Source organism: Heterocephalus glaber, unplaced genomic scaffold (genome assembly GCF_053883595.1).
Source record: "Heterocephalus glaber isolate CG9 unplaced genomic scaffold, H.glaber_assembly_v1.0 deba00000122, whole genome shotgun sequence".
Lineage (NCBI taxonomy): Eukaryota > Metazoa > Chordata > Mammalia > Rodentia > Bathyergidae > Heterocephalus > Heterocephalus glaber.
Window position 1 is genome coordinate 35,966,959 of NW_028258138.1, and position 72,089 is coordinate 36,039,047.

Here is a 72,089-nt window from a genome sequence, read left to right on the forward strand (position 1 = left end):
CTTTAAATACATTTAATGATGTAAAATTATAATTATTCATTCCCAGAATTCATTTCTTTGTGGCAATACAATTTTCTCTTTTATAATTTTCTTCTGCCTAAAAGAATTTCTTTCACATTTCTTATATTGTGTCTTCTATTGATAAATTCTGTCTGCTTTGTACATCTGAAGAAGGTTTTTTTGCATTTTAATTTTTAAAGACATTTCTACTGGGAACATAATTCCATGTTGATAGTATTTTTCTTTTGATAACTTTAAAGTTGTTTCTTCACTGTCATCTAGTTTACATTTTCTTCATAAGAGTTGTGCTGCTGGATCTTTTTCTCTTTGTTCTGCACATAAAGTCTCTTTTTTCTCTCCTTGCTTTTTAAATGTTTCTCACTCTCTCTTTGAGCAACTTGATGATAATGAATCCTATTATAGATTTTTATGCCTTTGTGCTTGATTTTGATTTAGATCCTTTTGTCTATGACCTTGTAGTTTAATTGAATGTAAACATACTTGAGCATTGACACTTCAAATTTTTTTTTTCATTTCCTCGTTTCTCTTCTTCCACATTATCTCTAAATATACTTACACTTTGATAATTTAAGTTGTCACAAAATTCATTCACGTTCTCCTCATTTTTTTGAGATTTTTTTCCCAGTCTCTGCGTGATTATTTTGAATAGTTTCTACTGTTACGTCTTCACATACAGTATTTCCTGTGCAGTGTCTGATAAAATGATATTCCTACATCTATTACACTTTATATCAAAAAATGTATGAAGTTTTATCTATAAATTCTTGCTGTTTCAGTTCTTAGTTAATTTGTCTGTTTAATCTTTCTTTAAGCTTTTTCATCTTATGGACTATTTTGATGCATTTTAATCCTTGTCCTCTAATTGTATTGTCTCTGTTATTTAGAATAAGTAGTTGATCACCTTATGCAGTGTATTTGCCTTCATTTTTACTCAGTGATTTTTGTTTGAATATAAAATCTTATGAATAGTACCTCTTTGAAAATATAAAAAACTTAAATCTTGCTTTCAAAGATTTATTCATTTAACTATAATTTAATTAACATTTTAATGTTATGTCTCACTAGCACCAAATATTTTATATTTTCCAATGATGTTTGCTTTTAATTAGCATATTATTTGGATTGTACTTTAATTCAATTACTGATATATTTAGAGTTAAACCCAGTATCTTGATTTGCATTTGTGTCAATTTTTAATTTTTATCGAACCTTTTAATTTAATAATCTTTTATCCATTAACTTTAAAATGTTTACCCTTATTTCCTTGATATATGAAGAATTACTGATTCAAAAATCCTTTGACATAACTGCATTGTACAGTCCCTTAAATACAACACAACAATCTCAGAGCTCTTTAAGCCATTTTACTTTCATTTATCTTTTTCATAGATCCTGTCATGAATAAACTACATACAGTTTAAGGCTTGGATGATATTTTTAAAGGTATATTGAGGTTTAATTAGCACAAACATTGTACATATTTAGGGAGTATTACATAATGTCTTGATATACATATACAGTTTGAAATGATTACCACAATCAAGCTAATTAACATACCTAACACTTCATATAAGTAAGCCTCAGGAGGCGTCATTGTATGTATTATTTTAAGTAGTGAAAATTTATGTGAATTTATTTTATTACATTTACTCTTTCTGTTGTAGTTCATGTAGTTCATGTTGTAGTTTTCTATGTACCATAGATATTGGTTTGAATATATTCATTGTGACTTTAGTATTTTTCTAGATCAAATCTCCATTGACAAATTCAGATTCTGTTTTTCAAAAAATATTTATATATATATATATATCATTTTTTGAATAAATATTTAAGAATGAGTTACCAGGTTATATGTTATGTTATGATTTAGATCTAAATGTACCTCAGAAGTCTCATGTATTCAGAGGGTAAGTTTTTCAAGAGGCTGAATGAAGAGAGCACTAACTTCATCTACTGGATTAATCCATTACTGATTTTATTAATTGAATGGGCTTATAGGAAATAGGACATAATTGAAGGCAATGTGTCACTGGGGTCATATCATGAAAAGTTTATCTTTTCTTGGGTTATTTCTCTTTCTCTATGCATTTTGACTGCTATAAAGTGAGCAGAATTCCTTGAATATGGGCTGGGGATTTAGCTCATGGGGCCATGCCTCCCTTGTAAGTGCAAGGTCCTGAATTCAATCCCCAGTACCAAAAGTAAAAAAAAAAAATTCCTCCAATATGTAATTCTACCATGATGTTTCGACTATGGAGCCAGGCAATAATGGACTGAAGCTATTGAAAACATAAGCAAAAATAAACCTTTACTTCTTTAATTTCTGCATTTCGGTATTTTGTCCCAGCAATGGGAAAGATAATTAATATGTGATAAAAATAGGTATAGATTTTTTAAGAAATGGAGAAACTGGTATGAAATGTGACTGTATTGGTAAAACTTTATTCTCACTGTTTCTGTAGGAAAATTACAATTAGTATCAATATTGTGCCTAGCATTTGATTTTGTCAGGTTTTTTATTTATTTTTATCACACTCTCTGTAATTTAACCACTTTTATGTTTTGAAATGATATCACATTGTGGTTTGAATTTGTGTTATCCAATATCTCATAATTTTGAATACATTTAAAATATATTTTATTTACCATAATTAGATCTCCTTTGATGAAGAGTATGTACTATTTTGCCCCAATTGTACATAAATTTATAAGAGCAGAAATTGTAAATTCTGACTAAAAATTGTTCACATTTGCTCTTTTGTGTGATATTTAAGAAATTTTTCTTAACACAAAATCAAAAATACATTGACTGTTTCCTTCTTGAATCTTACTCATTTGAGGTTTATATTTGTACTACATACATATAAACAGACGCAAGTTTATAAATGCATTTACACATGGGTTTATGTACACATATATGTATTTGTTTGAATATATAGACATTTATCAGACATTCTGGTTATGTTCCAGAATATTAAAATAAAGCAAGTATCAGAATAAAGTAAATTATGTGAGTTTTTGTTTCTCAGTATATATGTTATGCCTACATTACACTGTAACTTATATTTTAATTCAAATATACTATTGAACAATAATTTTATTATCTTAGCATTTTACATGTTGAATTTTTTTCTGATGAAAGATTTCACCACAATGTTTATGGCTATTAATTGGTCATGTCTGTGTTTGCTAAAAATTGGGATATCTGTAACAATTTCTTAAAATAAGCCTCGATGAAGTTTTTTACAATGACTGACTGCTTCTTTTATGAAAGTTTTCTCTGTAGCTGTGATACTGTCCTGTAGCATTTTCTCACAGTAGAACTCATTTCGAGATTGAAGTTAATCCTCTCAAATCCCACCACTACCTCATTAAGTAAAATTATGTCATAGTGTAAATATGTAGTTGTCATTTCAACAATGTTTACAACATTTTCGCCTGAAGTATGTTTCATTTTGAAAAGAGAATAAAATACTTGTTTTGTTAATTCATAAGAAGCAACCCCTCATTCATTAGTTTCATTATGAGATTGCAGTTCACTCATATCTTCAGACTCTACTTCTAATTATAGTTCTGTGTTAGTTATATAACATTTCAAGTTACTTTCCTCATTGAAATCTTTAACTCCTCAAAGTCATCTTTAATAAATCTCTAACATTTCTTTTGTTACAGAGCAATGTGATAAGAATTAGGTCAGCCCAAACTATAGGGATTAAGCTTGTGGACACTATAAGAATAAAGGACTCTTTTTTCTTTCTTTTCTCATATATTTTTTCTTTCCCTCATCCCCTCACTAATTCGCCTTCCCTTTAGGACCTTTTATTCCTTTTTATTTTATCTATCATGTGTTTTGGTCTTCATTTACACTTGCATTTTCTCACATCAGATAAACTATTTGGTGTTTACCAATGTATGCCCTATGCTTTTCATTTAAGATTATGACCTCAACGTGCACCTATTTAGCTATAAATGTCTCTAATTTATAATTCCCAATGATGAATGTGATCATAATGTATATCTAAAATGTGCCAATAAACTTAGTAGAAAAAAAAAGAGCTAGTGACTCTACCATAAGTCATTCATTTTTGGTATACTTTGTTACACAAAATCATTGTAGAAATTACTGCTACAATAAACATAAACTTAGAAAAGGGTTATCTTCTATAGTTATCTTCCCCTCAGTTTTATTTACATTTACCTTGAAAGACTGAAAAGGAATGAGTATATTAGCATTCTCCAGGCATGATGGGTATCTGAGCCAGGAGAATTAAGCACAAGCTGGGCAACTTAGTGACTCAGGAAGACTGTTTCAAAAAACTTAAAAATGTTTAGAGAAACTCAGTGATGAGGCTCAGAGTTCAACTCACAGTGCCTAAAGGGAGAGAAATATAAGAATAGGTACTTGGTTTAATCAAGTGTAATATGTCCTTAATTAAAAATTGCTGATAGTCATAATCACATCATAAAACCTAGCACTTTTACTAAGGGTCCATTTTCCTTATTAATTTATTGTTGTCCTATTTAAATAAAAAGTATTATAATCTGTAGTCATTGAATGAATAATTTTTTATCATGAGATTATAATTCATTTAATTTTTTTTTGCTTTTCATCTATAACTGCATCTTTATGCTTGATTTCTAATATCACCACCCTTTGCTGACACGCACATAATCAAACATAACTTAGCAAGTGATGAATACTTCAGGAAAATAGCATTCTGAATGGGGAATCCCATAGCAACTCTAAAAATTAATTACCATTTTTTAATACTAACCTATACAACATTCAGAGTTCCAGACTTAAATTTCTGTATACCACTGAACCTTTCTACAGTTTTAAATTGCTTTTTTATTTATTCGTTATACCTTGAAATACTAAATAAACATACTTCTCATTTATTTTTCCTTACAACTTTAGTCCTCACATTTTGTCTGATTTTTTTCCTAAAGCCTCATAGAATTTTTTTGTAGTTTTAAATAATTATCAATTATTTAAATAAATTATTCTCAATAAAATATTTATGATATGAACTATGCTATATAGGTGGAAGTAGAAATCTCTTTTTTTGCTTGTAGATAAATTTCACTTTTTTTCCTTGTAGCTAGTGAGCTTTTGCCACTTTTCCTAGATGTACTGAGGTTTCACTACACTGCATCAAATTGAGAATGTTTTTTATTAATCTTTCTTGTAAATCAACATGCTTATTTTTTTGCCTGAAGAGTACATGTCTTTGTTCAGGAGACTTGTATATGATTATCAATTCAATATTTCTTATCTGTTGTGTATTGCGTTTTAGTCTTTAGAAGTATATAAAATATATTTTAGAAGATATTATGTCTTTATTATAAAGATTTTTCTCTTTTGTGTGTTTTTTTTATACTCCATAATCACTATTCATTTCAAAAATCATTTCTGCTAGTAATAGGATAAGCATTTTTCAGAAATTGTTATTTTTTGGGGGGAGGGATAAATTTGGTACAGCGATACAGAGTCAAAATATATCATAGGGAACAGGGACCATAATAATATTTAGTAGGAGGTCAAAACACACTTAGCAAAAGAATGCAAGTGATAGAATTGCTTTCCATGTTTGGATACCACAAAGAGATGAAAGTGGCATCTACATTAAAAAACAACAGAAAAGTTTGGCTGGGAACACAAAACCACAGATGGTTGTAGGTGGCAGTTTCTTTAGCAGCAGAAACAGATTTTCCTGAGAAAATGTTTCATCAAAACTATGCTTTGAACCAGTCTGTTCTGCCATATTGAGGACAATACTCATGAAAAATATCTTTTGCTAACATACAGGCAGCAAAGTTTCAAGACAAATTATGTAGGGGTTGATAATATAAAGAAGTAAGTAGGAAAATGAAAAATAATAACATCATATTTATTACTTGTTCTTGCACACAGCCACATCTACACAAAATAATACACTTGCTTATGAACTTTCAGAGATCTAAGGTAGCTTTTCTTCCAATACCTTACCAACCCTTCACTTCCCAATTTTTCAAAATCTAGAAAAACTCAATATATAAATCATACATGAAAGACAGATAACTTTCAAAATTGGAAGTTCCAACTTATAATTGTTCATAGATACTGTCTTCATGAAGCCTTGCAGTTTGAAATAAATTTATAAGAATTGAGTCATTCTTATTTATTCATTTTGGAAAACAAATAAGCCAACAAAATATTTTTCTCTCCTAAATATTACACAAATTTTGAAGTTTCACTAAACAAACACTTGTTTTGACTGAAGGTTTGTTTTACGATTTCTTTAGTCATTATAACCAACTTTACATAAAATGTTATCAATTGGTATAGAGAGGACAGGCCATCACCCTTAACGATGGGCTTTAAATTAACAGGAGATATTGTTTGCAAGTTTTAGTCACTTCACTTAGGTAGGACAAAATACCTGACAACCACAATTTTAAAAAGAAGACAAGTGTTTTGGTTCATGGTTTTCAGAGGCTTCAGTTCATGCTTGGTTAATTCCAAGGCAGAATTGCATAGTAGAAGGAATGGCAGAGGAACACTGCTTAGCATATGGTAGCCAAGAAACAAAGAGAAAAAGCAAAAATTGGGGCCAAGAATATACCCTTCCAGGTCATGCCCCCAGTTACCCACCTCCAACCAAGCCCCAACTCCCAGCAGCACATTCCAGCTATTGAACTCATCAATAGATGAATCCACTAATGAGTATACTGCCTCCACAATCTAATCACCTTCTAAGCACAATACTTTGAAACATTGTGGATCCAAAACATTATATTATGTCCCTGCCTCTAATAAAACTCATGTTCCATTTATTATGCAGAAAGAATTTAGACTCTCTCTAAGAGTTGCCTGAGTATTAACAGATCCAGCCTTACTGAAAAGTCCAAGACCAAAGTGTCCTTTGAAACTCATGGCAATCTCTTAACTTTGAACACCTGTAAAAATAAAAGGATAATAGTTCTAGCTTACAATGACACAGAGCAAACATTACCATTCCAAAGGAGGAATGAAGATCGAAAGGAATCAGACAAAAATCCAGAAGAGCAAATCTCAAATTCTGTAGCTCTATGTCCATGGCAGGTTGTAATGAGCTGTGAACTGCAAAAGCCATGGGGGACCCTGCTTACTTGTCATTGTCCATTGAGCCACAACTCCTCTCTGCCAGGCTGGCTCTGGTCACTGGCTGCAGTGACAGATTTATCCTTAATGAGTTCAATGGCTGAATGTACTGTTATTAGGCACAGCCCAGTCTGAGAAAATATTCTTGTCCCTGGATCCTCCATTTCCTCACTGCTTCCTGGCTGCCACAGGTGGAGGAGAGCTCCCCAGCTATGCTCTTTTACCATGATATTCTGGGTTGGAGGCAACCAACAAAGAACAAAACTCTCTGAAAACTTTGGGTTAAAATAAACCTCTTCTTTTAATTTGTTGAGGGTTAGGTATTTTGTCCCAGGTATGGAAAAGGGTCATATCACTTTTATTAAACTAATGCTTGTTTTCACTGTAGATTAATTTTATAATTTTTTCTTTAATGATTACAGGAAAGTATACAGAAAATATTACCAGTTTGTATATAGAGGACAGTGGTTGTTTTTCCATATTAAATATGCACCACATGCATTACAGATGGGTTTTAATTACCAGAAGATATTGAACCTGGGACCTTCCCACTGAAAAACATCTCCAGCTTTTTTTGGATGGGGGGAGGATAGATGATGCCTTGCTAAATTGGTAAATGCCCAGACTTGACTTGACCTTGTCATCCTCCTCCTCAGCTTTCCAGAATTCTGGGATTATATGCCTACATAACTATTTTCATCCATGTTTTTTATTTTTGTGTCTTTGTGCATATTATTTTCCATTTAATTGAATAGAATTAAATATTATTCTGTTTCAGTGGTTAACAGTATCTTTCTTCCCAGGTGAAACCTATATATTCCCATTTCCTCATTTATAAAATAAATACATATTTTACATCTCATGAAGTTTTAAAGAAAACAATTGGAAATAAATATAAGATAAAATAACTGCAGAACTAATTCAATTACTAAGTGTATTTTAATGTATTTAATGTAATAACCAGTTTTCTTAAAGTAATAAGTAATAGCAAGTATTTAAAAACACGCACATACATATACATATTTTGTGTTTCTCATATAAGAGAAACCGTGTGATATTTATGCTTGTGTGTCTTATTTCACTGAACATTATATTCTCATGTTACATCCATTTACATATGAATACTTCAAGATTATCTTCTTTTATGGTAGTATAGTACTCTAGTGTGTATAAATACTATGTTTTCTTTATTCATCTGTTGATAGATATATTTGCTGCTTCCAAGATGAGCTATTTTAAACTGTGGTGCTATAAACATTTATATATATATATATATATATATATATTTATTTATTTATTTATCCCTGTAATATTTTGATATTAACTCTTTTGGGAAAATACATAAGACAATGACAGCTCGGTCAAATGTAAGTTCTAATTTTAGTTTTTTGATAGATCTCCACACTGATGACCATAGTGGCTGTTCTAGTTTACATTTCCACCAACAATGTATGAGAGTTCCTTTCCCCTAACATCTTTGCCAGTATTTCTTATTATTAGAAATTTTTATGATAAATAGCCTTTCTGGGATAAGACAGTGTCTTGGTGTATTTTTAATGTGCATTTCTTTAATAGCCAGGGATGATGAAAAATTTTTTGTGTATTTATTGGCTATTTGAACTTCTTTTGAGAAGTGTCTATTCATTTTGGTTCCCTATTTTTTATTGGGTCTTTTATTTTGAGGAGTTTAATTTTTTTGAGTTCTGTGTTTATTCTTTATGTTAGTGTCCTGCCTGAGGAATAGCTAGAAAAACATTTTTCCCATTCTGTGTACTGTATTTTCACTCTTTTCGTTGTTTCCAATGGAACAGAGTAGAAGAACCAGAAACAAAGGCACACACATCTATTTGATCATTGACGGAATGACAAAAGCATAGACTGGAAGAATGATCAACTCTAATAAATGATTCTGGGAAAATTGGATATCCACATACAGAAGACTGACTCTAGGCTCACATTTCTCACCATGTGCTAAAGTGAAATCAAAATGGATCAAAGATCTAAATGTTAAAACAGAAACTTAATCTGCTGGAAGATAAAATTGGTACAATCAATGGCACAGGAAATAATAGCAAGAATCAACAAACAAGATCATATTAAATTTAAAAGATCACATATTATTTATTCATTTATCCACTGAGGGACATATAGGCTGCATTCAAGATTTAACTATTATGAATTTCAGTGAATAACATAATATAAAGATATATTTTGGAAAAATATTGTGGCTTATATTGCGTTCAGATTTGATTTGAATACTTTCCCCCTTACATATTTATATAGATCTGATACCTTAATACACTATCAACATATTCTAATGGTACATTTACTTTCTTATTTTAATAATTTTCTCACATGTTAAATGTAAAAGGGGTTTTTTTCTATTTCACCAGTATAATAAGAATATAAAATGTAAATAAAACATTAAGAACAAAAAATTTTCTGAACTAATTAATATGGAAAGGAGATAAATAGAAAAAATATATCAAATATAAACTTTCACAATTAAATGACTATTGGAAAATAGATGCTCAGTAGATTAGAAAATATTTTAGATCAAAGTTTTCTTGTTATGTATTTCACTTTTTTTTCCCTTATGGGACTAAAATGGATTCTCCTCTGGCATTAGGCCTGAAACAAAAATCCAGAAGGTTTGGTTGTAGACATAAATAATCCACATACCCTTCCTATTTCTGACACATCATTTTGGCATATTATTTGTTGATCAAACAAAGAGAAGCTTTCCTTCAACTGTTATGTGAAACATAAATAGAAAATGATAAAACATATCATTGAGATAAAGACAACTAAAACTTTTTAATTGTAATATGAAATTCAGGGAAGGGAATAACAGAAGGAAAAAAGAATGAAAAGAAGGAGGAAAAGATGAAAGAAAGAAAAACACAGATTTGAAGAAAAAAACTTGAAAATTATTAATTTAATAAAATAAATTAAAAATAGAATGATGCTTTAGGAAACTCATTATTTAGTAATATGCATAAAAATTATTGACTGTGTAAAGCAAAAAGTGCAAGCATTGGCTTATCAAATCATTAATGGATAAATGGTAATAATGAAAAAAGAGTAAGCCAAATGACAATGTTCCTTTGTTTATTTACCAAATACATTTGTAACCATTTAAAACCATCTGATTCTCAAGTGTAGAGCACTGAATGATGGGTTAAAAATCTAGTGGTTGGATATTATTAGGGAAAGTTCTCCTAGAAATGAGTTTCCAATGGTGACAAGACATAAAAACAAAGGACCAGAGTGGTCATTCTCATGAAGTACGCAGAGAAACTAGAGTCAATGAAAAGTTAAGGGTTGATAATCAAGGTTGGAGACCCCATTTTTACATCCTTTAGTATGCTACACTTTAAGGAGTAAACAAATTCTATAAAAATAACACTAGGATGAATACCAAGCTATCTTCCAAACATAAGTCAATACTGTTTGAGTAGGAGTGATTTTGCTAAAACCCATATTGCAAGACAGAAAATGCTGCTAGTACTAACATGGACGTTTGGTTTATTTGTTTCAATGCTTTAGTTGGAATAACAAATTTAGGTATTAATAAAGACCGAATTCATAATCCTGCTTTATTTTGCAATTTCTTTAAAGGATATGTGAAAAATACTTAACATGACAGGTGTTTTAGCCAAACTGAATAGTAGATATGACAAGGTATAATTAGGGGAAATATAGTCCAGAAAGTGATGATATTAAAATATTAGAGGAGGAAAATGAACTATAAAATTTATGAATATAATTTCTACATTTTGGTAATTTAGTGTGAAAATTGCAGAATTCTTGTGGTGATAGTGCTACAGTGTAATGCATAAAAAGCAATCAGAAATGTATAAACTAAATTTATATAACTTTAGAATGCTTATATGTTCTTTTAAAACTTGGCATCATATGTCAAATTATACATTCCATTAACATCCATGGTGAAATTTCTATTACAAGTAAGGTAGTTTTCCTTAGTTTATTTTGCACTGTTCCCAAACAGAAACTACCTCTATTCAGCATCATATAAACTCTGTCTAGTGTAATTCAACAACTACATCTCTCAATTCCTCAAGAATATTTCACTAATGATGACTCCCTAAAATTGATCTTTCCCACTAGATGACTATTTGAATTGACATCCATGAATCCAAATTCAATAATTCTATAAAGCACCATCCTTATTAAATTTCATGGTTATTTGTATGATATTTTTCTACCATTTATAAACAAGTATTAGTTTACCAAATGAATTATAAATTCTTTTTCATCAAGAACTATAATATACTTGAAAATTTGTTTATATCAGTTTGATTTTCATGAGATAAACAAAAACAATGCCAATCTATTACATTAGTGTAAAATTTAACACAGCAATTAAAATGTAGGAGATTAAAATTATAGAAAATAAGAACTAAAGAAAGATAAGGATTCATTAACTCCTAGCTTTATTTAAAACTGTCAGTGATTCAGAAAGTTGTTCCTAAAAACAAAGACAAAGAAAGCAAAAGAAAGGAAAGAAGGAAGGTGCAAAAAGAACAAAGAAAGAAAGATAAAAAAGAATAAAGAATGGTGGGGAAAAAGATGAAAAAAGAATGAAGAAGTGAAGAAAGGAAGAAGGAAGGAAAGAGGAATGATGAAAGGTGTTAGAGAATCAGACAGATGAATTTAGTATCTAATGTTTGGAGATCATTGCGATGATTCAAATTTCCAAGCTCATCAATCATCAAGAGATTATCTATATCTTTGCTGCTGCTTCAGACAGACTGCTAGGTCTTCTTCTGTTTTTCATCTTCCAGTGAAAACTCTCATGATTTCATTTTTTCACTGGAATAAAAATGTAATAAGAAAGTCTATGAAACACACATGATGCCAAGACTTCCAGTTTCAACAAGTGAAGGAGAATGAAATGAAAGAAAAATATGTTTAATTTTTTCAAAATTAAGCTCATGGCTATATATTTAAAAGAAAACATCTTAATTATTTGAAAATGTCTTATTTCCAAACATGTCCTTTCAATAAGCTAGTTAATTCTCTTTAATTCACTCTTATAATACTAAAATTATTACTTATCTGTATCAATTATAAAGCATTTATGTTATTTGTATGTTATTTACTTATGTGTTAATTATAAAATATTTATTTAGACAAACTCTGAATAGTAAATTTTCTAATGCTCGAGAAAAGCATGCAGACTAACTTATACCTTACACTTAACAAAAATGAAAAGCTAAAAAGCTAAAGATAATATATCATCAAAAAATTATCATGATATCAATATAATGGACTTTTCTTTGTTATACATAAAACTGTGTTTTAATTGTAAATGTAAGAGGACCATCTGTCTTTACAATGATTGTGGTTAAAATGTACAGATTATAAATCTGATTTTACATAAAATTATAGTTTTGAATGTGTATTTTGAAAAGTATGCATGTTGAGTTTTTTCTTACTGGCATTCCTTTTTAATAAAAAAGATTTTCCTATATTAGATATGATATTAATTCAGCATCATTATTGTTAATTATTATTCCATACAGAACATTCTCCATATGAAATGACCAATTTGGGGAAATTTACAAATGTTAGTATTTTTCTTAAAATAAAAAAAAATTATAAACATTTATTAACATATAAAACAGAGTGGAGAACAATTTATATTCCATTATACTATCTTCTGGAAGGTTTTTATCTTATAAGATTTAGGAATAAGACAGAAATGATGCTAAGGTGGGTTTCTGATGTCATTTTTTAAAAACACACTAGGTAAAATATTTAGAGGTATATTAATGAGGGCATTATGTCATATTTTATTGTTTGTCAATAAATAATCTTCATAAAGAACTTATCCATAGAAATAAAGACAGTGGTTCAATTTTTTTTTAGTAGATTTGGCGATTGACAAGAATGCTATATGCTCCTGGAAACTCTCGTAGAATATCACTGACAAATTAATATCACTGTATTTCGTTGAGTTACTGAAACTATAAAGAATCCGTCATTTCATTTGGAAGCATATATTCTTCCCCTAATGCATAATTAGAACTGCTATGGTTTGGAGATGGTTTGTCCCATGAAGTTCACGTATGAAGCTGATCACCATGTGGCTATCTTGGGAGCTGGTGAGCAATGCTTAAGTTATGAGTAGAGGAAGTTGATTGGGCTATCGGGGGTTCTTCCTAAGTAATGGAATGCTGCTCTCATGTGATCACTTCCCATGAAAGGGAGTTTTTATGAAGGTGTGACCCTGACCCCCGAATCCATCTCTAGCTTCCAATCTTACTGTGCGATCTTTCCATGTTGCACACATTCTCAGCATGATGTCATTTATCTTGAAGTGACAAAACCAGGGCAGCACTCACTAGAACCAGCACCATGTTGTTTGGGCTTTCAGCCTCTAAAAGTATAGGTTAAATAATTCATGATTTAAAAATAAAGTTATCAACTTCAGACATTTTATTATAATAATGCCAACTGGACCAATACAGTGACTGATATATTTTTGGTGTTATATATTTGGTTATATGTTTTTATTGTTATACTTCTGAAACATTTTTGGTACTATAGTTGGTAGTATTATAGAATTTTTAGAAACCATTTTTATGTATCAAAATATATGTTTTTAACTGATATATAAAATTAAAATGCTATGCAGTAGTTTTTGGGTGCCATGCAATGTTTTAATATAAATACACATTTTGCAATGTTCAAATCACAGTAAACAAGTCTAACCCCTAAATTATACTTAGACAAAAGTACAAAGTTCTGATGTGTTGTTGCACATTTGGGTAACTATAAATAACAATACTGTAGAGCACATTTCAAAAGTCTAAGTACAGAATTTTGAATATTTTCATGTAAAAATAAAAAACTAAAGAGATCAAATATTTTTATAGCCAAATGTGCCATTTTCAGAAATAATTAAAGAATGTTTTAAAGTTATCTTGTTAATTATTGACAAAACTTAGGCCAGAAATCATAGTATTCACTTCTTCAATATTCAATAATTAATTATAGTCATACTCATTATTATTTGTGCCATGGCTTGTTAAGTAGTGAAAATCTGGAATAGATGTTGACTTAAAATACAAAGAAAACAATTTCTAAAGTGAAATGAGGCATAAATTGAGTCTTTATTTATTTAAACTTGATTTACCAATTGAGAAATACATTCAATCATTATTTAATTGAAGTTGATTTACCACCTTAAAAAAGAGGAAATAGCATTTTTGAAAACACACATATGAGATATTTATAGTATGTGTACCTTTATTGTTTGAAGAGAAATAATGATTTTGATATAAAATATCTTGCAGAAAGTTTATATTCTATTTACTTATTTTTACAGTGCTGAGGATTTAACCTAGGGACCAATAGTAGGACATTCAGGCACTTTAGCACTGAGCTACATTCAAGCACTCAAGATTTATACTTTCATAATTCTCATAAATATTTTTGAAAAATCCAGCTATTAATTGAAATGTGATAAACTTAAACTCATTATCATGTGTATTGATTGCCTATTTAGTTATATAAATAATCCAAATGTCAGCAAAGTAGTCTACAAAAACTGGAAGATTAATTGCACATATTCTTGACTTTTTATAGTATTTAACTAAAATGTGAATCTCAAAGTAAGAATTCACATTTAAGAGCCATGTGATGGGCCTGAGCAGTGTGAACAGGCAGGCTGGATAGCTCTTTTCATTACATCTGTTGTTATTTATATGCTTCTTTGCTAGGATCAAATTCCTGTCCTGAGCATTATCATCTGTTGCCAAGATATCCTGAAAGATTTTTGTCAATCACAAATTTACAATTTCTTCTGAATCAGTTAAACTAATCATAAGAAAGTATTTCTCTGTAAAGTACTTTATGCAGTGTAAAATATGCCCAGATATACTTAACAATTTCCCTCTTCAAGTTAACAAATAGCTATTGCTTAGAATTTATATACACATTATGTTTAAATTTATCTTATTTCTTATACTATTAGATAAAATCACTTAAACTGCTATTCAGTCAACCTTTTATTTCTAAATCTCAATTATTAGATGTATAAATTACTAAGGTAATTGCAAAAATTGATTTTAGACATTCATCGTATCATTATCAGAATGAATACATTTGTTCCTTTAAAATCCAGTGGTGGAAATCATTTCACAGGTCAGCTCTAACTTCTAAAAAATTAAGGAAGAACTAACATCAAGCCATGTTTAGTATAAATGCACAAACTTGGAAAGGTCAAGGTGAAGAACTAGGCTTGAAATGTTCTAAGGGAAGTAATTGGGATGGGTTAGCCTTGAAGCAGAACAAAATGATGCTGAGACAGAGTGAGCAGATTTGAGCTAGTTCAGAAGGCCAACTAAACTAAGAGAACTTTGCTGTATTCAAAGTGTAGAAACTGTAGGGAAACTGAGAGTTTGTGAAAAAAAAATCATTACGAATTTTTTTCATTCATTAATTTTACTGGTACATTTTAGGTATACAATATAATGACATTCATTATTGGGAATTTGTACCTTTACATCTTGGTTCTTATGTTTTTTCCCCATTCCCCTGTCCTCCCTACAGCCCCTATACTCTTCCCGATTTACAAAGACTTTGTTTCCATTTTCTCATATTTATTCCTTTCCTTTTTTTCCTTTCCCCTACCCTTACCACTTCCCCTTCCCCTTTGCACCTTTTCTTCCTTTTGCACATCTTCTATTATACATTTTGATCCTTATTTACACTTTCAGTTTCTCACACCAGAGAAGCTATTTGGTATTTACACATGTATGTCCTACTTATTTCAGTTAAGAGTATGACCTCAGCGTGTAACCATTTAGCTATAAATATCTCTAGTTTCTCATCTTTATGGCTGAGTAGTATTCCATGTTATTTTAAGAAATACATTTTCTTTATCCACTCTCCAGTTGATGGGCAACTGGACTGTTTCCAAGTTTTAGCTATTGCACACTGTGCTGCTATGAACATGGGTGCAAATATACTGCTGTGGTATAATTCTTTTAGGAAGATACCTAACACTGGAATAGCTGGGTCAAATGGGACCTCTAATCCTAGTTTTTTGAGGTATCTCCATATTGATTTCCACAGTGGTTGCACCAGTCTACACTCCCACCAACAGTGGAGAAATGGATTAAAGATCTAAATATTAAAACAGAAACACTAAACTGGCTGGAAGAGAGGTTAGGTAGAGCTCTTAAAGACATTGGCATAGGAAAAGACTTTATGAACAAAGTCTCAGTCACACATGAACTAATACAAAGAATCAATAAGTGGGATATCTTCTTATTATAAAGCCTCTGCACAGAAAGAGGAAACACCAACGGTGTGAAGAGACAACTCACAATACGGTAAAAATATTTTGCCAGCTGTTCCTCAGACTAAAGATTATCAGACTGCCTAGAATATATAAAGAATTTAAAAAAACTAGACCTCCAAAATTTAAAGGTCCAATCCGAAAATGGGCATCTGAAATGAACAGACATTTCTCAGACAAAGAAGTAGAAATGGCAAGTAAACATGAAAAAATCGTTAACATCACTGGTCATTCGAGACATGCAAACGAAAACAACCCTGAGATTCCCCCTCACCCCAGTAAGAATGGCTGCTATCAAGAAATCATCCAATAACAAATGCTGGCGGGGCTGTGGGAACATGAATTCTTTTACCTATAATTGAACCTTATCTGTCTCAAAGCCATTTAAGATCTATCTATAAAAGTGGATTTCTGTAATAGTGATAGTTTAATTAATGGAAAATATCAGCATGGTATTTTTATGATTGTTTTCTGTTTTTTTTCAAAAAACATTTTATATAAAACTCTACTTCTATCTATACCAAATAACGAATTTCAGTATAGAAACAAAAACTCTCAGTAGCCACAAGGAAATTTGATAATTGAAGCATTACACAGTGAAAATAAATATAGCATACTGGATAAGTATTGACATGGTGCAAAATCAGAAAACTGGAAAAGTAGTCCACATAAAAGATCCATCTGAGAAATAGAGAGATAAAATTGAAGAAAATCATTAGGAGCTCAGGGAATCAGTATAGTATTACTATATCAAATATATATAATTTATGTGTAAGTGAAAATTTAAATCTAGGATACAGTATTAGTGGGACACTAATGTGATTTGAAGATAGTGTCTGAACTTTGCTAAATTTTTTTTTAAAAGCTAATATGAAAATTCTGGAAGCATAGTGATCCCTTCCATTGAATATAAAGAAAACAGAATCTATTGATGTTATAATCAAACTCAAAAACTAAAAAAGGAAATATTAAATATTTTCACTTAAAGTAAATATGCAGATTTAGAAAAGTTGACTGTTTATTAGTCGTGATTAATGGAGGGTAGAAATAATACCTTAACATTTTAAAAATACTAAAATTGGGGCCGAGAATTTAGCTCAGTAGTTCCGCTGCCTGCCTCGCAAGCGCGAGGTTCCGAGTTTGATCCCCAGTACCAAAATAAATAAATAAATAAATAAATAAATAAATAAACTAAACTAAAATTAAGGGAAAAAATGTGTTATTCTATCAATTGAAACTCTTTACCTACCCTTTTACATATTTATCTGCTTCATTACATTGTTTCTATTATAATTCCAAATTCACTTTTTGATATATAAATGAATTAATTTAATCTTCTCTAGTTAAATTTGGCCTGATGACATGATCAAAAATTATTTCTTACATTCTACCTTGATTTCTAGCCCACATTTATGTATTCTATTTAATCAAAATTGGATGCCACATAATCTCCCTCAGTGTATATTAGTGTTGTGGTTTAGATCTGAAATGTCCCAGGAATCTCATGTGTTGAAGGCGTGGTTCCCAATTCTTCAGTGTTCATCAGTGGGACTTTTGGAAAGAGACCAGATTATGAGGGCTATAAATTCATTTGGTTAATTGATTGATGAATTCATAATTTGATGTCATTACTGAGATATGAAGGAAAATTAGGAGGTGGTTGGCTGAGGGAGTGGGTTGGGGGGCATGACTTTATGGGATATATCTTGTCCTCAGCCCCTCCTCTCTGGCTTTTCCTCTCTTTTTTTTCTAAGTGTTATAATATGAGGAGCTGTCGAGAACCATGTACTTCTGTTGTGTTTGTGTTTTGCCATGAGCCTAAAACAAATTCAGCCAGGTCACCATGGACTGAAACATCTGAATTCATCAGTCAAAATAACCACTTCCTGCTTTATCTTGTTATTCTCAGGTATTTTGTCACAATGTAGATCTATCTCTGGAGTCAGAGATAGATGGCTGATATCCAGTGATTGATATCCAGCGTCGGAAACATTAAATCAGGCTTTAAATCATAGTTAAGGTGCATAATATTATAGACATATAAAGATTTGCAATCATTTTACCTTCTTAAGTGGGTAATGGGAGATGAGGAAACTATATATCTGAGTATCTTCTTGGAAGATACTATGTACGTCAGTACTATCTCCTCTGGGGGCTCTTGTGTTGGTGTTGTTTAAGCTAAAATATGCTAGTACACAGAATACTTTTACTCTCCTTCATAAGTGAGTTAATGAAAAAGCCAGGGTATAAAGTAATTCTATACTCATTCATTTCTAAGGAAAACTATTAGTGCTATGTGCAGGATATCAAGAGGATGAGGTTGCTAATGTGGGTTGTTTCTAATTTGTTAGGTAAATGGTAAAAACCCTATAAAAGAACACAGCTCCAGCCTGGATTTAGGGTTCCATGTAGGACCTTCCGGGGTAAATCTAAAGGACAGTCAGAGTCCAGTTGATTGATATGAGTCTTTTATGTACTATATAAGCTTAGGGGGGTGAGTCTGACCAGCTCATGTGGAGTTAGGCAAAGACTATGTAAGACTGAGGGAGTCAGAACAGCTGAGTATGTGGCAACCATGAGAGCTAATATTCTGTTTTGGGAGTCCTATGACCTAGCAGGTGGGGTGAGTGTGTCATGTCTCACAGAGTAAACATTGTTCACAGGAGCATGGGAACAGGAACTTGATGTGGCTGGGGGGAGTCAGTGATCAGACCTATAATAAATAGACTATCAAATTATGATAAGAAAAAGTTTATTATTATCCAAATCCTTTCTCTCCAGAAAGAAGTTGGAAGAACATCTATCCTTATCAAACCTTAGAACTTGGTGCAGTGGCAGAGTGTATAAACTAAACGATTATTCTCATGTAACCATTTCAAATCATTTTCAACATGCACATTCATTATTCTAAGTAATTTTAAATAATTAAGTTTCTCACTTTCTCATGTTTCAAATGTGTGGATTGGGACATGTTCTCATTTTATAAGTAAGTGTTGCATATGTGCTGTGATGTGCATTCTTTTTTGTTGAGCTGCCAGCTATGTGCCATTTAATAAGAGAAGAGAACAAATTAACACTCATGCAGATACACTGTTGGTACAGCTATGAAGAGTACTAAGTCTATAGGTTAAGAAATGTATGTCACCTGTAAAGAGCAACGCTTGTAGTGACATGATTTCTCTTAAGAGTCCGGATGAGAAAGAGTGACAGATGTAGCAAGTGAGGTAAATGGAGAAAGTAATCACTTAAGATACTTCTTTTCTCTATATACCAATTTGAGGTAAAGTGCACTCATTAGTTATATTAACTACACGAATTACTATAAATTTCAAATATACATATGAGTAATGAATTTTGTATATTCCAAATAGTTTTCAAAAGAGGAAATACATCTATAAATATGTTACAAAATACCTATAAAATATGCTTTACAATGACTTTAGTACTTTGCTCATGTATTTTCTTTTTTTAAAATTATTTTATTGGTACATTTTAGATATACAATATGTTTACATTTATCATTGGGTGCTAGGATCTGTACATGATATATCTTAGTTCTTATTTTTTCCCCATTACCTGTGCATACTAAAGTCCCCCACCCTTCCCTATTAACATAGATTTCATTTCCATTTTTTTCTCATAATTTCTCCTTTCCCTTCTTCCCTTTCCCCTTGCCCTCCCACCACCCTTACACCATTGGACCTTTCCCTATTTAAAATTATCAGTTATCTGTTTTAATCATTTTAATCCTTATTTACACTTTCAGTTTCTCACACTAGAGAAACTATTCAGTATTTACACGGGTGTCCTATTTATTTCACTTAAGAGTATGGCCTCAATATGAATCCATTTAGCTATAAATGTCTCTAGTTTCTCATTCTTTATGGCTGAGTAGTATTCCATTTTATTTTAAAAAATGACATCTTCTTTATCCAGTTTCCAGTTGATGGGCACTTGGGCTGTTTCCAAGCTTTAGCTATTACAAACTCTGTCACTATAAACATAGGTGCACATATGTTGCTGTGGTATGATCCTTTTAATTCTTTTGGGAAGATACCCAGTAGGGGAATATCTGTGTCAAATGGGACCTCTAGCCCTAGTTCTTTGAAGCATCTCCATACTTATTTTCACAGTGGTTGTGCCAGTCTGCACTCTCACCAACAATGGAGAATGGTTCATTTCTTTCCACACCCCCACCAGCATTGGCTACTGGTTGATTTCTTGATAGCAGCCATTCTTTCTGCAGTGAGGTGGAATCTCAGTGTTGTTTTCATCTGCATCTCTCGAATGACCAATGAAGTTGAACATTTTTTCAAATATTTATTTGCTGCTTTTACTTGTTTGAGAAATATCTGTTCATTTCAGATGCCTATTTTTGAATTGAGTCTTTGAATTTGGGGGGTCTAATTTTTTTCAATTCTTTCTATATTCTAAATAGTACACCTTTGTCTGAGGTACAGCTGCTAAAAATTGTTTCCCACAATGTAGGCTGTCTCTTAGCTCTGTTGGTGGTTTCTCTTGAAGTGCAGAAGATTTTTAATAAGATGAGATAGCAGTTGTTGATTCTTTGTGCTAGTTCCCATGCTGCTGAGGTTTTGTTCATAGAGTATTTTCCTATCCCAATGTCTTCAAGAGTTCTACCTAACTTATCCTCCAGCAAATTTAGAGTTTCTGTCTTAATATTTAGATCTTTAATCCACTTCGATCTTAGTTTAGTGCATGGTGTTAAGTACATGTCTAGTTTTAGTCTTTGGCAGGTTGAAATCCAGTCTTTCCAACACCATTTATTAAATAGGCTATCTTTCCTCCAATGAGGGTGGTTGACTCCTTTGCCAAAGATGAGGTGGTTGAGTATGTCTGGAGTTGTTTCTGCATCATCTAATCTATTCCATTGATCCTTAGATCTATTTCTTTGCCAGTGCCATGCTATTTTTATCATAGTAGCTTTGTAGTACAGTTTCAAGTTGGGGATTGTGATACCCCCTGCCATGTCTCTGTTGCCTATAATTGCTTTTACTCTTCTAGGCCTCTTCTGTTTCCAAATGAATTTTTGGATTGTTTTCTCTAGTTCTGTGAAGTATATTATTGGAATTTCAATTGGCATTGCATTAAATCTATATAGTAGTTTGGAAGTATGCCCATTTTCACTATATTGGTTCTTCCTACCCAGGAACAAGGGATGACTTTCCATTTTCTTATATCCTCCTCGATCTCCTTTTTCAAAGTGCTGTAGTTTTCAAGGTAGAGGTGTTTTGTTTCCTTCGTTAGGTTAATTTCTAGATATTTCATTTTGGGGGATGCTATTGTAAAAGAAATTGTTTCCCAAATTTCTCTCTCAAAGAGTCTGCTGTTTGTGTATAGGAAGGCTATTTTTTTTTTTTTTTGACTGTTGAGCTTGTATCCAGCTACTCTACTGAATCTGTTAATTAAGTCTAGAAGACTTTTGGCTGAGTTTTTTTGAGTCTTCTATGTAAAGTATCATATCATCAGCGAATAATGACAGTTTCACTTCTTCCTTTTCTATCTTTATTCCTTTTAATTCTTTCTCTTTTCTAATTGCTGCGGCTAATGTTTCCAGAACAATATTGAACAGGAGTGATAGTGAGAATCCTTGTCTTGTTCCTGATTTTAGCAGGAAAATTTTCAGTTTTTGACCATTTAGTATGATGTTGGCTGTTGGTTTTTCATAAATAGGCTTAATAAGGTTGAGACAAAGACATTCTATTCCAATTTTCTGTCCCGTTTTTATCATGAATGGGTGTTGGATTTTGTCGAATGCCTTTTCTGCATCTATTGAGATGATCATATGGTTTTTGTCCTTGACTCTGTTAATATAGTGCATTACATTTATTGATTTTCTAATGTTGAACCATCCTTGTATCCCTGGGATAAATCCGACTTGGTCAAGGTGTATGATCTTCTTGAGGACTCTCTGTATTCTGTTTGCCAGTATCTTGTTGAGAATTTTTGCATCTATGTTCATTAGGGAGATTGGTCTGTAGTTGTCTTTTTGGGTTGGATCTTTCCCTGGTTTTGGAATCAAAGTAACCCTTGCTTCCAGGAATGAATTTGGAAGCCTTGCTTCCCTTTCAATTACTTTGATGAGTTTAAAGAGTAATGGTTATATTTCTTCTCTAAATGTCTTGTAAAATTCAGCAGTGAAGCCATCAGGACCTTGGCTTTTCTTTGTTGGTAAATTTTTTATTACATTTTCAATTTCACTCAGTGTAATTGGGGTGTTTAAAACTTCTATTTCTTCTTCATTTAACATTGGCAATTCATATGTATCTAGGAATCTGTCCATTTCTTCTGTCTATTCCATTTTATTAGAGTACAGATTCTCAAAATAGGTATTGATGACCCTCTGGATTTCTGCTTGGTCTGTTGTAACTTCAACTTTTTCATTCTTAATTGCATGGATTTGAGCCTTTCCTTCCCTTTTTTTGATATGGTTGGCTAAAAGTTTATCGATTTTATTTATTCTTTTGAAAAACTAACTCTTTGATTCATTAAATTTTTGTATCATTCTTTTAGTCTCCATTGCATTGATTTCTGCTCTGATCTTTTTTTTTTTTTTTTTTTTTTTTTTTTTGGTGCCGGGGATAGAACTTGGGTCCTTGCGTCAAAGGCGGCGAAAACACTGAGCTAAATCCCCGGCCCTTCTGCTCTGATCTTTATAATTTCATCTCTTTTATGAGTTTTTGGTTTGTTATGCTCTCCTTTTTCTTTGAGCTTGTGGCTCTGGATTAGGTTATTTATTTGAGTTCTCTCTGTTTTCCTAATATGGGCATTCACTGCTATGCATTTCCCACATAAAACTGTTTTCATTGTGTCCCATAGATTCCTATATGTTGTACTGGCATCATTTACTTGTAGAAACTGTCTAATTTCTTTAATTTCCTCTGTGACCCATTTGTTGTTCAGGAGGGTGTTATTCAATTTCCATGTTTTTGTGGGAGTTTTACGGTTTCTTACGTTATTGACCTCCAATTTTATTGCACTATAATCTGATAATATATAGGGGGTAACTTCAATTCATTTACATTTACTTAGAAATGTCCTATGAGCTAAGATGTGGTCTATTTTGGAGAATGACCCATGTGCAGCTGAGAAGAATGTGTATTCTGATTTTGTGGGTTGGAACACTCTGTAAACATCTATTAAGTCCATTTGTTCAATAGTTTGGTTTAGTTCTAGAATTTTGTTGTTAATTTTTTTGCCTAGTTGATCTCTCTCTCTCTTTGTGATAGAGGGGTATTGAGGTCCCCCACTACAATTGTATTAGTGCTTATTTGGTTTTTCATGTTCATTAATATTTGTTTTGTATAGTTGTGGGCATTAATATTTGGTACATATATATTTAGGATTGTTATCTCTTCCTCTTGGATTGTTCCCTTCACAAGGATGTTTTGACCATCTTTGTCTCTCTTAATTAGTTTTGTTTTGAAATCTACTTTGTTTGCAAATAAGATTGCTATGCCTGCTTTTTTCTGGGTTTCTGTCATGTTGAGAACTGTTTTCCATCCTTTTACTTTCAGTCTATGAGTCTCCTTTTGAGTTAGATGTGTTTCTTATATACAGCATATTTCTGGATTTTGCTTCTTCATCCATTCTGCCAGTCTATTTCTTTTGATGGTTGAATTGAGGTCATTAACATTGATGGTTATAATTGATAGATATTGACTCATCCTTGTCATGATGTTTTACTGTTGTTGGCTCTTTTATTTCTTATTTTTCCTTCTTTCCCTTTAGTGTCTTACCTTTGCTGGTGACTTCCCTCTGTTGGGCCTCATGGAGTTGTGACCTTCATTGTCTTTTTCTAGGATATTGCTTAGAATTGTTTGGAGTGCTGGTTTGGTGTTCATGAAATTTCTCAAGTGTTCTTTGTCATGGAAGTATCTAATTTCCCCAATGATTTTGAAAGATAATTTTGCAGGATACAACAGTCTAGGTTGGAAGTTATTTTCTTTTAGGTCTTGAAATACTTCACTCCAGGTTCTCCTTGATTTGAAGGATTGTGTTGAGAAGTTTGCCATGATTCTGATGGGCTTTCCTTTGTAGGTGATTTGTTTCTTTTCTCTAACTACTTGTAGGATTTTGTTCTTCTGTTGGGTTTCTGGGATCTTGACTATTATATGTCTAAGTGTAGATTTTTTTTGATCATGGCTGGTTGGAGTTCTATATGCCTCACTTATCTGTATGTCCAATTCTCCACCTCTGTCTGGGAAGTTTTCCACTATTACTTCTGTGAACAGTATTTTTTTTTATGTCAACTGTACTTTGTCTTTTTTTTTTCGTGGACTCCTATCAGTCTTATGTCATTCTTCTTTTCATCATCTAGCAGCTGTTGGAGAGATTTCCTGTGGTACCTCACTATTTTTAAGAAATCTCTGAGGGGCCAGGGATTTAGCTCAGTGGTTTCCCTGCCTGCTGTGCAAGCACAAGGACCCAAGTTTGATCCCCAGTTCCAAAAAATGAAAAAAAAAAAAAAATCTCTGTTTTCATGGTCCTTCACTGCAATCCTGTCTTCTATATCTGATATTCTATCTTCACATTCCCTTAATCTGCTCTGCATGCTTTCAGTGGAGTTTTAATCTCCTGAATATCTGGATCTTTTCCATGGTTTCCATTTCTTTCTTATGCTGGGCATTCATGGCTTCTAGTATGGTTCTGAGCTCATCTATTTTTTTAATCTGTTTCTGTTCTAGAACCTGTAATCATGTCTTTCACTCTGCTCACCATCTCTGTAGTTATCTGGGAGATTATTTCTGCTTTGAATTTTTCTATACCCTCATTTTTTTTCCTGTTCTATCAGTTCAGGGTATCCAGGTGGTTGATTATCAGATTTTTCCACCTCATTTCCCACAGAATTTGCCTTTTGTGGGGTGGAAGTATGAGTTTGTGACTTGCTTAAACGTCCTCTCATTTTTGTTTTTGGTACTGTCCTTGGTTGCATTCCTGGGTTGATATTTTGAAGTTGCTTATTGTAAGTATCTTTGTTAGTGTGTTTAAAACCCTTATGGAATGATTGCTTCTCAGAGGTGTCTTCCAGATATAGCTGGTCTTTAGGTTTTGAGTCTCTAATGACTCTGAGGCTGTCTCATTTTCATTATACCACAAAGGAGAACTGATTAGATCAATCACAACACCTTAGCCCAAGTGATACAATTAGCAACACAATTGCATCAAGTACCTCATAGAAAGTGACAATTTGTGGTAATTATTAATTTATCACCTTTAACTGTGCAAATTAAATAAAAATCAAGGACCAACTCAACATATGTTTATAGTGAATAAACTCTTCTATACAGTAACTTTACCCTTTGGAATGGGGATTTAGACGGAGCTGGGGAGAGAGGGATAGGTAAGTAGGTAGAAGAATAGGGGAAGGTTAGCAGTGAGGCAGAGGACACAGATGAGAGGAGCGAGAAGACAAGAAAAACAAAGAAGAAATATGAATTAGGGCCAGAACAGGAAAGCAAAGGGAGATGAAGAACAAAGTGGGACATCAAGGAAATGAGTGAGAGAAAGAAAAGAGGAAAGAAAGAAAAAGAGAAAAATAAAATTTTAAGAGTAGAAAAAGAAAGTAAAAAGAATTAAAAATAAGAGCAATAAAATAGTGGTAATTTTGAAAATTTGAAACAAAAGAAAATGAAGGGCCTCCTTCAGGGCATGTCTCTTCTGTCACAATAGACAACGTGGTCAGCAGTGTGCAGTTATAAGTCAGTGAGTCTCAGTAAGTGAGTCACAGACCCATTAGATTCAGGCGGATTTCTGGCTGCAAGTCCCAAGTTGAGCTCCCTCTTCTCCTGCAGCGTTGAACTGTGCAAGGTTCTATTGCAGGTTTCAGCTGCCTTCCCCCTGAAGATAGTGCAGGTTCTGATGGTAGGTGATGATCCCACTAACTTACCAAGTACAGTGGTCTGGTGTGCCTTTACTTCAGAGATTCTCTTCACTTTTCCAGTGGGCTTCAGGTATCATCAGGTAGCCTGAAAGAAGCCCTCTTTCTTGTTCACATCTGCAGCTCAGGAAAATGGCCTTTATGTCCCTCTGTGCCTCTGTAGTCTGGAACCAGGTAGCTGCACACCCAAGAGGACAAAGGCAGTGTGTGTGCTGGGGGGGGGGGCTCTGTCATTGTAAGCGCCCCTGTGACTCCAGGGGTGGCTGGTGGACAGGCCCAGGGGGTCTTTTCCAGCTCTTGGTCACAAGTAGGCTTAGCCAGACAGACAGAGCTGGGCTCAGTCAGTTCTAGGTGCTTTGCCCACGCCCATGTGTTTTCATTTTATTAAGCTAAATTAAAACTAATACTGTGACAAAAACTTCAGCACTCTAAATATAGCTTAAAAATACTTTAGTTAGTATGAGTGTCTTTAATACTAGAGTTGTTTGAAGGATTGTAAGACATTGCAAAAAACTCTTAATCACCATCCAGGGATAGGAAATCAAAAAAGCTGTTTCTAGTGAGATTATATATTTATTCATATTTTTACTTACATGTAAATAGTTTATGTATGGGTGTATAAATTACATATGTGTTTTTATATGTTATACACAAAATATCTAATGACTGTATTATTTTATTATGTATATTTCATATGTAGCATATATGAAATGACCATTATTTTAAAATTTGAAACAAGTTAATATGGAAATGTTCAACAAAACTATAAGATCCCTTCATACTTACTTTGTTGTGTGAATAAGGCCAAATCAACTGACCGATGAACATAGAAAAAGATATAGAGCTACACATATATGTCTACAAGGTTTCACAGGAGACAGTGATCTCAGCAAAAGGTAGATCATTAAATTAAATAACATTAAAGAAGAAAGGTGTTAAAAGAATCTCCACTTCTCAAACTAATAATAAACAATATGGTTTTAATGTTTTCAACATAAAAATGTTTTAAATGTATTTTTCACATCAGTACATATAAGTGTAATAGTATACTGCAGCTGCTTGGGCATCTGTAAAAATGAAGAGACATAGATTACAGCTATTTTTAATGAAATAAGCTGCCAGACGGTCATGACTGTCAATAGTGCTTACCAGGAAGAGATTTTCTTTGCTCTTTAAGCGTGAAAAAAGAAGACATGCTTAATGGCTCCTTAGGGATGATAGTTTGTTTTCAAATCTGCTCAGCAAAATGTTGGCTTTGAAGATGATTTTTTTTTTAATGTTCTTAGATTAGAATTTTGGAACTCATGTTTTTAGTACTGTAACTGCAATCAAAGATAAACATAATAAAGTTTGTAAAGAAATGAAGAACAATTTCTTTTTTAAAAAACAAAGAAATGCCCTACATAAACATACAAAACGAACAAGATGTGTATTTAACATATTATTTAGCATTAACATTATCAAGAATAAATGAAGCTATACATTTGACACTTTCTCTTGATCTACTTCTGGTCTTTTATTTTTAAAAATAAACTTTCATTGTGCTTCTATCACAAGCAATAAAGACTGAAAGAATTTTGATGAATTTTTTAATCTGATACTGTCTGCTGTGGGTACTTAGGAGATGTCCCCCCACAGACTCACATATTGTTTGAAGGCTCAATTGTTCTTTCAGTGAGGCAATGATGAAGCTTAGTGATGTGACTGCAGTATGAGGATGTTTACTTCCACAGTAAATTAACCCATTCATGAATTCATAGCCTAATGGGAGGTCAGATAGTGAGATCCAGTTGGAGTAGGTCACTGGGGAACTTCTTTGAATGATATACTTTATCTCTGAATTATATTATAAAATCAATATTTGTGCCTCCTTATTAAAATATTGAATTTTAATTCCAAGAATGATGATATTTTAAAGTGGAGTCAGTAGAAGACAATTGTGTCATGAAGAAAAACAATCTCTCATAAATAGGATTAATGTCTTCATCAAAGAAAGAAAAAAAGTTATAAACATGAAGACATCCAGCTCCAGCCTGAAAGCAAGCCCTAAACAATCTCCTGGCAACTTCATCTTGGATTTCCCAGTCTTCATAAATGTGAGGAATATAATTTATAGCCCCCCAGTCTATGGCAATTTGTTACAGTAGCCCAAGCTGTCTAAGACAGATGAGTAATGATAACACATTATTTGAAAATCATAGTACAAAGCTCTAAATTGCAGAAGTCAGAAAGTGGCTTCTATTGAATTAAGACTTCTTTTGGTAGAAAGTAAGGAAGGGTTTTACAAGGAGATTTGGGAAAAATATGAACAAGATGCCCAAGTTAGTGCAGAATATTGTTTAAGGCTATTGGGAACTCCTACCTGATCCCTTTTCCTATTTTGTTTATGAAATAAAAAGAACTAATCTGCAGAATAAAGGCAGCAAAACTTATGGCTCACTTCACTACTGGGAAAGAAGAAGGAATATTACTACTGATCCACCTAACTTACAGGTGAACTGAAAGATAATAATACTAATATAACCAGTTTTCAGAACTATAGCATAAGGACTCCAATTATCACCTGCTACACATGAGGGATAGGAAAGATGACCATCTGTGGATTAGGTGCACAAACACTTGCAAAGCCAAAAAGTTAATGTCTTTATAATACTAAGCTTAATCATAATACTAAACTTCTATCTGTATCACTACACAAATAAGACTTGAATAGACGTAATAGTGGGATATATTGGAAGAACTACCAGAAAATGGTCTCTTGGGGCATAGCACACAAAGTTAAGCAGGATGGAAAAAGAAATAAGAGGAATATGAAATCATATATGCTTATCAGAGCAATAAATTTTTACTCTGATAAAAATATGTAGGTAAGAAATTCTCAACCATAAGTAATTTTGTATTCTATGAGACATTTGGCAATATCTGGAGACATCTGGTTATTAACACCTGAGATTGTGCTACTGACATCTTGTTGGTACATAACAATGTTAGATCCAAATGTTGGCAGTCTATGATATTATGTTCCTATATTTCTTTGTCATCTTATATTTTTAAAAATGTCATTTACAAAAGCCAGAACCGAAATACATAGGTATACATCTAACAACAAATGTACAAAATGCATGTAAACCATAGAATGTCAATAAAATAAAGACAAAACAATAAATTAAGAAATATACTACATTCATAAATTGGACGATGTAATTATAGCTGATATGATCTACAGAAGCAATACAACACAAAACAAAATCCCAGTAATCTCTTCCTTCTAAATATTGACAAGCTCATTATAAAGATCATATGGAAATTTCAACAAATCAACAACACTAGATTAAAAACTAACAAAATTAAGCAGATTTTAATGTGATTTCAATATATCTGGTATTAAAAATAATCTCTAGAATATTGTTGTTGCAATTTTCTTATGTATTTTAACCTTTACATATTGTTTTACAGTCTTAATTTTTTAAAGTCTTTAATATAATATTTTCATCACAGATGGTTAAATAATAAATGAGATGGAAAAGCAGTTATTTATATTCAAGTCATTCATAGATAAAGTCTATTTACAATCTGTGTATCAGGGTGTTATCGCTTAAATGTATTATTTAGGCACTAACACATCTACTATTTTTTAAAATGTCTAAATTAACTTGTTTTCTTTCTTTTTTTTCTTTTGGAATATTGGGGATTAATGGCAGAGTCATTGCACTGAACTACATCTCCAGCACCTTTTATCTATTTATTTTTAATTGGAAAAAGAGTTTCACTAAGTGGATAAATTACTTAGACTGGGCTTGAAATTGAAGTCTTTCTACCTCAGCCAGTCTCCTTCCCAGTATGCTGAGGTTATAGGCATGGTCCACCACACCCACATTAGAAAATAATTACACTAATTTCTCTTATAATTACAAACAATTAAATAAAATATTATGCAATAAAATTTTAATTGCAGACATTTCAGTTTAATTCCTTACATCTGTATTGATCAGCTCAGGCTTCCTTAACAAAACACCATAAATTGACGACTTAAACAGGCACTCATTTCTTACAGTTTTGGAGACTGGAAGTTCAAGATGAGATGTTGCCTTTGCTGGTTTCGCATTAAAACCTCTTCTGTTGTCTTCTAGCTGCCCATAATCAGACTGTGAAGACTTTACTTCTCTGAGTTTCCACCAGGAGAGAAAGAACAATCTCTCTGCTGCGGCATATAAAGCAATCAATCCTACAAGGAAAACCCACCTGCACGACTTTGTATAGTATAGAATTTGACAAAAATCACATCCCCCAAACATCAAATTGCAAAAAAGATATCACCATGTTAATTTTGGGTAGAAAAATGAATATATTTGCTTTTTTTTTTAAATTTCCTCCAATGAGCTTTAATCAATGGTACTTCTGTATCAGGGAGAGGATTTTCTAATAAAGGGCAAGTGTCTTTTTTTTTTTTTTTTTTTTGGTACTGGGGATTGAACTTGGGAACTTGCGCTTGCAAGGCAGGCATCAGAACCACTGAGCTAAATCCCCAGCCCAAGTGTCTTCTGATGCTACAGCTTCTTCCATTCACATCCAAAGCTCTGTCTTGAGCTGAGGAAAGGGGAGACTGGGCCCTGAGTTTCTCAGAGGAAATTCCCAAGTCAATGTTTCCTCTTTATAAGAAGATGGGTCACAGACAGCCAGTTCCAGTCCCACAGACAAAGGGTTCATGGACAATAAACAGGCTGCTCCCTCCTTCTCAAAAAGGAATTATAGCCTTTGTGTCATTGTTTTGGTTTTTTTGTTTTGTTTTGTTTTTATGTTTCAAAGAGCACATATCTTGTATATTCTCTGACATTACTCTTTCTTTTTTTTTATACTTTATTAAACTCTTTTATTGGGACATTGTAGGTACACAATACAATTACGTTTCTCATTGAGAATTGTACCTTTACATACTGTATCTTGGTTCTTATTTTTTTCCCCACTCCTAGCCCTCCCTTCACCCCCTCCACCCTTCCCTATTTACAAAGAATTTATTTCCATTTTTTCCATTTCTCAGCATTTTTCCTTTCCCTTCTTTCCTTTCTCCTGCCCCTCCCCCTACCCTAACCCTTTGGACCTTTTCTTCCTATATTGCATTATTGATTATTCATTCTAATCATTGGTACATTTTAGATATACAATATAACGACATTCATCATTGGAAATTTGCACCTTTACATAGTCTCTCCTGGTTCTTATTTTTCACCCTTCCCCAGCCCTCCCTTCAACCCCTCCAGTCCTCCCTATTTACAAAGATTTTGTTCCTATTTTTCCATTTTCTCATATTAATCCCATTCTCTTCTATCCTTTCCCCTAGCCCTCCCACTTCCTTCCCCTTTGCCCCTTTTCTTCCTATTTCACATTACCTATTATACATTTTAGTCCTTATTTACACTTTCAGTTTCTCACACCAGAGAAACTATTCAGTATTTATACATGTGTGTCCTATTTATTTCACTTAAGAGTATCACCTCAATGTGCATACACTTAGCTATAAATGTCACTAATTTCTCATTTTTTATGGCTGAGTAGTACTCCATTTTACAAAAAAACCACATTTTCTTTATCTGGTCCCAGTTGATGGGCATCTGGGCTGTTTCCAAGTTTTAGCTGTCACAAACTGGGCTGCTATGAACATGGGAGCACATATATCACTGTGGTATGATACTTTTAATTCTTTGGGGAAGATCCTCAGCAGTGGAATAGCGGGATCAAATGGGACTTCCAGTCCTAGTTCTTTGAGGTATCTCCATACTGATTTCCACAGTGCTTGCACCAGTCTACACTCCCACCAGCAATGGAGCAGGGTTCCTCTTTCCCCACAGCCCCACCATCATTTGTTATTGGTTGACTTCATGATAGCAGCCATTCTTTCTGGAGTGAAGTGGAATCTCAGCATTGTTTTCATTTCCATCTCTCAAATGAAAAGTGATGTTGAACATTTTTTCATGTATTTATTTACTACTTCTACTTCTTTTTCTGAAAAATGTCTGTTCATTTCAGATGCCCATTTTTGGATTGGGTCTTTAATTTGGGAGGTCTGATCTTTTTAAGTTCTTTATAGATTCTAGATAGTAGACCTTTGTCTGAGGAACAGCAGGTGAAAATTTTTTCCCACATTGTGGGTTTTCTCTTCACACTGCTGGTGGTTTCTCTTGCTGTGCAGAAGCTTTTTAATAGGAAGAGATGCCATCTATTGATTGTTTGAGCTAGTTCATGGGTAACTGAAATTTTGTTCATAAAATCTTTACTTACACTGATGTCTTCAAGGGATCAACCTAACCTCTGTTCCAACTGTTTCACAGTTTCTATTTTTAATATTTAGATCTTTAATCCATTTCTATTTTAGTTTAGTGCATGCTGAGAGATATAAGTCTAGTTTTAGTCATTGGCAAGTTGAAGCCCGATTTTTCTAGCACCATTTATTAAAGAGGCTATCTTTCTTCCAGTGAGGGTGTTTGGCTCCATTGTCAAAGATGAGATGGCTGAGTGTGTCTGGCATTGTTTCTGCATCTTCTAATCTGTTCCACTGGTCCTCAGGTCTGTTTCTTTCCCAGTACCATGCTGTTTTTATCACAGTAGCTTTGTAGTATAGTTGCAGGTTGCAGATTGTGATACCCCCTGCCATGTCTCTGTTACCTAGAATTGCTTTTGCTATTCTGGGTCTCTTCTTGTTCCAAATGAATTTTTGGATTGTTTTCTCGAGGTCTATGAAGTATACTGCTGGGATCTCAATTGGAATTGCATGAAATCTATATAGCAGTTTTGGAAGTATGGCCATTTTCACTATATTAATCCTTCCTACCCAGGAGCAGGGGATGTCTGTCCATTTTCTGATATCATCTTTAATCTCTCTTTTCAGAGTGCCATAGTTTTCAGAGAAGAGGTCTTTGATTTCTTTCCTTAGGTTGATTCCTAGGTATTTCAGTTTTTTGGATGCTATTGTGAAAGGAATTATTTGCCCTATTTCTCTCTCAGTGAGTCTGTCATTAGTGTAGAAGAAAGCTATTGATTTTTGTGTGTTGACCTTGTAACCAGCTACTTGACTGAATTTGGTTATTAAGTCTAGAAGACTTTTGGTGGAGTTCTTGGGGTCTTCTATATAGAGTATCGTCATCTGCAAATAATGACAATTTGACTTATTCATTGCCTATCTTTATTCCTTTTATTTCTTTCTCTTGTCTAATTGCTGTGGCTAATTTTTCCAGAACTATATTGAACAAGAGTGGTGATAGTGGACATCCTTGTCTTGTTCCTGATTTTAGTGTGAAGGATTTCAGTTTTTGAGCATTTAGTGTGATATTGGCTATTGGTTTTTCATAGATGGCTTCTATCAGTTTGAGGCAGAGACCATCTATTCCAATATTTTGTAGGGTTTTTATCATAAATGCATGTTGGATATTGTCAAATGCTTTTTCTGTGTCTGTGGAGATAATCATATGGTTTTTGTCCTTGGCTCTATTGATATATTGTGTTACATTGATTGATTTTCATATATTGAAACATCCCTGCATCCCTGGGAAGAATCCCACTTGATCAGAGTGTATGATCTTCTTGATAATCTTCTGCATCCTGTTTGCCATTATCTTATTAAGGATTTTTGCATCTATGTTCATTATTCAGATTGGCCTAGAGTTCTCCTTTTCAGTTGGGTCTTTCACTGCTTTGGGGATCAAAGTGATGCTTGCTTCCAGGGATGAATTTGGAAGTATTGCTTCTCCATCAATTTCATTGAAGAGTTTAAACAGTAGTGGCAGTAGTTCCCCTCTAAATGTCTTCTAGAATTCAGCAGTGATGCCATCAGGGGTCAGGCTTTTCTTAGTTGATAAGATTTAATTATATTTTCAATTTCATTGGTTGATATTGGGTTGTTTAGAATTTTTAGGTCTTCGTTCAACATTGGTAATTCACATGTATCTAGGAATCTGTCCATTTCTTCTGTGTTGTCCATCTTATTGACGCATAAGTTCAGGAAGTAGGTATTGATGATCCTCTGGATTTCTGCTGAGTCTGTTGTAATTTCACCCTTTTCATTCCTAATTGAATGGATGTGGGCCTATTCTTTCCTTTTTCTGATAAGTTTGGCTCAGGCTTTGTCAATTTTGTTGATTCTTTTGAAGAACCAACTCTTGGCTTCATTGATTTTTTGTATCATTCTCTTAGTCTCCATTGCATTGATTTCTCCTCTGATCTTTATAATTTCTTCCCTTGTATTAGCTCTGAAGTTGTCCTGTCCTTGTTTATCTAGAAGCTTGAGATGCAGCATCAGGTTGTTTAATTGGGCTCATTCTGTTTTCCTAATATGCATATTCACTGCTATGAATTTCCCTAAGACTGCTTTCATTGTGTCCCATAGATTCCAATATGTTGTATTGTCATTGTCATTTAATTGAAGGAACTGTCTGATTTCTTCTTTAATTTCCCCTATGACCCATTGGTTTTTCAGAAGTGTGTTGTTCAATTTCCATGTGTTTATGAAATTTATTCAGTTTCTTTGGCTATGGATCTCCAATTACATCGCACTATGGTCTGATAGTATACAGGGGACAACTTCAATTCCTTTGCAATTACTTAAACGTGTTCTATGTGTGAGTATGTGGCCTATTTTGGAGAATGACCCATGTGCAGCTGGGAAGAATGTGTATTCTGATTTTGTGGGGTGGAAGACTCTGCAAACATCTGTTAAGTTCATTTGTTCAAGAGTTTGATTGAGTTCTAGTATTTCATTACTTATTTTTTTTCTAGTTGATCTATCTATTTGTGACAGTGGGGTGTTGAGGTCCCCCACTACAATTGTATTAGTGTGTATATGACTTTTTCTGTTAGCATTTTTTTTATGTAGTTGGGTGCACTAGTGGTTTGTGCATAGATATTTATGATTGTCATCTCTTCCTCTTGGATTCTTCCCTTTACAAGGATGTAGTGTCCTTCTTCATCTCTCTTAATCAGTGTTGGCTTGAAATCTACTTGATCTACCAAGAGGATAGCTACTCCTGCTTTTTGGGGGGTTCCTGTAGCATGGAGTACTGTTTTCCACCCTTTATCTTTCAGTCTACGAGTTTCCTTTTGAATTAAGTGTGTTTCTTGTATGCAGCATATTGTTGGATTTTGCTTCTTGACCCATTCTGTCAGTCTATTTCTTTTGATTGGTGAATTGAGACCATTAACTTTAATGGTCATAACTGAAACATAATGACTTGTCATTGCCATGACTTTTCTTTTTGTTGAGTCCTCCCCCTTTACATTTAATTTCTTGTCATGCCAGATGAGTTCATTCTGCTTTGCTTCCTGGGTTGTGATCCTCAATATCTGTTCCTAGGATATTGTGTAAAATTCTTTGGAGTGCTGGTTTGGTATTCACGAAGTTCCTAAGGTGCTCTTTGTCATGAAAGTATCTTATTTCTCCATCAATTTTAAAAGATAGTTTTGCAGGGTACATCAATCTGGGTTGGAGGCTGTTTACTTTTAGGGCTTCGTATATGTCACTCCAAGCTCTCCTTACCTTGATGGTTTGTATTGAGAAGTCTGCTGTGATTCTAATGGGCTTTCCTTTGTATGTGATTTATTTTTTTTCTCTAACTGCTTGTAGAACTTTGTTCTTCTGTTGAATTTCTGGAATCTTAACAATTATATGCCTATGTGTAGATTTGTTTTGATCAAGGCTATTTGGAGTTCTATATGACTCACTTATCTGTATGTCAAGCTCTTTTCCCCTACTTGGAAAGATTTCTGCCATTATTTCTGTGAAGAGATTTTTTTATATCATCTCCGCTCTCTCCTGTTTCCTCATTGACTCCAATCTGTCTTATGTTATTCTTCTTTGCATCATCTAGCAGCTCCTGGATTGATTTCTCATGTTCCCTTATAATTTTGAAGCATTTTTTCTTTTCCTGGTCACTAATTGCAATCTTATCTTCTATATCTGAAATTCTGTCCTCACATTGGCTCATTCTGCTGTGTAGACTTTCAGTGGAGTTTTTCATGTCCTGGAAATCTATTTGCATCTGTTTTATGGATTCCATTTGTTTCCTATTTTGGGATTCCATCATGTTTTTCAGCTCCTCTCTAGATTTATTAATCCTGTCTTGCACTAGGGGCACAATTTCTCCTGTTATCTGAGAAATGATTTCTGATTTCATTTTTTCCAGATCCCCTTTTGTTGCCAGTTCAGTGGGTCCAGGTGATTATCAGAGTGTTCAATCTCATTTCCCTTTGGGGTTGTTGTAGGTCATCTGGAAGTATGGTTTTGAGACTTATTTATCTGTTTTCTCATTTCAACTGGAAGGGGGGGGGGCTGTTGGTGCCTGCACAGATTACCTCCTATGAGCTTGGAGAGGTGGGACAGGGGCCAAGAGCAGTGGTAGAGATGGTTGCCCAAAAGCCCTTTCCTGTGGCCTGCGATCAGCGGGAGGGATGGTGGCTGGGAAACCCCTTCCTATGGTCCTGGACCAGTGTGATGGCAGCTCAGAAGCTTCTACCTCTGGGCCGGGAGTAGTGGGATGGATGGTTGTCCAGAAGCCCCTTCCTCTGGGCCAGGAGTGGCAGGACAGAAGGTGGCCCAAAAGCTCTTTCCTCTGGGCTGGATGCAGCAGGAGGTCTGGTGTCCAGGAAGCCCCTTCTTCTGGACCAGGAGCAGTGGGACCATGGCTCAAAAGCCCCTACCTCTAGGCCCAGAGCAGCAGGACTCAGTACCATGGTCTGGTGGACTTGTGTCCTCTGCATCTTTGTAGTGTGAAACCAGGTGGCTCTACAGAGGAGCCGGGGGTGAGGGGTGGTGTCCAGTGGATTGTTTCTGGGCTGTGGGCTGATTTGGCATGTTCTGCTTAACTTGGGACCTCAGTAGGGCGTGCACAGACCTGCCTGTCTGTGGCGGGCTTATTCAGTGTTCCGCATGACTCAGGACCTCGGTAGGGTGTCCCTGTTATTTTGTTTTGAGACAAGGTCTCCCTAAGTAGTTCAAGCTGTCCTTGAACTTACTTTGTAGTCCAGGCAGGCCTCTAACACCTAAAAATCCTCCTGCCTCACCCTCCCAAGTACTGGGATTATAGACATGTACCATCATGCCCAGCTTGGAACCACATCCTTTACATACAGGGACTTTTCAGTAGGGTAGAGGGTCTCGGGCTCTTCCCAGACCCTCTCCTTTCTCTCCACCAGTAGTAAAGGGCCAGGGCATGGTTGGTCTCAGCCATCTTGTGCATGTCCTGCTTCCTCTTGATCACAGGGCCCTGATTGTGAAAAGCCTGCAGCAGCTCATGTGACAACTTCTCTGACATCAATGTCCGATGGTGGTTATTATCTAGGCACTCAGTGATCATCCACTTCATGGTCAGGAATCGGTGACACTGGTCAGGTAGGGGCACAGGGACCTGGTAGAAATGGCCACCCTTGAGGATGGGTAATAGGCCAATGACAGGCTCACAGTTTTTCAGTGCTTGGTGGAAGATCATGTAGGGGTTGCATTCGATGGTTGCTTGTTCCTCTGCAAAAACAGCATGGTACTTTTCAAATTTCACAGATTCTAGAGTCTGGGTCATGAGGGATCAGGATAGTATTTTATTTCCTCCTTTCATCATCATGTTGGTGAATTTACTGATCACTGGGTCTGCAAACACAGAGCATGTTGTCGTCACTGGGGCTGCTTTGATGAGCTGAGTCTTCTTGAGCTCCTGGTCATATTTTTCCTCCTCAGTGAGCTCGGTCTTGGGCTTGTGGTAATGTTTATCAACTAGAGGATTTCTGAATTCAGGACCATAGCAGCTCCATCTCACCTGGGTTGGCCCTGGAACACACCAGACAGAGCAGGTGACTCCTGGGACCAGGCTGGGCCAGGACCACCGAAAATGAATATATTTCTTAACTAACACATTGTAGAGCACAAGCAAGGGAACATCAGTTCTAACCTTTAAAAAGAATAGAGCAATAATAAACATTATTATTATATAGCAAATAAAGGAACATTAATAGAAATAGCATATATGTAAAAACAAATGTAAGGGACATTGATATATAGTGCTTATTGTATAAGAGAGTTGGTTAATTTCAGATGTAGTCTACAAAAGTTTAGCACCGATAAATGGATACATTTTCAATAAAAGATCAGATAATCTTGATGTTTTTTCATGATGCTGAAGGGTTTACGGAAATATTAAATAATCAGCTGTCAAATTACAAGTGAATTAAAATACTAATCCTCTCAATACTTAGAATCAATACCTTTGAAAAATTAAATATAATTGAATAAATTATATTAATAGCTCCCCAATATAAGTACTTTCAGAGAAAAAAAACAGAAAACTTCTAACCATCTTTTCAAATGATATAATTTTGTACTATTTGTTAGCAGAAATTCTTCTACTTCATACTCCCATGTAACTCCCATAAAAATACTAGTTTCAAACTTTTAATAACAATACATAATAAGATTCTTAATTTAAAAACTATGTTCATTAGTTTATAAGGTACATATATAGTGGTTGGAATGATGGGTCCCAAAACACATCTACAAGTTCTAATATTAAAAACAGCTAATGTTAATTTGGAAAAGGGTCTATGATTAAGAACTTATTAAGAAACTTTTGATTTTAATGAAATGAATCTTGAATCAAATATAGCAATCAAAAGCTGCAAAATTTGGGAGAGATTTTATTCAAAGACAATCTCTAGTTTTTAGAAAGCTATGGAATCACATTTTTGTAATTACTAATCACCATTAATTGTTTTATTCTAAGATTTTCATGTCATTATCAATTATTCATTTTAATCATTTTAATTCTTATTTACATTTTCAGTTTCTCACACTAGAGAAACTATTCAGTATTTACACATGTGTCCTATTTATTTCACTTAAGAGTATGGCCTTGATATGCATCCACTTATCTATAAATGTCTCTAGTTTCTCTTTCTTTATGGCTGAGTAGTACTCCATTTTATTAACAAAAAATATCTTCTTTATCCAGTTTCCAGTTGCTGGGCACTTGGGCTGTTTCCAAGCTTTGGCTATTATGAACTGTGCCTCTATAAACATGGGTGCACATATATCACTGTGGTATGATTCTTTTAATTCTTTGGGGAAGATACCCAGCAGGAGAATAGCTGGTTCAAATGGGACCTCTACTCCTAGTTCTTTGATGTATCTCCATGCTGATTTCCATAGTGGTTGTACCAGTCTGCACTCCCACCAACAGTGGAGAAGGGTTTCTTTCCCCCCACAACCTCGCCAGCATTTGTAAAATATCATGAGAAAAGAAAAAAAAATGGAAATAAAGTCAATATAAATAGGGAAGGGTGGAAGGGGTGAAGGGTGCACAAGTAATAGGGAAAAAATAAGAACCAAGATACATCATGTACAGGTATAAGCACCCAGTGATAAACATAAATGTACTGTATACCTAAAATGTACCAATAAAAGAATTTAACCAAAAAAACCCAATTTTCAAGTCATTGAAAAAAATTAGAAACAAGCTTCAATTAATTTTTAATTTTTTTCAAAATAAGCAAAATGTAAATTTTAATAGTTTTAATTTCTTGCTTACAATGTTATGATTAATTATTACTCCAGTGTTTACTAGGACATTGGAAGAAAATTAAATAGTACACATGGTTATTTAGAAGCGCATTCTTATGGGAAAATAGAAAAGAGATATTGAATGTAAGGTAAGAGAAACAAATGTCAAAAAATTAATAATAAACATATTTAGCTACAACACCATTAAAAATGATTATAAATCCAAAAGTCTTTAATCAAGATAAATAAAATGACCAGAGAAAGACGAAATGAGTAATAAAATAGAATGAAACTGGAGGAAAATATGAGAACTAGTACAGTTGGAGCATTCGCCAAAATGGCTATCCTTCTGAGCCATAAACACACGAAGATATTTAAAATTCAGGTCACGTAATTATCTATTCTTATGACACAATAGAATTAAAATAGAAATCAATGAGAAAAAGGGCAACTGTAAATATACCCAAATATATGGAGATTAAACAACATAATTCTAAATAATATGTAGATTATAAAAATCAAGAAAAGGAGAAATTATCACTAACCAAATACAAATGAAAGCACTGCCTATTAAAATTTGTAAAATAAAATAGGAGTAGTACTAGATAATCATTTGTGCCTATATTATAAAAGAAAGATCTAAAATTAGTCATATACATTATTATATTTATAATCTTAATGAAAGAACAGAAAATTAAATCCAAAGCAAATAGACTAAAAGAAATAAAGATCAGAACAGACTTCAAAAAATTGAAATAGAAAACAAATAGATGAAATCAGTAATTTTGGTAACTTCATTTTGAAAGGATTAATAACATTTATGTCTAGCTATTCTAAGAAAAAACAGAGAATGTTCTAATCACAAACAACAGGTATGAAAACTAGCTTTAGCATTAGAGGGATAATGGATATTAAAAAATAACATTACCCACAGTTCTGTGACAACAAATAGAATAACTTAGAAGAAATTGATTAATTCCTTGAAAGCTCCACTCTTCAAAATCTTACAGGAAAATTAAACAAGTTAAAAGACTCATAACTAGAAAGAAATAGAATTAAAAATACACAGTCCAGGTGAGTTCAATGGTGAACCCTATGTGACTCTTAAGGAATAGCCATAACAAGTTTCTAAACAGTGAAAGTGGAGATAATTCTTTCTAATTTTTTCTATGAGGGCAGATTCACCCTAAACCCAAATAAAAAACATTACAAAAATAATATGAATCAATATATTTAATGAGCATAAAGGCAAAAATGTTCAACAGGATATTAGCAAGCAAAATCCAACAATGTATGAAAAGACTCATTTACACAAAAATTTTTAATTTAATTGGATACCATTTGTTGATTCTCAGTGTTATTTCTTATGTATTTAAGATTTAGACTGTCTTTACATATGTTTGTATTTTCAAGAGTTTTATCAATTATTTCTTCCATCAGATTCATCTCTTACATTTTCATATTTAAGTAATCTATTTTTATTTGATTTTAGTACAAGTGAGAGATATGGATCTAGATATATTTGAATTTACTTTTCTGTGCATGGATATCCAGATTTCCTAGAACCATTTCATAACTAGTCTTTTCTCCACTTCGTGTTCTTAGCTCCTTTGTCAATAATTAGATGGCCAAAGGTGCATACAGCTGTTTCTGTATTCTGAATTCTATTCTATTAGTCAACATAACTAGATTTGATTTTTTTTTTTGCCAGTACCATGCTATTTCCATTATTGTATCTTTGTGGTATAATTTGAAATTTGTAATAATTCCTTCTTTACTCTTTTTTCCCAAGACTGCTTTGGAAATTCTGGGTCTTTTTTATTTCCATATAAATTTTAAGATTGTTTTTTCTAGTTGTGTGAATACTGTAGGTATTTTGTTTGAAATATATGCATAGTAATATGGTCATTTTGACAATATTAGCTCTGTCTACCGAGGAACTGGTGAACTTTTCCCCTTTTTAGTATCTTATTTAATCTTCTTTTTCAAAGTAGTAAAGTTTTCATTATGAAGGTTTTTCACTTCCCTGGCTAGGATAAATACTAGGTATTGAAATGTTTTTAAGTCACTATGCATAAAATTGTTTTCCTGATTACTTTGGTTTTCAATGGGTTTCTTTTTGATATACAGGAACACTTAATTTTTTGTGTTGATCTTGTATTCTGCCACTCTGCCAAGATTGCTTTTCTCTCTTTTTGGGGGGCGAGGGTCTTGTATGTAAATAATTATATCTTCTGTGAATAAGATTAGTTTGACTCCTTCCTTCCCTATTAGTGCCACTTTTATTTCTTTCACTTGCCTGGTTGCTGTGGCTTAATTTTCAAGCACTATATTGAAAAGAAAGTGTGAGAGTGGTTGCAGGGAAAAGGAAACATTTTACTTTGTGGGTAAGAATGTAAACTAGTACAGCATTTCTGCAAATGATTGCACAGATTCCGTAAAAATACTTAAAATAGAAATTCTAGTTGATTCAGCTGTATCTCTTGGGAATGTCTTCCCAAAATTATTCAAGACATAATATTACAGTGATACAAACATATCCATGTTCATATCAGCACAATTCATAATAGTTGTTATTGAAGCAGGCTAAATGCCTAACAACAGAGGAAAGGATAAATAAAATATGGTTTATATGCACAATTGAGTAATACTCATTTTTAAAGCAGGATATATTTAAATAAGATATAGAAAAATGGATGGATGAATCTTTGACCGTAATGCTACATAAAATAAATCTAGAACAGATTAAATATCATGTTTTTCATATGACAAACCGAAATTATGAATAAGTTAAAGGGCAAATTAAAAGAGGGATGGTGGGAAGAAGGGAGGTAGATTTTGTGCAAATTAGGAGGAAGGTGGGGAAATATGTGATAAGGGGGTGGGAGGCATAAAGAGTGAAAATAATCAAAGACACAAGACATCTGTGTACTAACTAGCCAAGATGTGTGTAAGTACATATTGCAAAAATAAAAATTAAACCACAACAGTTATAAAACTAAAAAAATAGATAATCCAAAAAGCTATTGTCAACTGAGAATAAAAAATTACCTATTTGATAATAATATATTTTAAAGCCCTATAGATAGTATATTTAATAGTGATAATGTAGAATTTTCCCATTAAAATCAGTAATGGATGGGCCGGGGATTTAGCTCAGTGGTTCCAGCGCCTGCCTTGCATGTGCAAGGTCCCGAGTTCGATCTCCAGTATCAAAAACAAACAAACAAAGAAAAAAAAAACAGTAATGGAATATTGTGACTCCACTTTTCCACTCTCAATTCTCTTTTTCAACAACGTAGTTGATATGTTAGCTACTACAATCTTCAAAAAAGGAAATTTAACATATAATAAGAAAAGGAAAAGAGAAGAGAAACTGTCCATAGACAGATCAGATGTTTTGCAGTAAAGAAAGACTCAGCAGAAATACTCTGAGAACCATTAAGTAAAGATAGTAAGTTTTCAGCTTACGAGGTTAATGTACAAGTTAATCACATTCTTATATAGTAGCAACAGACAAGTGTAATTTAAAAATCACCTTTTTTCTCATATTTTTTCTATTCCCTTCTTTTCTTCCCCCTACCCCTACAGGTACAAAATCCAAATGATGAATGTAACTGTATTGAATACCTAAAATGTACCAATAAACTTAATGGAAAAAAATCACCTATCACTATATACACTGGCACTCCTAAAATGAGATTCATTAATAATAAGCCTAAGAAAATGCATGAATGATCTGTATGAAAACTCTGATAAAAAAATTAGAGAATGAAAAGAACAAAGACATTCCTATTGAAATACTAAAAATATATTTTTGTGTATTTTGGAAAACTGATTATGATAATTTTCACTGTGTGGCCAAAGAAACAAAAATAGCCAAAACAATATTTAAAAAGGATAATGTTATAAGATAAACATGACCTGACTTCAAAAATTACTATAACTACAGTGATCCAGATAATGCTGTAAATGAATACACAAAGACATACTATGTTAAAGGCAAAAATATTGAAATAGTGAAAATATCAGTGATTTTCATGGATTAAGTGGGAGGTTTAGATGAATAGATAGCAGACAGATGATTTGTAAAACAATATTCTGTTGGTACTAAAATGCTGAATATCTACAATCTTGGCTATTTGTAAAAACTCAGTATGTTCAGACCAATAGTGACAATTTAAACTATGATTTTGATAACCATGGCAATGTAGGCTTATCAATTATAATAAATATAGCATTCTAATGACCAAAGATTAATAGAGATGCTATTCATGAGTGGGGGAAGGAGATATAAAGAAAATATCTGTATCTTCTCAATTTGTGATATAAAAATTACTCTTACAAAATAAAATAAAAAGGAAAGCAAAAAAAGGTACACAAGATAAACAATAAAAACCACAAAGCAAGGGCTGGAGATTTAGCTCAGTGGTACCACGACTGCCTTGAAAGTGCAAGGTCCTGAGTTCAATCTCCAGTGCTGGTGTAAAATTTAAAATTTTTTTTAAAAAGGCCATATAAAAACCACAAAGCAAATAAACAAAAAAGTGGAAAATCAAATTAATCCTTTATTGGAAAGTTGTCAACTCTATATAAGAAAGAAATTAAATTAATAAAATATTTCTACATAATTCATTTGGGAATAACTTTAAAAATGTGAATAAACAATTTGAAAAGTTACACAAATTGATAGGAATCATATAAAATGGTCCAAATATATTATGAATCTTCTTAATCATATATAAGTTGCCAACTTCAGTTGCATGGATAGCTTATATTTCTGAAAAGTGAGGTTAGCTGGAAATGTAGAATTATTAAATAGATTTCAATTTAATTTCAAAGATTTTATTCATACTTACAGTGAATATTCAATATCTATTTTGGTTAAATAGTGATCACGTGAGTGTCAATAATTTTCAAATTTTTCATATCTTAAATATTTATTAATTAAAAGTGAAAAGAACAAAACATAGCTTTTTGAGATGGCTAAATTCTTAGTTCTTAAATATTATTGATCTGAATTATTTCTTCCTAAAGTTCAATTTTCTTTACTGTGGTTTCCTTTATTAAAAGTATATGTTTTCTTAAAATCCATAGAATTCTGCTTTGCATCTTTTGCATTATAAAATGCCTTCATATCCACTTTGTAATGATTTTTTCATTTATTCATCTTTAAGTGAGAACATGTAAAAAAATTTGTGTGTTTTTGTAAATGAGATGCATGTATAGCTAGTCCTTACTGACTTGAAAAGCAGTTAGAACAACTGTTTCATTCTTCAGGTTTATTCCTTCTCATAAAAAGTTTATGAATTGATAGAATTTACAAACTTATTCTCACATATATTTCTATTGTTATTCCATATTATGACAAAGAGATTGTTAGGCAAAAATCTGTTCCTCTTTGATGGTATTACATAATTAATATTGTTTCAATGAATTATTTAAGGGAAAGATTTTATAGATTAAACATAATCACAGATTTTCTCAAATTAACTAATATTGCTATATAACCTTTAACTTTATGGCTATATATATATATATATATATATATATATATATATATACTGTTTTATATTTTAAACTAAAATTAAGGATTATTACTTCTCAAATTTGATGCATTTTCAGTGTTTAGTATAGTACTTTCACATGGTGAAATCTCATTTTGTTCATCAAAATAAATATTTAAAACTTTTAATCATATTCTGAATAAAGTAGGTAATTAAAATATGAAATTTCAATTACATTAATATTTCATTTCAAAACAGTTTTCAAATTCTCAACGTATGTGATTGATTTGTCTGATTGATAGTTATGTAAAACAATAGTAGTTAAATTTTAACAGGCATATTCTCTATTTGTAAATAGAATAATTAGGCAGATGTGGTGGATCATGATTATAGTCCTAGCAATCAGGAGGCTGAGGCAGGAGAATCCTTTCAAGTTCAAGGCCAGTATGGACTACATAGTATGTTCAAGGACAGCCTGAAGTGCACAGCCAGACCATGTCTCACAAAAACAATCAATCAATCAGTCAATAAGAAATATTTTAATTTGCATATAAGCACATTATAAAAATTAGTTACTACTTTTCAAAACATAAATGCCCTCATTACTTAAATATTTTATTCCATCAATTCATTATATTTTTGTTATATTCCTATTCACCTATGAAAACTTCAAAGCACAGAAATAACTAATTTGTTTTTAAACTTTATGAAAAGACTAAAAAGTAGGAATATCATTCTCATTTTATCCTTGAAAAATATAACCACGGATAATGGTAAAAATTTTTACTTCCATGTTATAGACTATGACAATGTGAGTAAATTTGTAATACATGTATTCACAATTCAAGGTATGTAACAGAGGTGAACTTTCAAAGAGACAAAAATGATTTTTATTGGTAAAATTCTGTTTTCTGAGGCCATAGGACAGATGCCCCTATTCTTTCCTTGGCTGTCAGCCAGGACAACCTTGAGCTGTCCCAGTCTACACTGAGCTCCTCAGCACACTCTATCTCAGCTGCTCACAACCTCTCAAGCTTCCCACTTCTCCAACCCTATTTCCTCTACCACTTGGAGAGAATTTTGCTCTTAGAAGGCTCCTGAGGGACTGTGTTAAACTCTCACAGTAATATCCCTTCCTAAATCCAACCACACCTTGATACCTGTCTCACCTTCATGAGACCCTCATCCAGAAATACAGTAAGGTTAGCTCTCATTATGGCCCACACAATATAAGATTATAAATGTGTGTTATTGTAAGCTATGATAATTTTCTCTAAACACCTTCCATGTTAAACTACTAAGATTGCTAAAACTACTTTCTGAAACAAAAATCTTGAAATACAATTGTCAAGTAAATATATATTACAATGCATTACATCCTGTAAATAACAAGATGATAGAATTATGAAGTGAAATCATAGAAAGCAAAAAGTGCCACAGTTTCACCAGCACTGGGCTAGGTAATCACTGTATAAAATATTTTTTATTTCTTTCAATAGGTCTATGTAAACTGAAAAATATTAGATGAAGCCATCATAAACCTATACCACTAGATATTAATATCATTTGATTTTCCTTGAGGTGATTTTATATTCTTTTATAATTTACCCAAATATTAACTTACATTGCTTGCAATTATTTTATTGGGGGGAATGTGTAAAAGAGTGAAAAATGTAGATTGGTATAATGATACCTCTTTCCTGGTCATCAGTAGGTTTTCAGCGTAAGTATTACTTTACTTCATTTATAAGGATAGAGTAGGAGACAGATTATCTCTATCTGTTCTTTGAATTTATCTCTATGCCAATAATAATAATATGTTTTCATCTACATCAAAATATTGTCAAAATTTACCAATGAAAAGACATAAATAATTTTGAAATAATTTACAGTAAAGAAAACGAATATGTGATGATACTAATGTGTTTAGTTAGTCTGCATAAAAATGAATATTCTTATTGTTTAAAAAAGTCAATAATTTCCTGTTTATTTTCTTGATTAAAGACTCATTAAGTTAGCAGAGCATAGGGGGCCCGGGATTTAGCTCAGTGGTTCCACCGCCTGCTGTGCAAGCACAAGGACCCGAGTTCGATCCCCAGTTCCAAAAAAAAAAAAAAAAAAAACAAAGTTAGCAGAGCATAAAAAGGTCACAGAAATTTTTGTTCAAGTTATTTTTCTTTTTTTACTTCCTTACTTGAGCATGAAAAATGGTTTAACTGCTTTCTTTAGTGAGGAGGCTTAAATAATAAAATGATAGTTGACTCTCAATTGATACTGTCCAAGGGACTAAAAAGTGAATGATTGTTGATGGTCAGGAGGCAATTTAGATATGCTTAGAAAAAATAGATACAGTATTTAAGTCAATAGCTAGGTATAATGAGCTTGGATTAATGATTTGATTTGAGCATTTGTTATCAAAATGTAAATATGATAATTAGAGTTTTTCGAAGACCTACAGTGATTATACATATGGTATATTATTTTTCCTCTAATAGCATAAAAAATTAAAACAATAAATGTGAGAATACTCACCTATTCTTTGAAGTGCTTTATTTTTGGAGATGAGATTATATTAATTCATTTTAATCTAACAAGAAAACAAGTACAATTAGTAAGGGTGATATAGCTCTAATGAAAGGTAACACAACTGGGCATTTAGCTCAGTGGTTCTGCCGGCTGCCTCGCAAGTTTGCGAGTTCCATCCCCGGTACAAAAAAAAAAAAAAAAAAAAAAAAGATAACACAAAATTCCTAACAATGACTGTGACTGTGTTTATTGAGAAACAAAATTTGTCAATGTACTAACCTAAAAAGAAAAATTTAAATTTTATTTCACAGTATCTAAACTGAAATTTTGTGATTGTGGTTGTTGAAATTGTAAATAATGTAATGATTTGCTTATTAAAATACAATAGTGCCTCGGTTCACCGATGTTTTGTTTGCAAGCAGCTTAGTTCACAAACAGACGCATTTGGCAAAATTGCTTTTGTTTGTGAACTCTCCATCAGTGACAAATATGACCATGGCCATCTTTCCCACATGAAAATTAATGTTGCCATTGTTTTCAGAATCATGTAAGGAATTAAGTTTGTCAACCAAGGTGCCATTGTATTTAAAGACAAATTAAAGAAAATTTTACTTAGCTAGAATTTTAGTGTTTATGTTTTTCCATCAATATCTACCTTACAAAATTATTTTTAGATCACTCATATTTAGGCAAAGTATACCAATGCCACTAACTTCACTTCTGCTTGATTTATTAGATAGTGTCTTCAATACATACCGATTACATTTATTGCAGGGAATTGGTACATTTACATAACACATTTCTGTTCTTTTTTTCTCCTTCCCTCCACTCTCCTTTATTTTTCTAGCATTGGATTCATGTATTTATCTTATAAAAATTTATGAAGTTAATTATAATATAGGCAGATAAAAAGCAGATATACCAATACATGTTTAGCTATAAATTTTTTTAAACCAAAAAGCAAAAGTTATCTATTTTACCTTCCAGGAAAAAAAAAAAACAAAAAAACAAAAAAACAGACCAATAGGTCAAAAACATATAAAACATGTAAGGCAATTGTACTCAATCAAGGTAAATTTTCTACCATGGATAACAATAACTTTTTTCTTCTCTTTTTTCCTATAATCTGTCCTTTATTTTGTACTTTATTTTTATATTAAGATTTTAATATAAGTGAAATCATGCACTATTTAAGCATGCATGTCTGAATTACTTCACTGTGGTCTTGAGGTAGATCAATTTTCCTACAAATGCCTCAAGTTCATTCTTTTTATGGCAGAGTAGTACCTCACTGTGTATAAATGCCACGTGTTTTTATTCATTCTTCTATGGATGGACATATAGGCTGTTTCTAAGATTTAGCTATTATAAATTATGCTGCTATAACACAGGTATGCGTACATCACTGTGATATGATGTCTTTCACTTTTTGGGGCAGATATCTAAATTGGGAGTAGCAGGTTCCAAAAAAATTTCTATTTTTAGTTTTTTGAGGGATTTCCATACTGATTTCCATAGTGGTTGAATCAGTTTACACTCCCAGCAACAAGGAAGAAGGGTTCCTTTATGCCTCCAGCATCCTCATCAGTTATTGGTTGATTTCTTGATGGTAGCGATTCTTTCTGGACTGAGATGAAATGTCAGTGTGGGTTAAATTTGCAATTTTTAAATGGCCAAAAAAGTTGAACAGTTTTCATATATTTATTTGTCATTTGTATTTCTTCAAATGAGAAGTGTCTAGAATAGACACTTATGTATTAGCCATAGAACTCCCTATCAAGGGCAAAGACATTCATTCAGACTCCAGCATTGCAAACACAATCTAAAAGAATAAAGCAACTCATACAAATTCTTAACATTTTTCTCTTCATATGCATTCATTAATTCAGTAAATATTTCTCAAATGAATATATACCAATTTAATCAAACTCAACTTTATAATTGAAAGCATATTTTAATCAATAGTGCTTATCAAGATTAAACTTACACAATCTGATCAAGGAGGGTAGAATATATCTGGAGAAGACTTTTTGTTAAAGTTTCAAGCAAGTTATACATAATACCCAGAAATCTTCATGCAATATTTTCTAACATATATATGCAAATGCATGCACATTCACACACAAACATTCTTAATCCCCAAATTTAAATTTATTCTTTATTTTTGATTCATAAGAATATAATTTTAAGTACTTTTGGAAATGAATATCAGTTTATACAGAACTCTACATTTTCAAGTCTGTCTACATATTCAGTAATCAGCCCACTTGGTTTTCAATTAGTTGAGGTTACACAGTTTCATTTAATATTTGAATTATTCAGTTTAATTAAAGTAAAAAATTCAAATTTAAATGTGCTCAAAGGGGTAGAAAAATTAATTGCAATTTAGAATGTAGCTTTTTAAAAAAATTTGTCCTCCAGCAGCCTGGAACTTGAAAAATATTTGAGTTAAAATTTGAAAAGTTACTCATTTGAAAGTAGAAATATGTCAAGCTTAAAAATATTAAATAAAGAATATTGTTAATATATTCTTGATAAGTTTAAAATTTATTTGTTTACTAATTGAAGGGCACTGGAAGGATTTGTATACAAGCAGAGAAACAACTAAGCAAACATAGCTAAGTATAGAAATATTATATCATTGTCAACTATATTTTTAAAAGAAATAAAATATTGCTTTTATTTAGAAAAGTATATATAGATCAGTAGTCCAACACAGGAAAAATGTTTAATATTTAAAGTCAAGCCTAGAATAAGAATCTTTTAGAATATTTACTATGTATGTTATTGTGCTAGGAATTTCAGAAATATTGCCTCCTTTTTATGTTTCAGTGATGCGATAAGACATCTATTTTATTTGTTCTTCTGCATCAACCTCGGATAAATTGCACAGACAGTATGGAGATCAAGTGGCTTAAAATTATAGAATATAAATTATTTATGATGTACATGTATCAATGTAGAATTTAAAAATTAACTTTATAATTCATATATTCTTATACAATGACTATCAATAGAATATTTACTATTGATTATGTGATGATTAGTGATAATGAAAAATATAACCCATATTTTTCTAAAAAGAAAATAACATTAATTTCTCTTTATCATCAATTCATCTCTTGTGGCTTATCAAATTTATAGAAATATCTATGTTAGTATTTCTTTCAATGACAAGAATTTTTTGAAAATATGATTAGTTCTTACATTGAGTTGGGAATAAAATAATGTCTCTGGTATGCTATGTTTTTAACTCAATCTCTCAATAATTAGAAGACAATATAGAATCAATAAGTTTCTTTAGTGATTTACTGTGTTAATGTTACCATGTGCATGGGTCATACTAATAGTGATAGTAATAGCTTTCAATACATTAAGATACCTCCTAAGTTATAACATCTTCAAATTATAAAAATACAGTATTTCACATAAGTAATGCTGTTCTTGTCAAATTTTTGTTGGCAAGATTAATGTAATACACACGATTATCTATGTAAGGTCTAAGGACAATGTCTGCCTTATGTCTTCTATTAATAAAATACTAGCAACTTACCATATGCTCAGAAAATTACAGCTAGTTTTTCTCAACCAACAGTAAGAAGAAAATAAAGATTTATTTCTTTACTTGATTACCCTCTATAACATTTTCATGTGCACCTTTGGAATCTGCCTTGAATCTAATTCACAACTCTAGAAAAAATTATCTGGAGTTGGTTCCAAACTACTATTTAAACCAATTTTAGGAGAAGTAATCAGACCACAAAGATGAGGAGGGCAATGCTGCAGTTTACCAAGTATTTTATAAAGTACTGGGGACTATCACCAATGACTCTTATCAAGAATGTAAAGGGTGTATGTAAACTTGAAGGTTGAATATATTCCTGTCCATATTATCTCTTAGTTTGTACTACCACACATATTGGTATCTTCTATAGTTATATGCCTATGATATATCCAGAAACAATATCTTACACATGTAAATTTTAATGAAAATTTTAATAATATAATAGAAAATAATCATATTTAGGATAAAGTTTCATGTATTTGCTCTTCCAAAAATTTCACAGGAAATTATGTCACAGGACAACTTTACTTTTTTACTTTTTCAGAGGGTGCTATTAACTTCTCTCAAATTGGACAAAAACATTGTGGCACATTAACCTGATCTGTTCATTCACAAGGAAAATTTTCATTGGTATTTTCAGCTGGTGACAGATTATAGAATATTTGTGGTTAGTAGGTAAGACATTTTTGTGCTTTTCGTAGTTGCTGGGATTGACCCCGGGCCTTGTACACACTAGAAAAGTGTTCTGCTACTGAGCCACATGCCCTCCTAAAACTTTGCAGGTGGGAAACTGTGAAGATATAATATCTGTTGTGTGAGAAACTGAAAGTGTAAATAAGAATCAAAATGTATAATACAGGCCGGGGGGGTTAGCTAAGTGGCACCATGCATGTCTCGTAAGCGCAAGGTTCTGAGTTCGAACTCTGGTACCAAAAAAATGTACAATAGATAAGGTAACTTAGGAAGAAAAGGTACAAAGGGGAAGGGGAGGTAGGAGGGATGGGGGAAAAAAGAACGGAAAGGAATAAATATGAAAAAAGGAAAAAAATGGAAACAAAGTCTTTGTAAATAGGGAGAGGTAGAGGGGTTGAAGGAGGGCAGTGGAATGGGGAAAAAATAAGAATCCAAATATATTATGTAAAGGTACAAATTCCCAATTATGAATGTCAGCATACTATATACCTAAAATGTACCAATAAAATTAATGAATTAAAAAAACAAATAAATGCAAACAGGTGCATAACTGAATGTCTTAGATTAGATTGTTAGGGTATCTCAGGTCCAGATTTATTGCACACATAAAAATAATTACTGTTATTGTTTTTTTTCCTTTGAGCAAGCAGAGGAAGGAGTAGCTTACCAAAAGTTATAAAGCCTATTTATTCCAAGTATTCCCATATTTAAGTATGTAGAATTTAAGTTAATTACTTTCTCACTTATAATAAAAAACTAAATAAATGATATATTTAAAGGAAATAAATAATATATTTAAAGAAGTAAATAAATAATAGATTTAAAGTGTCAATGATTATTTGTTTTAAAAGTAAGATTGTTGATTGACTTCCAGTGTTGATGTGTATTCAAATAATATGGTTAATTAAAAAATTAAATGGTCGATTTTATTTGGAAAAACATCCATTACAACATATTTTGAAAAGTATTTCCATTTTAACTCAATTAAGTCAAAGAAATTCTATTTGTTTCATATCATTTTATCTTAGGTTATCATTTAATTGCTCCTGTATATGTTGACAACATAATTATGATTTTTATTGTGGTTAAATATCAATATTTTCTTGGATGTATTGTATCTTTTTTGTTTTTCTGTAAAGTTTCACTCATAATGAGCTATGCATAATGGCCTAATTTTCTTCAAATTTCATGAATTTTTGATAAATATTACACATTAAATTCATTTAAAAAGTATTTTGATATTCCAAAAATGAAATCAACCAGTTCTATTTTCCTCTTTAATAAGGTAATTTTTATTTATTGTAATTTAATAATCTACACATTTCATCATTCATTTGATGACTTCTTTCAGTGTTTTATAGCCTTCCTTTCACTGTTAATGTAGCCTTCACAAGTTAATATGTCCTATATGATACATTATTTCCTTAATAAAAAATTTGAACTATTTTTCTATTATTTGACTTTTTACTTACATGTCATTTCAATATATGTTTAAATTTAAATAACAAATATGTAATCTATGTTACATATTATAGTTATAATGCATATTATATATATTATTTACATTGTAGAAATTAAACTAGAGGAGAAAAAATGGTGAAGTAGAATCTGGCATCAGATCACAGCTTCTCTGGGACCTACATTGAAGACACCTGGAAAACAACTTAGGAAAGAGAAAGAGAAAAATAACTCCTTGAATCAAGAAAGAGCTGACAGAAAAGCCAAAAATCACAGAGATCCTAGAGAAACAGAAGACAACACAGAGAAAAGAATGAAGCTATTTGTAATGCTAACTCTGGCTCCTGAGGAGAGGGGTCAGTCTCTGTAAAGACAGTGTAAGCCCAGAGAAGGTCAGGAACTCTGGTGATAAACACAATGCACTAGCAGTACTAGTCCCAAGAGAAGTCCTCAATTATTGTAAGGTGCAAATACAGTGTGGGGTTTCACTTTGAATGTGACTCCTTCTGTGTGGCTAGCTAGCATTGGAGAAAAAATTCACTACAGGGCCTATCATATTTGGTAGTAATATAATCAGGAGGCATTTTGAGGTAGCATCCATTGTTTAAGACTGAGCTACTCCAAGAATCAGAATTCACATAACAAGTACATTTCAGTTTCTGTGAACACCTTACTTCAGTGACTGGGTAGATGATGACCACAAGAAAAAGTCATGGAGTGAAGCAGGCTGCTCACAAATCTCCTGAGGAGTCCAAGCCGTGGCAAGCTCAGGGTATGGAGAACCAGTAGTCCTGACTTTGATGAAAAACCAGGCCAATTATGTATAGTTTACTGACGGGGCTTGATCTAAAAGTGCTGAAATTAAGTCCAGTGGACTGCTTGGTCACTCTCAGGGTCTGGTCCCAGGACCCAACTGTCAATGAGATCAGCCTTATGCCTTGGCTGAGGTGTTTTGAACTATAGAGAGAAATTATGTATTCAATGAAATCATAGCAGAAGTTCCAAATTTGAGAAAGAATTCAATATACAAGTAGAATATTCATACAGAATCCCAAATAGACACAACCAGAGAGGAATGCAGGCACAACACTTCATATTTAAAATTCTAGAAATTAACAAAGAGATAGTACCAAAAGCTGTTAGAAAAAAAAGAAAAGAAACAAAACAGCAAGTAACAGAGAATGGCAAACTTATCATAATAAAAGACAATTTCTCAGCACAAACTTTAATGGCCAGAAGAGCTCAGGGTAAAATTTTTTAATTCTTGAAAGAAAACAATTGTCAATCTAGACTTCTATGTCCTGCAAAATTCTCCTTCACAATTGATGGAGATGTAAAGACTTTCCATGACAAAGAAAACTTAAGCAAATATATGACTAACAATACAACATTACAGAAAATACTGACACAGACTTGGAGGCCACCAGTGCCAAAGTCCTTAAACAAATAATAAATATTTAACTGGGACAGCAGTTCAACTGTAGGGAAAATTTTAAAAGAAATCTGCCATGAAAAGAATGTAATGACAGGATGTAATAAATAACTTACAACAATAATCTTCAATGTAAATGGTTTTAACTACCAATTAAAAGACCCAGACTGGCAGATAGGATCAAAAAACAAAATTCAATTGTATGTTGTCTGCAAGGGACAAATCTCTATCAAAAAGAAACCTCATAGACTAAAAATGAAGGGATGGAAAACAATACTCTGTGCAATGGGAGCCTGAAAGCAAACAAAATGTATATCATATTTTGGTTACAGCAGACTTTCAAATAAAATTAGAGATATATATGGAGAGAGAGAGAGAGATGTATATTTTCATAAAATAAAACTTAACTACTGGAAGTAAAAGAACAGAAAGCCAAAAATAAAGTCATAGTAGGAGACTTCATTATCCCACTCCAATAAATAGTCATTTTAACAAGACAAAATTTCAACCAAAAAATCAGAGTTAAACTACATCATTGAACAAATGCACTTAGATATCTATATGTTTCATCCAATGACAACGGATTATATACATACATATATATATATATATATATATTTTTTTTACAGCAGCACATGGAACTTTTTCCAAAACATACAGTATCTTAGGGCATAAAATATGCTTAAATAACTAAAGTATAATTGAATTATCCTGCTGCATATTATAATATCATACCAGAATCAAATTAGAAACCAACAACACAAGAGAACTCATAACCTATGCAAACATGTGGAGATTAAATAGTATATTATTGAATAATTAATGGTTCACCTAACAAATCAGTGAAGTTAAAAATTTCCTAGAATCATATTACAATCCAAACACAGCATATGAAGACATATGATACAATGAAATCAATCCTAATGAGAATTTTATAACTGTGAATGCACACATTAAATGAAGTGTTCCAATAAATATCCTATTGATGCATCACAAAGTTCTAGTAAAATAAGTTCAGTATCAAATTGAATCTAATAGGAGGAAAGATATCTTAAAGATCAGAGCACACATTAATTAAACTGAGACTAAAATTCAGTACAAAGCATCAATGAATCAGAGTTGGTTCTTTGATTAGATAAAAAAGATTGATAAACCCTTGGCTGAACTTATCAAAAGAAGTAAGAAATGACCAGTATCAGTGCAATTAAAAATGAAATAGGTGAAAATATAATGGACACGGTCCAAATACAGAGGGTTATAAGAAAGTATATTCCAGTATATCAGGGAACCTAAAAGAATTGGAGAAATTCCTAGAAACATATAAATTACCAAAATTGGACCAAGAAAATGTATTAAGCCCTAAATAGACCAATAACATGCAATGAAGTGGAGTTATTAATATAGGATGTATAATATAGGACCTCAAAATAATCCAAATATGTAAAGGAAATATTATAACTCCCAACCTGCTAGATACCTGAAATGCTGAACTTGTGTTCTCTACAATTGAAGAATGAATTCTAGGAACAATGGAGGTTAAAAGCAGGAAGAATTTATTGAGGGAAAGAGAGCTCCTGCTTAAGAGGGATAAGAGAGGATACCTGGAAAGTGGGTAGCTCCGGACCCCCCTTTTCAGGGGGCTTTTATGGAGCAAAACCATAAGGTGAGGCAGGTATCAATTGGGACAAAACTATAGTCAACTAAGATCCAGTGGAAAATTATAATGTGGTTGTGAGGGGGGACAAGATAATGGTCAACCAATAAGATTACAGATATGGTCACTTGGGTAATATTGATTAAATGGGGATCAAATAGGGAAGCAAATTACACACACATGAAAGGAGCAAGCATTTCCTGGAAGGAATGGGTTAGGGAGGTTTTTAGTCCCCACCCAAGGTGATTGATATCCAGACAGAATATCATTACCACTATTCATCCCTAAGGGAAGTATGTGGGTGTAGTACTTCCTTTTTTTTTGAATCCTGACCTTCAGTAAATGGGCCACAATTGTCTTCTGTGTTGGCTCCTTTGAGGTCCTGGCCATATTTGACTGCCTAAAATATATACAACTAACTTACCTGTCTACAATATTACTAATAAAAAATGTACCAACTAAGAAAATCTCTGGACCCAATGGATTCAGCACATAATTTGACCAGAACTTCAGAGAAGATCTAGTAGCAAACTCTTCTATTAAATTGAAAAGGAAAGAGCACTGCCAAACTCAATCCTTAAAGCTAACATTATTCTGATACCAAAACAGTGCAATAACTTCACAGAAAAAGAAAACTATAGGCTAATCTCAGCGAATATGGATGCAAAACCCCTCAAAATGATACTGGGAAATAGAATACAACAAACCATTTCAAAGGTAATTATATCATGACCAAGTTGGCTTCATTCCAGGGATGCAAGAATTGGTCAGCTTATACAAATCAATTAACATAATACATTACATAAACAGAAGCGAGGATAAAAAATATATAATCATCTCAATAGACATAGGAGAAGCCTTTTTGGAAAAAAAAAATCTATTTCTGATGGAAAAGTCTAATGAATATAAGTATAGCAGGAACTTTTCTCAAATAATAAATGCTATTTACAAGATCCTACTTCCAAAATCATATTAAAAGGAGAAAAACTGAAAGGATTACCTCTAAAATCATGAGCAAGATGTGGGCGTCCACATTCGCCACTCCTACTAAAAATAATCTCAAAATTTTCCATGGCAGTCATGCAAGAGAAAGAATTAAAAATATACAAAAAAAGAAATAAGAGGTCAAACTAATATTATTTGCAGATGACATGTAGAAGTCCCAAAAAACTCAAGCAAAAGAGTGTTTGAATTAATAAACAAAATCAGAAAACTAGAAGGATACAAAAACAAAACAAAACAGAAATCAATCTTGTTTTTGCACCTCAATAATGAATAAACAAAGAAAGAAATCAAGAAAGCAATAATATTCCTAATCACATCCTAAAAAATTCCTAAGGACTAACCTAACCAAAGAAATGAATGAACTCTGTAACAAGAACTATATTCCTCTGAAAAAAAAAGCAAAGATTAAGGAGGAAATCAGAAAATGAAAAGAAATAGCCTGTTTGTGAATAGGTGGAGCTGATATTGCCAAAATGGCCATATTATCAAAATTTTATATAAATTTAATGCAATGCCAATGAAAATATCAATAATATTCTTCATAGAACTAGGATAATCCATTATAAAATTATATAGAACTAGAAGTGTTCTATAATGGCTAAAGCAATCCTGAGCAGGAAGAGCGAAGAAGGAGGCATTACAATTCTGGATTTCAAGTTATATTACAGAGGTACAGTAGAAAAAACACCATGGTATTGACACAAAAATAGACGTTCAGATCAATTTAACAGACTGGAGGAGCAGAAAATCCCAGAAACTTTCAGCCATCTGTTCTTCAACAAAGGTAAAATATATATATCCTTTAGTGAAAATAGTCTCTTTAACCAAAGGTTAAAAAATTAGATCCTTGAAGATACAATATGCAATAAAAATCCACAACTGAAATAAATAAGAATTTTCTAAAAGAAGATGGCCAATTGGTAGATGAAAAAAATATTCAGCATCTTTGACTATTTAAGTAATGTAAAGCAAATCTACAATGAGATTCTTTCATACTTTGGAAAGGATGGCTCATTATTAACTTTAAAAAAAGTGAAAGCAAGTGCTGGTGAAGTAATAAGAACAAGGGGAATATTTCTACATTGTTTCTGAGAATATAACCACTATGGAAGTCAGTATAGGTTTTCCTCAAACAGCTAAAACTAGAAATTCTATTTGATGTGTATACTGTTTCTGGGTATCTTTCTGCTAGATATATTCATCCTATTATTAGCAGCACAGCTAAAATAATAGCTAAATCTTTGAAGTGCCCTCTATGCCCATAAACAGATAAAAGTAAATGTGACATATATGGATAGATAGATAGATAAATAGATAGCTATTAGCCATGAAAGATATATTTGAATCATTTTTACTAAAATGAATGCACCTTTTGTCCTTAATTATACATAAAGTAAGTCAGACACAGAAGGTTAAATACCACACATGGTCTGTCTTATATCTGAAATCTAAATTACAAATAATTTAAAGAGTAAAATAAAAGATAGAAGATAGGAAGCAAAAATACGAATTCTATGGCAATTGAAAGGGGATATGCAGATACAGAAGAAAAGACACAGGTGAATGGAAAGAGAAGTAAGAGACCCAGCTGCAATATGTATATGTACCAATTGACCAGGATGCATGTATTTATTTTGTATTGCAAACACATACTGTACTAATACATTTTTAAAAGAAGGAAAACTAAACTATCATAATATCTCTCTGTATTTTTATTTAAACATATACATTTAAATATTTATGTATTTTTTTATTATCCACAGACTTTATGAAAACTATATGCTTCTGTGAAATGTTAAAATTTTCATATCCGTAAGTTTGGTTGTCACATATGCTTAAATCATCTTTATGAGTTTTCCATACGTTTACTTTTAAAGATCAATTTCATATCACATTATTGTATAAATTACCCATTCTGTCTCTTTAGAAAATGCATTATGTACTGTAAAACTGCCATATAGTTAAGAGTTTAAACCAAAGAAAATTGCAATCCCTGGCTTTATCTTTGATATTTCTGTTTTATTTCTCCCAATTTTCAATCTGCTGAGATCAATTCATCTACTGAGAAAATATTACTTTTTTATATGGGATTTCTTCTCTGATGGGGCCAATTTACCTTCAAACTTTTATCCCTCCTAATGTAGGGTTTCTGTGAAGATTTCATTGCCCTCTTCCTTGCCTTCACCGAAAGATACTTCCATGTGGGATATACCCTCAATCATGTCTCGTCTGTTTTATTTTTCTTTTATTCTTTCTAATTAGAACTTCCGATCCAATTTTGGGTTTCTGCTACAATTTTAAGACTGAAATTGGGGCCGGGGATTTAGCTCAGTGGTTTTGGTGCCTGTTGTGCAAGCACAAGCACCCGAGTTCGATCCCTGGTACCAAAAAAAAAAAAAAAAAGAAAGGACTGAAACAAGTGTATTATGTCTCCTTTATTTAGATTTATTTTTATTAGTTTGTCAAAGGTTTAAAGGGGGTGTTTTTATTTCGTGTTCATGCTGTACTATTCGTCTTTAAAAAGTTTGATAATTACATATATAAAAATGATTTCGGTAAATATACAAGCATTCAGAAAGTTATAAGCAGATGGTAGATCAATAAAATTATTCTTGAAGTTGCTAATTCTATTTCTTTTTTCTCATATTTTACATAGTTTGCCTAAATACAAATATTCTTTTGGTATTTTTGTCTTAGTAATAATATAAGATGCATAAATGCAAATCTTCACAAAATTATATGTTAAAATTATTTGAGATACAAAATTAGAATTAGATGTTCACTTTATTTTCAAGCTATATTTTAATAAATTATGATAATTTGATACAAAATTTCACAGATTTTGATTATTTTCTCCAGGTGCTATCTGTACCATTTGAAGAAAAGAAACTTTTATTTTAGCTAAAATGTCATTTCCATTATTCTAGGTGTTGCACATGCAATTTTTTCTCATTTAAAGTATTATTTGTATTCACTACTATTGGCAGAAAAACTTATCAAGTACTTTTACTCTATTAACTACATAATTACTGTTTAACATAGACATGTCTTCTTTTCATTAAACACCTATGCATTTCCTTAATATAAATAGCATCAAAGAAATTAAAGATGTAAGTTTCTTAAGGAATTAGTTTATTAGTATAGCATAATGAACTAAGATGAAGTATAGCAACACAGTAGCATGTCTCATGAATTTTTACAAGGTTTTTAAACTCATAGCTTATAGGATATGACTTGTGATTTTTCAAATTCTATCTTTCTATTAATTAACATACTAGTTTTTCTTACATAATTTGAGTAAGCAAATAATAGTTCAAGGCTAATTTGAGAAGTAATACATTTATATTTTTTATATATGAACTTCCTAATTTTCCACAAATGAGCATTTCTTATAAGGCAAAAAAGAATTTTAGTACACAGTTCCTAACCTTATTTTGCAAAGTTTTAATATGTGAAATTATCTATTAATGTTCTATTTTTGTACCAAATACCTTAGACAAGATATTTTCTCCTGTTCCTTTTTAATAAATTCATGTTTTGGTGCACTTTGATTTATGAGAAGGTCTTCTATAATTACTATATAAACATTTATATACCTAGGGATCTATGATAATCAAACAATTCTTATATGTTAAATGACTAATTTATAATATTTATTCCATGCATAGTGAAAGATCATGTTTACAAACTGAAATTTCATGTTTAGTTTTTCAACTTAGCATTTCAATTTCTCATTAATCTTTTGCTTTGAATTTCTCAATTTAATATATGTATTTTATATATGCATATTATAAATACATAAATAAATATACACACAAATGTATGCATAGAAAATACATGTGCAACATATATAGAGAAATCTGTCATTTTTTTCCAGACAGATTGTTATTATCACTGGTTACCTTACAGTAGATTTCTACTCCACATAGCCTGTGACCTTGTAGTGATTTAAAGACAAAATTTGTATTACGTATTGTGTCCTGAAGACTAGAAAAATGATTAATAAAGGTGTGGACTGTTAATGATAGAGTCCATATATGAAGGAATGTGCTCTCCCAAGAAAACGAAGTCCATCTGAGACCAACAGTCAGCTTCAAAAGTCAGATTTTTCAACAAAATCAGTTTCAATGTAGATTCTTTTTCAGTTGATTGTACATATAAGAATGCAACCTACCAATAAAATTATTGCAGCTTGATGTGATTTTGAAGCAAAAACCAAGCTAAACCATACTTGACTCTTGAATAAGAAATCTGGATGCTAGTAAGTTTACATTATTAAGTCATTAAGATTTTGATTTTTTTTTTTTATGTTTTTCAACCATCAATGGGGAACTGTGTTTATCATTAGTTTTAACTACAATCTTGCATCTATTTTCAAGTCTGCTAACACTGACTGTTTCTGGATCTGGTTATTTTGTGTGTTTGTTCCCCTTTCATCTATCTTCTACTTGTACTTAATTCTGTGGTTAAGATGTCTGTCCCCTTTCCTTTCCAACTCCAATATAGTATAAAGATATAACCTCCTCCACTGTAATGCAACCAAATGCTGTATAATAATGTAATATAAAATTTTAAGCAAACTGACAAGGATTAGACAATATAATTTATAAAAAGAAACACTGAAGTAGCAAAGTTTTGCTGTTTTTCTTAAATAATCTTATAGTGACAATGTATATAAAGTTATGTCATTTAATGTTACTTCAATATCTATAGAAAATGTTGACATATTTTTATGTAACCTTCACCAACTATCTGCAAGATAATTTTAATAGTGTAGCTTTTTAAATAAAGAAATGTACAATTAAATTTAAATGATAATAAAAATATTTAATTGAATTCTTGAACTAAAACTCTAATTTAATTGAATAGATGTCCATGTGTACTCTCTCTTCACTAAACCATTGTTTAATTTTCAGTTTTTTCAATCTAAATCCTCTAAATGATAAACTTGTTTTCTAACCCATAGTATCATCAGTATTGTTACAAATACATTTTTCTTTTATGAATTTTCTTATTTTGATTTCAAAACATTATATTAAAAACTTTTCATATGTTAAACATTTAAAAGTCTTTAATTATTTTTATGCTACCATTTGATGATAATATAATGTTATATAACACATTTTATAATAGGTCATCCATACCATAACTGTTAAGGACCAGTGTTTGGAAAAACTGAAAAAAGTAAAAGAAATTTTTAAAATCTTAGCATATGCTTCCTTTCTTTGCCCAACTGTTGACTGAGTGTATAATTTCTTGATTTTAACCTGTTCTAGCCTTAAATCTGCCTATTAGAAAACAGCTGTTATATAAAATGCCAGATTTAGCCCTGACAATAAGTATTAACTAGTCTAATCATCTTGTTTGAATGTAAAAATGTCAAGTCCACAGAAGGGAAGATGATTTTAGGGATACATAATTGAAAATATTATCAGGAATAAAGAGATAGCATTCTGCAATCTTTACAGTATTGACTTGTTACATATTCACATTTTCTAATGCAAGCCTCCTTTAAGTCTCTTGTTCAATATAGATCAATTGATTAAAGTACCAATATAATGATTCTTTCAAAAAACAAGTGGAAATTAACTTTGAAACAATTTTACTAAGTAATTATTCAGATTCTCATTACAAAATTTTTTATTCTACCATCAGGAGATTATATTTCAGGTTAAATGGAGGAGTCAAATCACACCTGATATTTCTAGTAACCCAGGCTCAGTAAAATAAGCAGAATTCAGTGTTTCAAGTAGGAAATTAGTGCATACTGATAATAAGGGCTTTAAAACTTTAATAAGGTATGAGTGGATACTATCAACTAATGTGTGAATATTAGTTTTCAGATAAATCTACTATCTCTGGCTTCCAGATATCAACAAACTTCTGTGATGATTGTCACCAGCACTTCTCTTGCCACAGCTACCTAACAGTCATAAATTTTGAACTCAGACCTTTCATTGTGGACCTACCAGCCACAAACAGCTAGGACCTGAGAATTTTCTTGGTAGCCTTCACAGACATAGGAAGAGTTTCTCAACAACACTTCTTCTTCCCATAATCCTTTGTTGTGCTTTGCATTGTCAGCACTAGATTAATTTACATTATTTTACCTACCTATGTGTCTGAAAAATATGATTTGTAAATATATTGTATATTGTAAGAGAGGGAATATAAAAGGCACTGGGAAGGCAGTCAAATCACCAAAAACAATATTCACCTCTACATCAATATGGGGCATGAAATGAAAATATAAAATACATAGAGACTTAAAAATTTAAAAATCTAGTTAAATATAATTATGATAACATAATTTTGTAAATCCATTAACAAACAATTTGCATATATGAAACTAACATAGACAAGTTTAAAATAATATACCCATGAAGTTGTTTTATTATATTTTAGATGAATTGGAAACTGGCATCTTAATTCCAATATTTGATATCAGCTAGGTTTATGCCACAAGAAAAAGCTATGGACATATTGTTGGAACATGGTATCAGTAGACTCCACGTCTGCATATTTCTCATCCATGGCTCAAGCACCTATAGATTAAAAATATTTGGAAGAAAATTGCATGTATACTGAATATGTGCAGACTTTTATTTTTGTAACTATTCCCTACATAATATAGTATAAGCAGTATTTATATAACATTTACATTTCATTAAGTATTAAAAAGAATCTAGAAATGATTTACAGTAGAGAAGAGTAAATGCATATAAGTTGTACAAAATAATTTGACATTTTATTTAGTGTAAGGAATTTGAGCATCTGGGTATTTTGGTATTGTTGAACAGTCCTGGATAAAATCTTCCATGAATGCTGAAGGACAATTTTCCATGATAAGTCAATAAGAATGTCTGAATATGTTTTCAATTATATAGACAACATACAAATAAAAATGTAATAATAAAGAATTAGAAAAAAACTATATATGACAACATAAAACAAAAAGAAATACATTTCCAAAAAGAAATTATTTTGAAGTATCTCTGTCATTTTAATTGCTTGGTGAAATTAATGTTTAATTATCTTATATTTCACATACAACATATTTGTCAACATAATTTGACACAACCAGTAGGATAATTATTCACCTACTTAGTGTATGTATTTGGTTCTATAGACATATATTTTAAATATATTTTGATATGTGTTATTTAAGTGCTTAACTTCTGAAATGACACAAAAATTTGAAATTTCATTATAATGTTAAAAATTATTGAAATGCTAAATTTTCTATTTATATTTAAGTATCAAAATGTTTAACCTCAAGGTAGTAAACTCTAGACTTATTTAAGTCCCTGTAATTTACAAAGATATAGAAAATGATAAGTACATGAGCTTATGGATATGTTAGATTATTTTCAGTAATCATTTAATAATGAATACAAAAATCAAAATATTACTTTGTACACTATGAAAGTATATAATATTTATTCAATAATTAATTCGGGTTAGAGGGAAATCAGTAAGGAAGTGAAAAAAGAAAATAGAAAATGAACATTATACTATAAAATACGTAAGATATATATTCAAGTTCAAATAGATATAAGAAATTCAATGAATATTTTCTAATAATTCACTATATCCCAAGTATTTCACTAAGCCCTTAAAAGATACTTAGTAAATGAACAATATGAATTCTTACATAAGCTTCCAAAAACAGTTTCTATTCTCAATTGCCAGTCATGGGGGTGCACGCCTATAATCCAGCATTTGTGAGCCTGAGTCAGGAGGATTGCCATGAGTTCAAAGCCAGCTGGACCTATACAGTGAGTTCAAGGCCAGCTTGAACTACACAGTGAGACCCTGTCTCAAAAAACCAAATAATTAATAATAATAATAATAATAATAATAATCTCAATGTATAACAATTATGTAAAGTACTGATATTTAAAATATCAATATAAAAATCAAAATATCAATATGAAAAGAAACATAAAGAAATAAGAGAAATGAATTTCCTTACTCTAATTGGTGGGCTTTAATGAAATGGGAATAAAGTGAGACATCAAAGATTAGACACGTTTGTTTAATTTGAAATATAAGTAATTGGAGCCAATGAACAAAGTTACTGGCTTTATCTGTGCATTGTCATACATTAATGCAGATTTTTAATTTATGCAAGAGATACAAAGTAATTTCCAAAAATATTGGTTTATATTTTCTTTGATTCATTTATATTGTATAATATACAAATACAGAAACATTCCAGAGATTCAAGGGAAAGTAACAATAATACAATTTAAGGGGGTCAACTAATTCAATGCAAGGAAGTTGGATCAGGTAGTTACCATCAGGCAACCACTGAGGTACATGAGAATGAGAAAGGTCTTGACTGATTTGGGTGAAGTAAATGAATGCTTAAATTCATTGTTTAGTAGCTGAATAAGCATTTTCTGATTAAAAAAAACCTAGAAGTAAAGTTATCTTTGGATCTAAGTGAATGATATTTTGTTTCCCCCTTATAAAATCTCTTTTTCATGGCCTTTACAATTTCTGATGGGATAGACACAGATTTTTTTAATTTATTAAAACAAATTAAAAATATCTACACGTGAATTTTAGGAGTTTGGCAAGGTGAGCATAATTTCCCTCTAAAAAATCATTTCATTAATAAAGCTTTTCTTACATTTGGAGATAACTTTGCTTATCTTAAATCAAAAATATGCTCTGAACATCAAGTGTTAGAATTGTCACTGATTTGATTAACCTGAATTTCAAATTTTGTTAGGAATAATTTTAGAAAAATGTATTGATCTGCAAATTTTTTCCACAATAAATCAACCAGGAGTATATTCCAACCAATTTTTATTTCATGTTGGAAGAGTACTTTCTTTTTTGCCTTTTTAAATTTTAAATCATGTTTTAGTGATTATTGCCATGGTGATAGTGACATTCTACAATATCAGTCACAACATTTTAAAAGTTAGAAATGTTCCCAGTACTATCTATAAAGTCATCAAACATAGACAGTTTTAGTAGTAACTTGTTCATACTTTTTTAGGTTTTTCCTATGAAGATGAAACATAAGGTGTGATTTTATTCAAATGTGGTTGCTTCAATATTCTCTTACCTGATAAACATGACATGCTATAAATTTGACTGTGTAAAGTTGGAAAAATTCTGCACCTTATCGCATTAGTTTTTGTAGCTATCCTACTGAAATAAAAATGTCAGTTTTCATCTGCATATCTTTTCCTTCAGTTAAAATCAACTTAAACTATATATCTCCCATTTTATCTTTGTGTGCTTAGCAGAAATTCAGTAGCATTTTGTAATCAAGATGTGCTTGAGTTGAACATTTAAATCACTTAATTACTATATTTGCATACTCACACCTATGTATATCATATCTTTTAGAATTTTTAAAATGTTTTTGAAATAAAATCTTAGAACTGAATTATTCAAGCTAAAGTCATCAAAAGTAGCCATTTATGCTTCAAAGTCATCACATAACTCTGATTAAGTGTGATTTTTTTTCCTAGGAAGAAAGTGTATTAGAGTTTAAAATAGCCAATATTTGAAAATAATGATTCATGTGTAAGGAAGAATATGTTAACTAGGATTATCATTACCTAATAAATATTGGTAAAAGGCAAGACTGTTCATGCTGTGTTAATACTAATTTTCCCACCATTATTAATTGAAAGCTTGAGAAGAAATGAAAATATTTGTTTTCATAGATAATTCATGTTCATTCATTTTGGGAAAGTTGTACATACAACTACTTTCTCAGGTAAGACCTCAAGAACTAGAATTGAATAAGGGAAATTGAGGGGCTACAAAGTGAGAACTTGTCTCCGAAAATATTCTATAATGGAGACTTACTTGTTAAAAAAATAATGGGTGCAAAGCTGTCAGGGTGGGGCATAAGGGAGTAAAGAAAACAGGAAAAGATAAAAGTAAAATTTTAATTTTATACAATTGTTAACAGGAGTCTCAAATTTCAAAGAGCAAAACAAAGTTGTTCCAATTAGGGTAAGAAAATAAGGGTGGAATCTTTGATTTCCTGTAAGGACCACACTTTGAATACAGACTGCCTATGCTGAGACCTGTAAGGCTGGAAGAGGAAGCTGTTTTTTATCCATGTGAAATTCAAAATTGTATGTGTTTTTGATATTTCTGTATGCTTTGTGTGAGGCATCAAGTCCCCTTTGTTTTGGGCTGCCCTTCTGAGGATTTTCTTTGGTAAATAACCTTGGAAGAATGAGATTGTAATTCCCTGTAGACCCAAGTGAAGGCATTCTTACGGCCCAGTACAAAAACAATGGCAACTCCAGTTAGACCAAAGGCAAGCATACTAATGTCTATTACAAAAGACTCAAATAATCCTTAAGAAAATGTTTGCTTATGTTGTACAACCAAACACATGTACACATATCCTTTGCCCCTTCTTATGTCAATAATTTTGGAATCAATGTTGATAGTTTGATAACAATAATTGCAGACCAATAATAGGGCCATTGTACTGAGCCAGAAGTTTAATGTGTTATATCAGCATCTATGAAACTGTGATTAACAGACTCAGTCATTTGGAAAAAGACTACTATCTCAGATACACTTTCAGAACCTGAGTGAAGGAATGTCTTGATCCTGCAAAGGATCAGGAGTGAATCAACAAATTCATCCAGAAAGACATAGAAAATCTAGAAAATAGTATACAGGAAAGAATCAAGATTTGGAAGTCAGCCTGGTACTGTGAGGAAGGCATTAATACAAAGCTAAAGATGATACAGACATAGGAGAGGAAAGAAGAGAGGAAGGAGAAAGAGGAGGAGAGAGTGAGCCTAAAAAGCATAGGTGCAGAGCAAATCTTTAAAAAATGTATATAAAAAGTAAAATCTTAATGTCATTACATGTTGTGCTGTGATGCTATGATAAAGTCATGATGGGATGTGGTATTGTACAAGAACTTCACAATTCCATAACCATGAGGAACATACTTTAAGGCCAGAGTGCTTCTCTGAGTATCAGAGTAATGTTTTACAATACTTTAATGATTTAATACATAATTCTAACATAAAACTACAAAATATCATTTATGTTGAAAATTAAGACATTTTAGCAAGTGTGTATAATGTTTAATGCAGTGCCAAAACAAATACAAAATGCAAATGTTTGTATGTTTTTATATCATCAGGTTTTCTGGTGTTGAGGTTTGAACCCAGGGTCTAATGCATATCATTTTTCTCCTGAAAAGAATTTCATAACTACTGAATTAGTTTAAAAAACCTTTCACAGATTGAAGTATTGATTTTTTTTTCATATGCCAATTAAGAAATTGCTAGTTTCCAGTGTTCTACTGAATGCTAAAATAAATGAGAAAATATGGCATGAAGTTTACTTGAATGCTATGGTTTTACACGAAGAAAGAAGTGATCATTATCTCATGAGAAAAATGCACAAAGAAGCTGATGGGAATATCGTGGAGACACTGATTAACTATGCTGAAATAAATGAAATCCAAACATGATGGTGTACCCATAATCAATGTCCACTAATGTTGATTGTTAAAAATAAATTAATATGATCTGAACTCCTGGTCAATATCCTTTTAAACACAGAATTATCATCCATGGATGCATTTAAAATAATTTCATTTTTAAAAAGGGATGTCAGAAAAGAGACATTTTAAATAGTACATTGTATTATCAATTTCTGGAACTCTTTTCATAATCTCATTCCTTTTAATATTTTCAATAAATGAAATTTCACTAAACGTTTCGAGGGTCCCCCCAAAATATTCATTTGTTAATTTTTTAATGAACCTTTAAAAGTAGTAACATTTTCACATTTAAGGATAAAAAATCCTTGTTCATATTTTCCAAATAACAAAAATTAAGTAGATCCTGGATTTAAGTCAAAATGTGGAAAAGAATAGGCAGATCTCTGATAAACAGGAACTTGAACTTCAGGGAAGATACTCATTTACTTAGTGAAAATAGATTTATATTTGCCAATAAAATTTGTCAGGGAAGCAGTTTTAGTCTTAAATCATTGCACTGGTAAATTTTAGTTGTCAACTTGGATTGTCCACAGGGTACCCAGGCATTTTACCAAATATTGTACTGAGCTTATCTGTGAGAGTGTTTCTGTCTGAGACCCTTGATCAGGAGGAGATTGAGTGAAGTGGATAGCCCTCAGCAAAGGAGATGGACACATGTAATCAATTGGAGGCCAAAATACAATGAAAAAATTTAAAAGAAAGAAAATATTTTCCTGACTGCTTAAACTGGGACAAGAGTTCTTTTCTGCCCTGATATTAGAAGCTACCATATCTAGTTTCCTTGTTTGTCTCTCTTCAGACTCAGACTGGAACTGTACCAGCTCCTCTCTTCAGTCTCCTCTGTTGACCAATCTTGAGATTTCTCATCCTCAAGAAGCATGTGACCTAATTCCTCAGAGTGCAATTTATATATGTAAAATGTGTATTATAGTACAACAAGGTGTGTGTGGAGAGGGTAAGAGTGATGGAGAGAGAATTATTTTAAAAGTCTTTTCTCTGGAGAATCCTAATACATTCATATTTTGAATACTTATTTTTTTACAGAAAAGGCTATAATTATCTGTAGGATCTAATCTAGCCACAATTTATATTTACATAGATTTCCATAATAAAAATTTTATTACCTGATGAACTAGTAGTATAACTATTGATATAATGTGACAACTTCCATGAAAGTAGAATTTTGTACAATAATTTGCTGTTATATAAAAATGCACTTCCCCTCTGCAGACAGGCAGGTCTGCCCATGTCCTACCTAGGTCCTGAGTCACACAGAACAAGCCAAATCAGTCTGCTGCAGACAGGCAGGTCTGTGCACGCCTTACCAAGGTCCTGAGTCACTCAGAAGATGCCTAATCACCCCACTGCAGACAGGCAGGTCTGTTCATGCCCTACTGAGGTCCTGAGTCACACAGAACACACTGAATCACCCCACTGCAGACAGGCAGGTCTGTGTACGCCCTACCGAGGTCCTGAGTCCCACGGAAGAAACTGAATCACCCTGCTGCAGACAGGCAGCCACATGATTCCATACTACAAAGACTCAGAGGACACCAGACCACCAGACCAAGGTACTAAGTCCTACTGTTCCTGACCTAGAGGTAAGGGTTTCTGAGACATTGTCCCACTGCACCTGTTCCAGAGGAAGGGGCTTCCTGGTCAGCATCACTCCCGCTGCTCCCAGCCCAGAGGAAAGGGCTTTAGGGCCACCATCTGGACTGCTGCTCCTGGCCCAGAGGAAGGGGCTTCCAGGCCACCATGCCTCCCCCTGCTCCCGGCCCAGAGGGAGGGGCTTCTGAGGCAACATCCTACTGCTCCTGGTCCAGAGGAAGGGGTTTTCTGGCCACCATCCCTCTGGCTCTTCCCAGCCCACAGGAAAGGGCTTTTGGGTCACCATCCCTACCGCTGCTCCTGGCCCCTGTTCAACCTCACCCAGCTCAGAGGAGGTAAGCCATGCAGGTGCTAACAGACCCCCGCCCCAGTCAAAATGAGAAAACACGTAAATAAGTCTCAAAACCAGACTTCCAGATCACCTACAGCAACCCCAAAGGGAAATGATATGGAACACTCTGATACTCAACCACCTGGACCCACGGAACTGGCAACAAAGGGGATATGGATAAAATGAAATCAGAAATAATTTCTCTGATAACAGGAAATTAAATGTAAAGGGAGAGAACCCAACAAAAAGAAAAAGTCATGTCAATGACAAGTCAATATGTTTCAGTTATAACAATCAACATTAACGGTCTCAATTCACCAATCAAAAGAAACACACTGGCAGAATGGGTCAAGAAGCAAAATCCAACAATATGCTGCATACAAGAAACACACTGAATTCAAAAGGAAACTCTTAGACTGAAAGTTAAAGGGTGGAAAACAATACTCCATGTGACAGGAACCCCCCAAAAAGCAGGAGAAGCTATCCTCTTGGTAGATCAAGTAGATTTCAAACCAACACTGATTAAGAGAGATGAAGAAGGACACTACTTCCTTGTAAAGGGAAGAATCCAAGAGGAAGAGATGACAATCATAAATATCTATGCACCAAACACTAGTGCACCCAACTGTATAAAACAAATACTAAAGGACATGATAAGTCATATATGCACTAACACAATTGTAGTAGGGGAACTCAACACTCCACTGTCACAAATAGATAGATCAACTAGACTAAAAATAAGTAATGAAATACTAGAACTCAGTTGAACTCTTGAACAAATGAACTTAACAGATGTTTACAGAGTCTTCCACCCCACAAAATCAGAATACACATTCTTCTCAGCTGCACATGGGCCATGCTCCAAAATCGACCACATACTCAGAA

At 32.4% G+C, this 72,089-nt stretch overlaps 1 pseudogene; it reads right to left on the reverse strand.

Moving 5' to 3' along the window:
- Positions 1 to 37,484: 37,484 nt before the first annotated feature.
- LOC101716265 (small ribosomal subunit protein uS7m pseudogene) lies at positions 37,485 to 46,628 on the reverse strand (annotated as a pseudogene).
- Positions 46,629 to 72,089: the final 25,461 nt, after the last annotated feature.